The sequence below is a fragment of the Gallinula chloropus genome (assembly GCF_964237585.1).
Source record: "Gallinula chloropus genome assembly, chromosome: 1".
NCBI classification, from domain to species: Eukaryota; Metazoa; Chordata; class Aves; order Gruiformes; family Rallidae; genus Gallinula; species Gallinula chloropus.
Window position 1 is genome coordinate 65,666,021 of NC_140085.1, and position 72,089 is coordinate 65,738,109.

General features: G+C 45.3%; 1 protein-coding gene across 1 annotated transcript; it reads right to left on the reverse strand.

The window, feature by feature from the left end:
- Nucleotides 1-9,356: 9,356 nt before the first annotated feature.
- Nucleotides 9,357-53,014, reverse strand: TEAD4 (TEA domain transcription factor 4). Its single transcript, XM_084266204.1, has 11 exons — nt 52,884-53,014; nt 34,364-34,428; nt 33,533-33,595; nt 29,708-29,842; nt 28,824-28,867; nt 27,264-27,319; nt 26,359-26,489; nt 25,241-25,414; nt 13,976-14,116; nt 12,295-12,447; nt 9,357-9,598 (listed from the first exon to the last, which is right to left on the reverse strand). Exons 1-11 carry the CDS (start codon nt 52,888-52,890, stop codon nt 9,485-9,487), a joined length of 1,083 nt encoding a protein of 360 aa, XP_084122330.1. The 5' UTR covers nt 52,891-53,014; the 3' UTR covers nt 9,357-9,484.
- Nucleotides 53,015-72,089: the final 19,075 nt, after the last annotated feature.

Consider the following 72,089-nt stretch of genomic DNA (forward strand, 5'->3'; position numbering starts at 1 on the left):
CCCGCCGGGACCCCGCCGCTCCCCAGCGCCTCCAACCGCCAGGCCGACCAGCCCCCGGCGCCTGTGGCTGGGAAGCCCCGCCAGCGCCTGCCCCCCGCCGCCCCGCTCCTGCCATCTCCCGCGGCGCCCGCAACTTTCCACCGCCCCCCGCAGCGCCGGGTCTCACCCGCGCGTCCTTGGGCCCGGCCGGATGGGGCCGAGTGGTGGGGGGAACTGCGGAGGCACGGCACGACACGACACGGCTCCGGCTGCTGCTAGCGGAAACGGGAGGAGGGGCTGGGACCGGCGCTACCGAGCGAGGAGGAGCTGGGGGCGCTACCCAGGAGACACGCCGGCCCCGCGGAGGAGAGGAAGGAAAGCCGCCGGCCCGGTCCTGCAGCGCGCCCCACGCCGCTCGGAGCCGGCCTGGCTGAGTCTGGAGCAACAAACCGCCGCCATCCTGCCCCGGATCCTTTTTCTGAGAGCTCTGCCCGGAGTCTGCTCGTCCGGGGCCCGCCCCCTCCCTGTGCCGCCCACGCACCCCGTGGCAGTCCCCCGGAACCCCCGCAGGTGGACGCCGGCGGCACCCCTGGCTAGTACCCTCCCTGAGCTGGGAGGCCACGTCGAGGCGGGGGCACCTACCACCATCCCCCCCCCACCCCCCCCAGCTGTCTCTCCTGTCCAGGGAGGCCCGCGGTTGAACGTCTGTCTCCTCCGGGCTCAGGTAGGCTGGGCCAGTAGCCACGCTGAGGTGTGTGTGTGTGTGAGCCAGCGGGCTGGGATGAATGTAACCCACGGGCGCCTGGAGCGCTGCTGCAAATCCCAAACCCGTGGCAAAGCTGCTCTCCGGTCCCCAGGCCACAGCTGCCAGTATATCGCTGTGGCTCCTGTCACAGCGGCTGAACTCGCCTGAGCTCTCTGCGCCGCGTGGCTACCTGTGATGATGCCGTGTGAGGGGAAGGCCGTGACGACATCTCTGAGATCCCTCAGAAAGTCCCCACCTGCCTTCCCCTGGGTGTCAGTGGAAGTGCAACGAGAAGTCTTGACACGGCTGGAGAAAGTTCCGTCACAGACCGCTAAGCAAAGCGGTGTGTGGCGGGGGAAGTGGCCGAGAATGGGGCAGGGGTACCTACAGAAATAAAACCCGTGCAGTTACGGATGTGGGCCTGCTGGGGGGAACTGTATTATTTTAACCCCGTGTGAAAAGCACCCCCAGGCTCATCAGTAAATATATCTGCAGAAAGAAGATCTGTTTGACATTTTTAGGTCCCCTGCGTATTCTCATTTCCTTCTCTGGTGCTGCTGCTGTCATCACACGTCTCAAATCAATGGCATGTTAACATCAAATATATTCTCCCATACCTTCCTTTCTGCCCTGTGTGGATTTTTATAAACTGCTCAGTTCAACAGGCTCGAAGCATCCCAGTGCCAACACCACAAGTGTCACATGTCGCGTTTGTTCCTCTTTCCCCCAGAAGAAAAACACGTGCAGCATTCTATTCCTCCCTTATTTATGTACAAGAGTACACAAAGGTTGCTATGTGTTTACCTTAAAGCAAGCAATGAAAGAACTCTGTCTTGCAGTGCAGCAGGAGATATGAGAGATCTGTGGAGAGAATTTTATTTGGTTATTTGGTTCTAGGTTAAGAAAAATGGCCATCTCCTGGGTGCTGTAGCTCTAATGCCACAATTCGCTGTGTACCTGAGGACTGAAGAATCTTCAGCCCACAATTGTTGTCAATCTTTAAATAACTTAGGCTTAAATTTTGGAGATAAAGAGCCTCTTCCTCAAAGATAAGCAGTGCAGGAAACCACTAGATAACGAGGAAAAGTTTGACAGTTTTGGCAGTGCTGTTACTGTTGCTTCTTTGTTTGAAGAGAGACAGAATGCTGTGTTCTTTATCTGATGGCATAAGCACAATCAATCACTTTACACTCAGGTATGGTATATGGGATTTCTGTAGTTGAAGTCAAAGGGAAAGATGAATAGATGAAACTAAGTCATCATTTGGAGTCTACCTTGGGAAGAAGGTTAAAAATGCTTGGGAAAAAAAGATAAATAATACATGGGAGCTTTATAAGAACTTGGAGATCACTTAGGGAAGAACTTGAGGATCACTCTGAAACTGGGGACTGGGGCGGCTGATAATGCAGATGCACTTTCTACCAAGGAACCTGCACTAGGATGCAGATCTTTTCTCAATATACTAGTAACCTTAGGAAAGTAATCTCATTAGGCTTTTGTTTCAGCTTCGACCTGTTTTCTGTATGTGACCAGATCTTACATAGGGCACTCTGGTGTTGTCCATATGTGCTGGTTATAGCTGGGATAGGGTTCATTTTCTTCACAGTACCTAGTTGGTGTGTCTCTTTTCGGCAGAAACAGATCATCCATCTAAACTCTCTGGCTTTACTCAGGTTTTTCCCATCATTATTGCTATGTTTCCCATTTGAAGGAGGGAAGTGCTTTTCTTTAATGATGCACTGCTTATTTTCCTTAGAATGAGCACCAGTATTTTGTGGCTTATTTAAGAGACCAACAATGTGTATGGACCACAGATGTGGAGTCTTGACTGGTTGCTGAATCAGCATGTTAAATTACCAAAATGCATGGCTATCAGCATAGTAGATCTGGATCTGGTGTCCAAGAGGAGAATTGTCAAAAAAAGCAGACAGTTGCCAGCTGTGTGACACACCATGATGGGATGGGAAGCTGCTGTAGGGGGTTTGAATGCACTAATAGGCCTCACGTGCCCAGACTAGCTTGACCTGGGGTTTCTATCTGTGCACCCACTGCTTCTTACCCCAGGACCTTTATCTGTGCTCAGGCCTGAGCCTTCCAGTCACTGTCAGAAGTATGCTGTAGGCCTCTTTGTGTCTAGTCCTGGATTGATTTCAGCCATGACTCTTTACATGGATTGTCTGATGGTGGCTGAACTGTCACTGGAACCTTTTGCAATCCTTGCCCTGATCACCTGCTTAGATTCTCTGGGACTATCTGCCAGTCTGTGAGGCTGCTGACAGAGATATGGTCAACCTCAGCATCTGGCTAGCCTTCCCTTGGAGAGTAGCCCTGCTCTTGCTGTTCTGCTACAAGCGTGCCAGTAGTCTGCTACCTTGCTACTTGGTAGATTGTGCTCGTAGGCCTGATGAAGCAGTAAGACTCCCTGACAGGTTCTTAAAGGCTCGGCAGATACTCTCCTACCTTTCCTGTAGCTTTAGAGCAAGCTTGAGGGTGTTTTCACCTGTCTGAATCAGTTCTTATTCTTTGCTGTCACCACTCAAGTTCTTCAACTTGTTCGTCTGGTCCAAGATGTCGAAGAAACATCAGTATTGGGGAAGAAAAAGTCTCTGGGAAACCATTACATCAAAGGCTAAAGCACATATGTAATACTCAAGGAAATAATGATCCTTGGTCTAGATACTGAAGTAGAAAGAGATTTAAATTCAATCCCTACCTTTGCCTGTAGGCCTACCTACCTACATATTTTCCTCGTTGACAATGTCAGTTTAAGAAATTCCTACCCCCTCATGATAGATAAAGGAATGAATTCAAATGAACTTGTCTTACCTGAAGTGTTTCTTTTGGCTTTGGAGAGAAGATAAAGAGAGGGCTCCTGTCTTACCTAGTTCTGTGTTGCTCAGACCCATGGTCTGTTGTGTCTTATCTCAGGAGACTATCTTTAAGTAGTATCATTTCAGCAGTCGAGCTTGTCATGCTTCCATAAGCATATGTAAACTAAGCATGTGGGTTAGAAGAGAGACAGTTGAATGGAAGCTTTTGAGCTGCATTCTTCTAAATAAAACATGGATATTCAGATCCCTGTTTTAATCACTTTGTCTTCTAATGCCTGAAGTGTTACAGCTGCAGAGTGATCAGGGGAATCATCTTTTGCTGTCTTATCCTTCAATTTTACAGCAGTTTTTATAGGCTAAGGTTAGTACTTGTAGTGTCTACCCCAGCAGTAATTACACTTGTAAGACACTCTGATATCCTCAATTTTTGTTGGTTGTTTAGCATTCAGTTTAACCTTTCCTTATGAAACAAGGCTACCTCTTTTTGTACCATATGCTGCTTTTGTTTGATTTCCTTTATCTTTAGCAAAATTGCAAATGACTCTTAATGTACTGTCTAGCTTCTTCTGGTAGGATTCCAACAAAAGAAGCCTTGGGGACAGAGATCATACAATCACAGACTGATATGGGTTGGAAGGGACCATAAAGATCATCTAATTCCAATTCCCTGCTATGGGATTGGAATTAGATCCCCCAACTACATCAGGTTGCCCAAAGCCCCATCCAACCTGGCCTTAAACACTGCCAGGGAGGGGGCAGCCACAGCTTCTCTGAGCAACCTTCTGTTTCAATCTTTGAAGTATTTTTGCATGAACCTCACCTGGTCTGCAAGGGGAAAGGAGCCTTTTACTCTAGAACAAAATTTCCAGGTCTCCCTTTGACTCAGCTTTATTAAATCTTCTTCTGGTAGCCTTCTTAAAAGTGAGCTCTCCCAGTCACATGGATTTTCTGTTGATTTTTTCAACTGAGTTTGAAAGGTTAAGTAGATGTCTCTTGCTGACCCTATTTATTGACACACCAAAGCTGCAAACTGCAAGAGCAAGAGAAGAAAGGAACAGTGTCAGAGATGAGACTTTCATTGCTAACAAGTGGGAAAAAAATTACCTACATGAGTGTCCCTAAATCAACTGTCCTAGGATTTCACCTGTTCTTCAGCCTGTTAGTTGGTATTTATTGCTTTGATAATGTCTTAAAACTCTACTAATGTGGTTTTATTCATGATCAGATGGTGGAATAAGTAGACTTGTAAGGCTCATCTCCTTTAAGGACTCTTCCATGGTATCTGCTGTACATGATGTCAACGTGCAGTGGATGCCTGCAAGGCACAAGGCTCATGTTTGCAGAAGAGTACTAATACACATCACAAGCAGTTTTCCAGCTGTGGGGGACTAAACACCGCCCTTTCTTTGTACAGGCTTCAGTTTCAAAACATAATTGTGTTCTGTGTTGGAGAAGAATATTTTTCAAAGGAGTCTGTCTTTTTTCTCATTAGTGAGGTTTTCTTTGATTTGTTGTCTGTGGCACAGGCGGTTCAGAAATGAGGAAGGAAATTGCATGGGGCTGAAATAGGCAGGTGAATGCATCAGTAATGGACTGTAGCCACTTGGTGGCATTCCTACGTACATGGCCTACTGTGAGGGCTGGATGGTTTGCGGAGCAGTTAATTTCATCCCAGTTGGTTTGGGCACCTTGCTGTGCCCAGGAATGATGCCTGATGGGCAAGAGCGGCACTGTGCTTGCATGCATTTTTCATGTGCAGCACAGAACAGCAGGCATTTTGAGATGCTCTGTTTTCTAGGTGTTTAAAGTGCTTGATTTGTCTTTCTCCAAGCATGACTGATTCCGATTACCAGCCCTACAGATCTTATGGGAAGCTGTTGATGTCTGTGTTGTGTGTTGCTGTTTGGAAGTCTGTTCTCGAAGGCCTTCGTCGTGAAGAGAGTAGCTACAGCAGGAATTTTGTACACAGGAAGAAGGTGTAGATGTTGCTTAGTAGGTGCAGAAACTGCTTCTGTCCTTTACTAACCTCCTGCTTCAAACCACCTGTTGTAACCTAGATGCAGGCCATGAGCAGCAAAGTGCAGCGTGCAGGTCAGAGGCCCTGAATGGTGAATGTCTGGTGAATGCTCGTTCCTGTCAGGGGCCTTCTACATGCAAACAGAAACCTGCACTTGGACAGTAACAGCAGATAAATTGACATTCAGTAGCTTAATGAGGAAATAAGTCAATTAGTCCCCTTTTGACATCATTGATTCGCTAGGCCCGCAGGCGCTCCAGCGGTGCAGTGCTGTGTGGTAACGCTAGTACTGGGACAGCTTGTGCTTGCCTGAGCACAAAATTTGGAGGTCCACACTGACTAGAATTTAGTAATTCCAATCTACCAAAAAAAAAATTAAGGGAAGACTCAGACCTGTTAGTCTAACATCAGATTCTGGAGAATTATGAAGATAATTTTGGGTGCTATTGAAAGGCACTTAAAGAACAATGCAGTCATCAGGTGTTCACATGGGTCACAAAGGGAAAGTCCTAACTAATTTGATATCCTTCTGTGACAAAGACACCTACCTGGTGGGTGAAAGCAGTGGATGAAGAAGGATGCAGGGAGATAAATGCACCATTAGCAAGTTTGCTGAGTGTTCAGGTCACTCAAGTTCTCTATACATACTCAGCTTGCAAAAGGCTTCTTTAGTGCTATCTGCAGATTAATTTACCCTGCTGCTTTTCCCTCCTCCAGACACTGAGGATGATAAGAGAGAATGGGTCTACACTCATCTTTTTCAGTACATACCTTCTCTTCAGTTAACAGTCATCTGTCATGTTTTTTAAAGGTCTTTTTAGTTGTTTGCGTTTCATCTACCTGCCGACAGCTTCATCAATGTGAATTCATGCTTCAGGCACAAAAAAAAGAGGTTCCCATATCCAAATTTTACCAAAATAAACTTGTGTAACTCAAATTCTAAGTTAAATTTTAATAGTTCATTCTTTACAGTTTCTTGAATATTAATTCCTTGTGAGGAAGCAACTCACCCATCTGCAAAACACAGTCAGAGAAGACTGTATTGAATCCTAAGGTCATAAACCAAAGATTGCAAATCTAGAGGCAGCATTATGGGCTTCAATAACTTACACAGGCTTTGGAAAACAGTTCAGAGAAACTCAGTCCATAGTATCAGCCAGCAACAAGCCAGAGGAATACTAAAAATTTAAGTCATTGAGGAAAACACTGCCATGGTTCTCTACACTTACAAGCTAGCTAAGAGCCATTGCTGTCAATACCATCTTCAAAATAAAACCACAATGATTCCAAGGCATCAGCAGATTTCTCCTCAGGAGTATTGCACAGAGTGGTTGAAGCTACCACTGTCTAGCTAAGTTCAGTGTTTACCAGAACTTGTTTAAACTGGGTGAGAGAAAGCACAGCTAGTAGAACACACAGGGATGCTCGTGAACACAATCGAGTAGAGCTAGTGAAACATTAGACTGTTGAAACAAGCATCTAAAATAGGAGATTGCTCAAAGCACCTTGTGAGAAAAAAAACAAAGAGGGTGAGAACCCATGGGAAGTCAAAATGCTGAGTTGACATGAAAGATACTGGTGCTTTCTCTGATCACAATGAAGAGTTTGGAGGAGACAATTGAGTCCAACACCAGATTGTATTTTTAAAATAATGTGTTCCAGTAAGGCAATCTTCTCTTCTTTGCTCCCCCTCTTCTCTCACCTCCACCACCCCTAATCTAATACACCAAGTAGAAGTGATGCTGATGATACACTGGAAGGCTGAGAATTTTCCATGAATCTCAATGAGAGAATGGGGAATATTCAGTGATACTTGTGAAAATGCCCAGTGGACACTTAAACCTTCCAAGTCCTCAAAGGATTAATCTGAGCCTATAAAACATGGGAAGCACATTCTCTAGGAGTGGAAAATTTAAACTTTGAAAGGAATTGAGATTTAAATGTGCAGAAAGCAAAAGCATCAATCTTTGAGAGGACCCTTGTAAATTAATATAACTTACAACCTCAAGTACAGAAATCAATCCTTTTAAAGGACAGGAAGATGGCTAGGAAGCTGGAGGAGATCCATAAGTCTTCTGGCTTCTACATATTCTGTGGGAAGAGATGAACCATATCTTCATGGAATCCATGGAGCTCTTTACCAGCAGGCTGACAGGTGTAGAAGGGAGTATGAACAAGCTCACAAGCTCTTCAAAGAAGTCAGATTTCATCTGTGTGTGACTACAGCCCTTATCTTCTGGCATTCTAACGAATGCTTGATTTCTGACTGTGTAAGACATGGGGTAATGGCTTTAAACTGCAAGAGGATAGTTTAGATGTAGATATAAGGAAGAAATATTTTTTTTATGATGAAGGTGGTGGTAAGGCACTGTCACAGGTTGCCCAAAGAGGTTGTGGCTGCCCCCTCCCTAAAGTGTACAAGAGCAGATTGGATGGGGCCTTGGGCAACCTGGCCTACTTGGAGGGCGTCACTGCCCATCGCGGGGGTTGGAACTAGATGAGTTTTAAAGGTCCTTCCCAACCCAAACCATTCTCAGATTCTGCAGGTACCCATGAGTACTTTTCTCTATGCCAAAAATGCAAGCATAGAAATCTCTGAGCAAGTGTGTGAGGTGTTTCCCAAGACAGTATGATGCTTTGTGGAAAGAGGAGCTGTAACACCATATATCCAAATCTGTGCCACAGAACTGTGCACCACCCAATAAACTGCCTGTTCAGTGGCTGCCAGAGAGCATCATGCAACCCACCTCTTCCCACAGAGTAATATGAACAGTTGGCTCTTCCCCTAAATCAGCATTTGGGGGACCAAGATTATTGCCTCTCCGTGACTCCCAAGTAAATGATCTCAGATTACAAGCAAAGCAGAGAGACTGCATTTGATTGCCTTGGAAACATGGAAAGCTAACCTTATTCCACTGTCCTCTCTCATACTTTCCCTACAGTTTGCTGCCCAGATGGCATTCCTTGCAATACTTGTGCACCTCACTGGCTGCAACTCACAGATGGAACATTTTGATCTCAGTAGACAATTATTTTGCCCATGCACAAGAGAAAAAGCAAAGCCTAGATCCCTGAGCAGTGCCAACTGCAGTGCTAACTGCGCAGGGAGGACAAAAGCAAAAGCAGTAAGAATTACTGCTATTACTATATTTTAGTCAGTCAGGTCTGCTGACCTGACACGTGGAGGAAGTCTGCTGGGCAAGCCAGTATGATTTAACATGTCAAATTTTCTAAGCATAACTTCATTTAAAAGGTAAAAGAAAGGTTTGTCTCTTGCTCTCATGCACAGCAGAGAGGGAAACAGCATCCAGCCTCTAAGAGGAGGAAAGTTGAAGAAGCCTGTGCCTGCACACCTGCTAAGGTGGACAGTTAGCCAGGTATGTAGGTTATAAGTGCAATCTGTACAAGTGTGTGCCCTCACATATCTGACATCTGTACAAACACATGGTAAGCATGTCTGTGTCTGTGTTGACTGTCAAATGAATATATACGAGTGCACACACTCAGCCTAGATGTAGCATTAACAATTTCACCCTCTTCTCACGTGGTCCAACTTGTGGAAGCTGCTGCCACCTGTACATTCAGGTGCGTCCCAATCCTTTTATATGTATGATCACACCCTCTGTGTGCTCCATGGGAAATACATTCCAGAAGATGCTGTTTGTGGTGAAACCCTTAAGCAGTTTACGTGCCTGCTTCTTTGACTCCCAAGTCATTTCCCCATTTGCACAAACCTGGAGATACAAACTTATCCGACCCTGTTAATCACAAAAGAGCTCGTAGGTGCTTTTCTGAAAATACACAATATCTGCAGTTTATTTTTCAGTTTGGTATGAAGGGGCAGGGGGAGTTCAAGCACGGGCTTTTGTTTCTTAGACATGCATCCAATGGACGACTCGGGGCCGATAGTCTCTAGTCCTTCACCAGCCGGTAGATGTGATGCTGGGCACCATGATCACTAGTTGACACCTCAAAAACATATGCTATGCACAGCAAAGTCTCCTGTGTGTCCCTGTTTGTCACAACCTAGATGGAAAAGGAAAAAAAGCTGAGATGGCAACCGCTGTTTCCCTACTTACATGTTCCAACACATTTATCATAGGGCATAGTCAGTAGTAGGCAAAGAACAGAAAAGCACAGGCATGATGCACAGCTTGGCCACTACAAGCCCCAGTCTGTGTGCCCACAGACCCAAACACTGTCACAGCATCAGGACTGCAATGCAAAGTGACAGGGAGAAGAGTCCACTGTGGAGAAGAATGAGCTGTGGCCACGCAAGTGGAAGCAGGTCCACTAGGTCCTCTCCTCCTCACCCCCCTCATGTTGCAGGTTTCAGCAGAGAGAAAGCGTTTCATCAAAGAAAATCTCTTTTTGTTCTGTTTGCTGTGTAAAGAGAGGCTGCCTCCTGTGGCACAGCCACTCCTCCTCACGTATGTGTTGATATATCACAGCCACAAACAGTTCTTTCCCTCCATATGCTCCTCCTTATCAGTGGTAGACACGGATCACGAGTCTTATGGCATCTAAATCATCTTACAGGTTTTACTCCCATTACGCCTCCCGTTCCATATACGAGGTGTGAGGAGGATGGCTGCTGCACTCATGTAGTCTCACAGAAGTTCCCTTTGTTCCATTCCTTTTTCTATTGTCCCTCAGGAACCTTAGCTTCCCTGCAGCGTGACTCAGTGTCAGCTGTGCCGTGATGGAACAGCATTATCCTAGTTTCAGAAGCTCACACTGTCTACACTACATGGCAGGGACAAGCAAAATGTTGCACCCAGAGCTCCTAGCTCAGCTTGCCTTTCTGTCACTCCACAACTTTGCACATTCTTGTCACCTCATCTTATGCCCACAGCTAAAGTTCCACACAGTCCTCTCCAGCTGGAGGAGACGCTTTTTTACTATCAGTAGCACCAACTCCACTGCAGAAGAAAAACATAACCAACTCGAACTGTGTATCAAAGGCCAACTCTTCTGATGAAAATAAAGAAAACAGCTGTTTTCAAACTTGCTTATTCATTTTAGAAGCCCGATTTTGGCCTACTCTGTTTTACTGTCTAAGTTTGTGATTGGATTTGCAGTTGAACTGACCCTCCTCCTTTCTTCTGCAGGCCACTGTGAGGTGAAGACATCCAGGTGCGGTGAGGCACGAGACCCTTTTCTGAAAAATGGGCTCTGAAATCTTGGAGGACTAGAGCCAGAGCAACGTGCAAAGCAAGATAAATAACACTTGTGAGATTAGGGACAGGGAAGCTCATGAAAGGGCCTAGGAAAAAGATGTAATTAGACTTGCCTCAGAAGTTGGTAGTGGGGCCTGAGGACTAGCAGCTTGCCTGGCATTAAGCATGATGATTTTTCAGCTCCCCAGTGGGGAGAGTAGGGGATGGAAAATGTTCAGGCTGCTGCTCAGGGAGCAGGACTGCAAGAAAGTACATAAAAGGCTGTGCCAGCACGCACATGAGACATGTGTCTCTGTGACAGGAGGTAAGGGAAGGACATGAGATTACTCAAAACATAAAGCCCCAGAGGAAGGTATAACTATATGACAAGTTTGTTCATAAAATTTACAAGTGGAGGCCTGACTGAGGAATGAAACATGCAGAAAGCAGTTAGTGTTCCTCAGTATGAATTACAGCACACAGGCCTTCTATTTCTCTTGTCTTTGCCCCCTTCATGCTTATACTGGTCTAAAACAGATCTTAGCATTCATAATTCTCTTTGCTTCCAGATGATAAAGATCCCAGTACAAACATGAAAGAATAAATCCTCCTAAATCCCTGTGATTATTAACATGTTTAACCTTGTGTGAGGTTATTAATATAAGGACATTATTAACCTTGTTTTATAGTTGAGGTACCTAAGCCACAGAGCAATGAAATGCATTGCCTAAAGTCCCACAAGATCTCTGGAGGATTGAATGAAGACCACTTGATTTCCATTCATACCAACTTTAGCATCTCTTCTACTCACCCAACCTCAGACTCTCTGACTAAAAATCCATGACAGATCTTGTAGAGATGAGCACAGAACTCAGTCAAATAGGAATATCCAGCTTTTAAATTGTCTTTGCCCTCTTCCCAAATTTAGGCTGCGTCCGAGCCTGGAAAGGCTCCTGGTATAACGTAAGAGACTAATGCAAATCTAGTTGCTGTAGCCTTGTAGTACTGCCCTACTTTGAGGATGCAGTGATTCATAAGTTGTCACAGAGCTCCCCTCAACATGCCCATTCCTCCATACTCTTTCTAGGTTCAGGATGGTCCTGAGGAAGTAACTTTCTTTTTCCCCTACCTTGTCAAATAACAACTCATGGCAAAATTATATAGTCACAAAACAGTGCTCTTGGGGTTTTTTACCTACCAAAAAGGGCGAGGGCAAAGAAAGGACCATCAATGTTTGTGCACTAGTAGAATGAGCATTTCCTTATTTGACTTTTGCATCTTTCTGCCTCCTCTATCTCTCTGCCTCGTGAGCTCTCCCTTTATCCTGGGTGGGTTTTTTGTTGGGTGTTTTTTTTTCCTCTCAGGTTTCTCAAATTCTGCTGCTGCTTCTCTGCATGAGTTACTATCTCCATAAATGGCCTTGAAGTGCAGTGCACAAGACTGACACTAAGCTCAATCAGATGCCGAGCTGTAAAAGGAAATCTGCTTTGACTGACCAACAGTGAACTCCTGCATGGAGCTTACGCATTTCCAAACTCCAGCAAAACCAGTTTGAAGTCCCACCTGTAAGATAGTAAAGTTCTCCAGCACACTGTTCATCATGTACTTCTCAGGAAGGTGCTTGAGTTTGTGAATGAAGTTGATCATGTATTCGCAGAGAGGGGAACGGTGAATGCGGTAGGAGTAGTGTCCGTTTTCGTAGCGTGCGTATTCTGTCTGCAAGGGAAAACACAAGAGGGGCGTCTGGGGCTCATGTTGGCACATCAGCAGCACCAATCACATAAAGGGAGTCACAGAATCAATCACAGAATCATAGGGGTTGGAAGGGACCTCGAGAGATCATCGGGTCCAACCCCGGGACAGAAAAAACTACAATGGCATTTTCAAGTCGTTCCTCTAACAGTAATGAACTGATTACTTAATCCCCTACAGTGCTTCATCGGTCTCCTTGAACCCTCTAATTTCTTCAGATTTCATTTTTACTTTAAAACAGTGGGCTCCAGTTTACAAGCAGCAAATTGCCGAGGGGCTGTGAAAGTTAAGCCAAGAGCAGCAGACCAGTTGCCAGTTATACTGTGGTCTGCATCTCTACTGGAAAAATACTGGGTGTGGATGGACTGAAAAGGTTAAAAACTACTGCTGGAGCAAGACTGGGAAGCTCTTAGGTGGTAATCATATGGTCAGGATGCTTCACAGTTGGAAAGGACTTAAACCCTTCTGGTACCTGTGAGAGAGAACACAGTATCTCTGACCCCTCTTAGGAGAGAGTCTGGCCTGCGTTACAGAGGGACTTTTTGTTTGCATTCCCAACTTAGCTCCTGTGTATTCACTCTTCCTTTGAACAGAAGCTGAAGTTGGATTCTGCAATTTCACAGCAGACCCTTAAATGCCAATTCCCTCCTTTCACCCCAGGAGCTTGATCTTTCCTGTGCACCTGACGCGTCTCTTTGGCCTATCTATCCCATCATGCAAATACATAACCAGACTTCAGGCATATCTCTCTTGGGACTGTAGACGGGTCTTAGGGAAGGATGGAGCTTGAGCTAACTGCTGACACAAGAACACGTGGTGTTCTGCACACAGCCTCTCCTCCTGCATCTAAGGACCTCTTGGAAAGGTGAGCAGCATGGAGTGGGTCAGAGCAGCTCTCTTAGCAGCTGAATGTGGCATCAGAAAGAATGCCTTCAGTGCCAGATACATGGTTAATTATGCAGCTTCACTGCTGCTCATGCTCCAGGTGTAGAAACACAAAGGTAAGCCTCATAAAATCACAAGACTGTAAGTCTGTAAATTATTATAATCTATTAATTAATGGTTATAGTCTATAAATGATCTGTTTAACAACACTGAGAGTGAGGTGCTGCCTATCTGTTGTCACCTTTCTGGACTCTTAGAACAAGGGTCCAGGTTTCTTAGCTGTTCTTTGCTCCTCCCCCAAAAAAAGCCAGAGAATCACCAGAACTGATAGTCTTATATGTTTCTATGTCTTCAAAAACTGAGATTTATGGGGAAAAATATAGCAAACACTACCAGACCTTCAGCAAAGTCCTGAGACAAAGCCATGTTGCAAGGCTGGAGCAATCTTACACCTGTATGTCTCAGAAATAATAATGATTTGTTGCATTCATTTCCCTGACAACAAGCATGGGATATCTTTTGCCTCAGGATATACATAGGACACAAATACTTGAAGTGACAAAACAGCAGCCAGAGAGAACCTTGCACCCAGGTGTCTGCTCCCTACCTCCACTTTCTCCACCACCTGCTTTCCAAAAGAACACACTTTGGTGGAGCAAGTAATGACCATGTTTTCTGGGCTCTCATATTGGCTGGAAACACCATAGAAAGATCTGGATTCATCTTCAATATTGGTGTTCAAATCAGCCTGCCAAAAAAAAAAAAAAAGAAAAAAAAAGGCAAGAAAAAAAGAGGGTTATCAATAGATGATTGTGTTGGCTTTTCCAGCATTACCTAAAGGGGTCTTGCATAGCCAAGACTGCAAGGTGTCCAAAGCTCCTTAAGCAGATTAATGTGAATCAAGCAAACAGGAGAAATCTGAAGAGTATGCACTAAAATCCAGTTCCTTCTTCAGAAGATGGTAATGGGGATTTGCACACACATTGGAGAAATCTGGTGGAATATTCTCTTAACATGAAAAGTGTATGCCTACAGTGCTGGAGGTAGTCTCACAAAGCAGGAGACAGGAGGGCACCATGGAGACAGAGCAATGCAACAGACAGGCTAGACTGGGGGGCCTCACTCAGGAGCGAAATTAAAGGTACAGCAATTGTTAATAAAGCCTTTGCACCCTGGGTGCACACGTAGGTCAGGGAAAAGAGACAGAGCAGAGAGAAGGAACGCGTGAGCACACATACACATCAGGCTTGGGGACAAAGAATACAAGCAGACAGGATGCAGCATGAGGAATGTAGGTTGCTGATGTGTCCAGCCCAGATCCACCTGAATACAAACCCAGCTCCATTAGCAGTCACAGTTTTGAAATGTGGGTGCCTCACGTTGGGACCGAAATCCTAAAAAGCCTGGTTGAAGCTTCCACCAGGGGTCATTCAAGTCTTAGGAAAAGAAGAGGCGGTTCCCTCAAGCTCTGAAAACATAAAGGGGTGTGGGAAGTCCCAGCTTCTCTTCCTCTCTTTCAAAACTGAAAGGGTAGAGCTGCTCTACTCCACAGGCACAGGTGCTAGCTTATATCAGCAGAAAAGCAGCCATCATCAGTTCCCACAGGCTACTTCAGACTATTCTTCCTGCTGATCTGAGGGAAACAGGAAACCAAAGAAAGAACCCTCTGGCTACAATGGATACAGTGTGAACAGCACTGCATTAGATGCCATTCTAGCGTGGTCTTCTTAGCTGTTGTCAGCAAAGGTTTTTTTTTATTAAGAGCTCTAGAGCAGCACTTAGGACAAGCAAGTCCCCCTTTCTCTGCCATGTAAAATACCTGTGCTCTGCCATAACGTCATACTGTTAGTTTATTTCTCTCACAGAGCAATTTCACAAAAGGCTTAAGTCAATCTAGAAAGGGCCAGTCCGGCCTGCTCCCCATCTGTAGCCACATGAGCTTGCTTCTGTCTCTGCAGCAATTGTACAAGCCTGTGGTTGAGAGAGCTGATCCCAGCCAAACAAATACTGTTGTGGTTGTGATGGGTTAAGTTTTCAGTCAGACAAGAAAGCTGACTTGGATCCCCACAAAGCTGCAGGAACTGTAAGAGATGAGAGCACATACAAAAGTGGAGGGCTCAAAGACGTCCTGTTTTGATAGCAACACATACTCAGGTTGGCTTGAGCCTCCTGGGTAACTGTGCCTCAAGAATTGTACTTTGGTAACCCCAGGCTGGTCCTGACACCGAGAGAGACTGACGCAGAGCAGTTTGTGCCTCACCATTCCTCCTGTCTCTGTAGGTGTGTTACAGTACTCACTGAGGAATTAATTGCTCCGCTAGCCCCTCAGTGGGATCAGCCTCCTGACCCGATTCAGAAGCATTTGTGTTCAGACAAATGGGCAGCAATAAGGAAAGCAGAAGAGGCAGGACTGCTTCTTCTAGTGAACGCTCGTTTTGAGTAACTACAGCAGTAACTAATTACTGGCTAGGAGCTACACTTTGCTGCTGTTCCTTTCAAGTTCTCACCTAGAGAAAAACTACCATCTGTGTTAGATAAATGATACCACAGAAGATCCAAGCAAACCAACCAATAATATCCAGTAACAGTGATTATTATTTTTAAAGTACAAACTCAGAAGCAAGTGAAAGACAGATTTAGGACAGTGGGCAATGCATCTTCTGGGGGAACTCCTAGACTAGCTGTTGCAGCATTCAGACAATGCTAGTGGGACAAAGATTTGGTCTAGGCAAGATGACAGAATGCTCCAATGATCACATTAACATTGGCAGCATTAGGAGTGGGCATACAGCTTTTGTTCTGCTCTTAATGGAGAGCAAAACAGTACAGTATTTAAATACATGATCACAAATCCCTTTTCAAAACGACGGTGGCGTTTCCCACAGTCTCTACAAAAATCCTTAATGGCTGTACCATCTTCATCACAGACTATGGATGAAAGCCCCTTTGTCAGAATGGCTTTCCTTCTTCTCTGACTCCTCTGTGACTCCCCTTTTTAAGTAGAATCCCTCCCCCAGAAGTAGAAACAGATCTTCAACCCTTGTGAATATGCTTGGCCCTACATGTGTAATATGTTCATACCCATTCACACCAGCTGTACGCTCATCTCTTTAGGTCTGCCTAAATTTGTCACCTCCTGCATACTGTATATTCAAGAGCATCCTCTGATTTACCAGGAGACAGTCCGGCAAAGCTGGCAATTATTTTATTCTCCTGTTTGCTCCTTCTCAGAAGACAGCTTCACAAAACAATTCATCCAGATGAGTAGGCTCCTGACTTCTCTTAATAACTTATCCCATTTTTCCCCCAGTAGATTTCTGCCTCCTCACTGAGCTGCAAATACACTTGGACACATGTGTTAAAATAGATCAGTAAAACAACTTGGACTGAAACCTTTTAGTTTAAAAATCATTTTACACTATTCCCATTTCTATCACTGAGGTAGTGACAACTTTCAGGAGACTGGGAAACAACAGCTCCAAGAAGATTGGAAGCTTTTCCATTGTCATGACCACCTAAATGATGATAATGCAGTGTTACAGTGGTTTCTCCGTACTGAAGTAGCATGTGTGGGCAAATCCACGGCAGCTTTAACCTGGCAGCATGAAGGAGACACAGGCATTACAGGCTTAATAGTAATTCAGGTTGCCAAGGGAATTATTACAGTCACACTGAACTCCTTGCAATCATATTTTCCCCACTACAGTTCTACAGCTACTTTGCACCACGGATTTATTAGGAAGTAGCAATGTTACTCTGTTCTAGTTCAGGTTTTCATTGAGTTACTGTAATACTCATTTACACTTCAATGCAACCGTATTGTTTCTTTGACCCATACTCCAGCTGTCTGAATACAAGTTAATTCCTTCTCTTCTCCAAAGAGGAACTACACTAGGAGTCCTTCACAACATTTGTTCAGCTATTTCCTTGGGGGTGATAAAATGGGTATGGACCCAATTCTGCTCTTCCAAAGAAATTATCCCACTGAGTCAAAAAACAAAGGGTCAAGGCCACGGTCATATGGTCAGACCACTACCTCATACACATAAAGGATGCCCTCACTGCAGAACAAGATGAACATTCACAGGGTCTCACTAATAAAGTTTAAGTTACTTGCCCCTATACCCTTAATGGCAAATGAACATGAGGCAAAGCAGAAAGGTTCCACTTCATGAGAAAAGCTTCACTAGCCCTAAGAAGCCAGTTTAGGTGCCTCCACAGTTTGGCAACTGTCCCATCAAAAGACCAGATTGTAGAATTTCACAGCTAGTTAACGTCTAATTAATCAACATTAAACTATTTGGCAGTAGGCAAAATTCCAGTAATACCATTTGAATTAAGCAGTCATTGCCATTCCCTAACAATATGTTCCTGGAAGCCCTGTTGCAGTGAAGCAATGGAGTCATAATGGAACTCCCAGATGTTTACACCACACCTTTTATTCTAAAGCATGCCCCATATTACTTGGCTAGGACTGTCAGACATGCCTTAGGGTGGTGAGTCAACAAGAGCTGTGCACCCATCTCTTTCTACCACCTCTGAAAATCCCACCCCATGAACACAGATACGTAGAATTTCAGTGACTCCAGGGAACGACAGTAGCATCTATAACTAAGAGCTTCAGTTCACGTTTACAGGAGAAAAGGAGCTGCAGCACCTCAGGTACTGCTGGCCTTGCAGCTACAGGCTGGTTCCCTTCTACAGCTGCTGGTTCCCACCCTTTCATGGAAGTTACTGCCCCTGTACCAGAGATTACTTAGCACACATATATCTGCTCTTGAATTATTTGCAGCCTGGTTTATTGATATAAACTGAAAACAGCGATAATGTACATGAATATGAGACCGAAGAACCACAGAGGAAAGGAACTCCAATCTGTTAGGTTTTCCCTGCTATGGAGAGAATTTCCTCCTGAAAGGAGACAGGGCAGAAAATTGAGGAAAAACAGTTATCTGCTATAGCCAAAGTAACTTCTAAATCTCAACAGGACTGAGGTAAATCACTAATAGACGCAGTTAAACTTCCCAGGATTGCACCAGGAGAAAATCATACTGCACATCGTGAGGTCTCCAATGGCCGAAAGAGCCACTGCTTTTAACTTAACATCTAAAAATGCTATGGCCTTCATGCCTAGATTCCTATGTGCTCCTCATAACATCTAGGCCATGAGGACTAGAAACCACATTGCTGCTTTGGGGAAAGGACTCTTCTCTTCGCTTTCAGAATTTCCTTCTCTAAAGAAAACCCTGTATCAAAGCATACCTGCCCCCAGGGTGAGCACCCAAGGTAAGCAGAGAAAGGTCTGCTTAAATCTGTGCAGTACATTCCATCCATTCAAGATACAGGAGAATAACAGTGACTATGACTTAAAGGAAATTAATCTTCTCAGCACTTCATCAGGTGATCTTTATAGCCTGGGAATGCATGGACTTGTTGAATACATAACTGAGTGTGATTCAGACCTGAAGACTACAGTCTCAGTGACTCAGTTCCTCACTGGCAAACACACTAGTACGTCCATTAAGATAACTCTTGAATATGAATCCAGTAAGGTAACTCTTGAATATGTTCCTTACCTCAGCCTAGGCAGCCAAAGGAAGCATAGCCAGGAAAGTCCGTAGGCAATGGACTGAGTTGCCTTGACCCTCAAGTTCCTACCAGCCACTGCTAGCAACTTGCTGGGACTGCAGCGGGGCAGCAGCACTCAGCTGGTTGGGTGGTGTCAGGCACTCAAAACAGCTGTTCTCCATCCCCTCAAGGGGATAGGTAGAAGATCAGGATCGTAGGTAGATGAGGCATCTTACAAGCTAAATCTGAGTCATGAGCCTCCAACTGGACCATACTATTTTTAGCTGACGAAATCAAGGTTTTCTTTTTCTGCCCAAGAAGTTCAAGGTGCAAAAAGCTGTGTGCACTCCAGCATAAAAGCAATCTGATGTGTCAGGAATGCATTTGGTTTGCTGTGCAAGCTCAGCACAGATGACATATTTGTCCATGGCTTGCCTGACAACTTCCAGCTATACTGAAACTACAATCCCAGAGTAATCTGCAATCTAGCACATCTCAAGAGGTCTACATATTGCATGCAAGAGAGCTGATCTGTCCACTTTGGGGGGAAACATCTGAGATTTCTTGTTTTCCAGAGAAGTAAGCAGAATTTTTAAAAACCTACAAGATAAGATTTTGAGATGGCAGAGAGAAGGGGTTTGTTCAGGGAAGGGCACAGTAGCGCTCAAAAAGCTAGTATTACTTTTGTTTTGTTTTCTTTTAAATCATTTTGCTGGTCTCAGAGTTTCAGCTCTGCTGAAAATTCATTTTATCTGAGCGTATCACTGAAATTATGCAACCCCAAGAAAGAAACACAGAAAAGCTGGCATACTGCACTGTCCTAACCAAGCCAAGATTTTTGTCTTATCTTTGGTGGAAGTGAGTGTCATAACTGGTTACTGAGAAAGGCCCCATTCCCACCAAGATGAGGCTGTGAATCAAAATTTCTCTGAAATTCGTCACAGGGGGAAAGGGGACCTTTGAGAGTCAGTCTTCAGCTTATCTGAGGGTTTGAAAAGCAATGACTGGATAAGAGTCCAAACGGCATCACATACCATGGGAAACCATGGCTTGCCCGTATCTAGCATGCAGGTCCCACGTGGTCAATGGAAAGGTATAAGCTGAACAAATCTTTAAGAGCAGTCCAAAACCTGTGTCACTGCAGATTCAGCCTCCAAGAAAGGGGAAAGGGGAGAGTTTCTGAGCTAGCCAAAGAGAGCAGAAGGCCATGCCAACAGTACTGGTAGCTTCAAGTTAGCTAAGCCCCCAGGACTGCATTATTTTGACACCCATCAGACAGATTCCCTCAACAAGTCAGTCTTTCAATCTGTTTTTTGCTCCCAACAGCCTCCCCACTGCTGAAAACTATGGGGCATAACTTTGGTGAAAGAAGCACCACAGACAGAATCCCCTAATATAAGGTAGCAACTGGTAGGAGGCGGTGCTGGTGGCTGGGGGTTGAATGAATGGGCTGTCAAATCCACCCTCAGCAGAACTGTGCAAAGATCATAAAAATATCTGCTGCTAGCGGCTGCCTGCTCTGCTTCCTCAGAAGAAGTGCCAAGGGCCGAATGGACACGGAGACTAAGTTACAATCTCCTTGCTCCCCAGGCAGTTTCTGTCAGGTCAGGATTGAAGGCAGGATTGAAGTCAGGTCAGGATTGGCTACAGTGGGCAGGGCAGGGTGCCGAGGGGAATTTGCACTGCTGCTGTTTTGACTGGGTTTGCTTGGTACAGGAGAGAAGCCAAGTGTAGGACAGCAGTCTCCAGCCCACCCCTTCGGCTCCTTCTGCAAAAGTGTCATTTATTTACTGGAAAGAAAATATACACTGATTTGACCAGTCCAGCTTGCTGATCACCAAGGAGGAAAAAAAAATACTACATAAATTAATCATTGGCAAGGAAAGCCTCCCAAGCAATTGCCCTGATCTACCCTTCTGCAGATGGCTGTTGTGGACAAACTACTGCCTGTCCTGAATTCCTGGTTTGACATTTTCCTTCTATCTTCTGCCCAGAGTCTCACAACTTCTGAAAACTTTAAGATGCAAGTGCACCAGTCTACTAACGTGCAAAGCCCTGAGAACACCTCTTCCACAAACTATTAATAGCGATTCATATAGGAGGAGTTCATGGGGAGAACCAAGTAACAGGTGGCAGAGATGATATTACACTAGAAAAGAGCAGAGCTGCCACTGCCCATGTGCTGGGAGGCTGATATCTCACATTCATTGTCGTGTGCTAGAATGCACTTGGAGCACAGAGAAATGTCACACAGATGTCATATACAACCTGTCACTCCAAGTCCAAGGGTTAGCTCATTGTACCACAACCCCAGTGCCAAAATCAAGGAAGAATTGCAAGCTTTGCTTATGTTTCATACCAATCATCTTTTTCCTTTTAGCTATTGCATAAATAACTTAAAGCCCCGCTGAACAAACATGAACATCTCTTCCTCAGTCACACTAGATCCTCAGTGCTGCCTGCGATGTCAAGAAACCCCAACCCCAACCCTGGTGTTCAGCATTAGGCCTCTGGTGCTCAAAATCATCTGGTATATTCAGTGCAGTAAGGGCAGGTTCCTTCCTCAGGTTCTTCAAGCCTAAAAACCACATACATACTAACCAACCTACTCAAAGCCTTGATATTTTTAAGTCTCTGCTACCTGCAACCAGCCCTTCAATTCAGAAGCTTTGAAAAATCAATCATACCTTCACGTCTCAAAATGCCCCTTCAAGTCTTTAACTGCACTGAACAAGTCTAAGGGTATTGGGAATTTGCTATGGGGTAATACCTTTATCCTAAAATGGTGCTATAAATTCATTGATGTACTAATTGCTTTATCCAACACATTTTTGGACATCAGAGGGACATCTGTAGCTGTCCAGAGCCATTAGACAGCAAAATGAAAAAGCACCCTAAGCTTATACTGCAGCAGAGGCATAAAACTCCAGAGAGTTATAAAATCTCAGCTGAAATCTGGTTTTCTTCTGTTGAACTCGTGAGGTCTTTTTTTTTTAACACATTCCCTTATCTGTGAAAAGTGTTTATTGGAAAGGGGGCAGGGGGCGGTGCTCTACACACATCTATGTGCAATACACCAAACTCAAGAAGACCCATGACACACAGCACGATACATTACAAGGGATGGCTCATGTGCTTTGGTTAAGACTGCCTCACCACAATATTTTGGGCATGTTGAATTCAAAGTTCTGCAACAAAAAGCTTTGGAATTCTTCATAGAATCATAAAATGCTTTGGCTTGGAAGGGACCTCAAAGATTATCTAGTTCCAACCCCACCCCTGCCATGGGCAGGGACACCCTCATCACTAGACCAGATTGCCCAAAGCCCCATCTAACTGGGCCTTAAACGCCCTCCAGGGATGGGGCTTCCACCATGTCTCTGGGCAACCTGTGCCAGGGCCTCACCACCCTCAGAGTAAAGAATTTCTTCCTAATGTCTAACCTAAACCTGCCCTCTTTCAGCTTGAAGCTATTGCCCCTTGTCCTGTCACCCTGGTGAACAGTCTTTCTCTCACTTTCCTGTAGAACCCCTTTAAGTATTGGTAGGCTGCAAACAGGTCTCCTTGGAGCCTTCTCTTCTCCAGGCTGAACAAGCCCAACCATCTCAGCCTGTCTTTATCAAGAGAGGTGCTCCAACCCCCTGATCATCTTTGTGGCCCTTCTTGCTCAAACAGCTCTACATCTTTCCTGTACAGAGGACCCCAGAGCTGGACACAGTACTCCAGGTGGGGTCTCATAACAGCAGACTAGAGGGGCAGAATCCCCTCCCTCGACGTGCTGGCCACGCTGTTCTCAATGCAGCCCAGGACACAGCCAGCCTTCTGAGCTGCTAGCGCACGCTGCTGGCTCATGTTGAGCTTGTCATCAATCAGCACCCCCAAGTCCTTCTCCTGAGGGCTGCTCCAAATCCATTCTCCACCCAGCCTGTATTTGTGCTTGGGACTGCGCCAACCCACATGCAGGACCTTGCACTTGGCCTTGCTGAACTTCATGCAGTTCGTGTGGGCCCATCTCTCTTGTCAAGGCTGCTCTGGATGGCATCCCTTCCCTCCAGCGTATTGACCTCACCACACAGCTTGCTGCCATCAGCTGGAGCAGAAGGGGTTTTAACTTGAGTTTTATTGCCTTAGAGATTCTGGCTGAAACCTTACAAGAGGATTAATGTAAAGTACTCCTGTGAAATACGTCACGAATCATAAAAATGCCCCAATCCTTTCTCATCGAGAATATGTATGGCACCAGTAACGGTGTTTTCATCCCACACTACTGTCTACACAGAGAAACAAATACAAGACTGAATTATTTACTTCTTAGAAGCCTCAACTGTTTCCATCAAATCAATGACTTGACTTGTAAACTTAGCTTCTTTGTGACAGCCTTTTAGTGTTAACTCCAGGTGGGATTTAACAGCACGAGGTTACCAAAGAAAGAAAATAATCAGGGAGTCAAAATATTAAACCAAGCCCAGAAGTATTACTGTCAATATATAACTGTACAGATGCAGAGCCTCAGGGCATCATGTGCGTGTTGGAGTAAAGGTGTTTCAAATCCTGTGTCACATCTCTTTACACAAGCCAAATTTCATGGAGTCGATAACCTCACAACACCAGACATAACCCCCTACATGGGTCCACAGAGTCCAACTTAATGATACCCCAGCACATAAATCCTTCAAAAGCCTAACTTAGGTTGGTCTGGCATGATGCATAGGCCACATTTATCCTGCTGATATTAAAAAAATAAAGAAAATCCCCAAACCCAACCCCAGTAGCACAAAAGCACACTAACAATCTTAGTAAATAAAATCGCAGTTTCACTAGATCACAATTTCACTATGATTTCTCTCCTCTCAAGTCACGGAATTAAAAGTGGTTTATTCTCTCTATGCAACATCTCCCTCTAAGCTCTTTCTCTGGTTCCTGAATCTCCCAAAGGAGAGAATATTCTTTACCTCAACATTGTCTTTCCTGGGATCCCTACTCCACAGCAGGAAGCAGCTGTTGCAGGGTCCCACTTGTCCAAGGACCACTTCTTAGAACCTATCCCCTCTTATTCTTTTTTTCTCTCTTTTATGACATCAGATCCTTTTCCAGATAGTTCTTAAAAAGGCAATCACTACCAGGATTTTGTTGAAGGATACTCATCTCAGCAAGGTTCTGCTGTTTCTTCCAAGTGTTTCTCTTCTACCCAGAACAGGGCTGGTTTTGCTTTTTCTTTTGACCTTCCCAACCAGGCCTTGCTGCATTTTGAAAGAGCCTAATCCCATGAGGGACCCAGATCAGTGGCACATAGTCGGCACGTAGTAAAATTAGGTGTCTCCAACACTCACCAATAACTAATGCTCTAAGCACCAGATGCTTGAACAGGGGACTCCCAGCCAACATTCTCCAACTTCTGGAAAGACTAGGCTTGGGACAGCTGGGAAGTTGCATCTCAAGGAACTTAGTTCTTCCTCTCCTGAAAGCACCAGTTAAGAGGCTTTCCAGTGCCAGATTTTATGAAGAGTATGACATAAGAAAGCTCATTTCTCATCATGTCACTCCTGACCTGGGGTTGAATTTTAAGTGGTAAACTCAAGGTGAAAGGCTCCAAATCCCATTATGCATTCCCTCAGCCATCTAACGACTGCTCCAAACTGCTATTATTCTTAATCTTCTCATGCCTCTGATAATATCAATCACCAGAACTCTGCTGTTTGTACCCTGAAGCACGATGGGACAGGGTTTTTTCAAATTTCAGCTAACTCAAGAAATTCCAAATTGAGTGAGTAGCCTTTTGCCAGGCTGATTTCTGCCAACTTACCAGAAGTCATTTCAGTAATACATTGCCAGCATAACCCAATTGAATATGTCTCTCTTATCTTTTGTCTGTCCTCATGCCTGCAGTAAATATGCATCTGTAAATTATTAGTACTTGGATAACACAGAATGCAGCTAATGAGACAGGAGGAAGAGATGAAAAAATGTTGCTTCAAACTGAGAAGTTACTCAACACTGAGAAGTGAACACATAAGAGCATGCAGAGAGTAATTTCCTCTGAATTCTTCACTTACACATAAATAAAGACTTAAAGGGCCCAAGTCACCATCAGCAAATGATATCTCCAGAGAACTAGCCAAGAACAACTGTACACATGTTACTGTGAAAGAGACTTCTTGCTCCAGGCCAGAATAAAGGACTTGTACAGCAACAGTCATGACTGTATCGTTGCCTGCCCGGGGAAAATTGTTGGAAGGTGGGGACCTCTTTAAAAAAGTGAGCACTTCATAGCAAATGGGTACCCTACAAAGGGTCCTTCCCTTACCCAGAATTTGACAAGGAAGAAGGCATTAGCTGGCCCCCTTTCAAAGAGCTCCTTCAGGCCCCCTTTTTTCTCAGGGAACTTGTCATAGATCTGCCGAATATCCACCGCCTCGAGGTAGGGGTCATTGTAGCTGGGGCTTGACTGCCCAATGTGCACAAACAGGTGTTTATTATACTGCAAGGAGAGGAAAAACAGAATTAGAAAATGGTTCAGTACCTACTGAACATTCACAGACAGAAGACTCTGGAACTCACTGAAAATTTGATAGCACTTTCTAAAAGAGCAGGATTATTGGCAGAAATAGCTCTGCTAACACCAGCTCATGCTGTTATTTATTTCTTATCAATACATCCATTCTTATTCTGAAACATTACTGTGGGGGCTTTTTTCTATTCACTCCTAAACTATTGCCTCATGTCGCTGCTATACAGTCTGAAATAAACTGAGATACAGAGTGTTACCTCTCACCAGTCACTTGGTCAAATAGAAACACTCCTGGCCTATGAAGATCTGCCTGAAATCCCATAGCAAGGTACCAGCCAAACACTAGCACCTTTTCTGAACTTTCAAGTAAAAAAGTAGCTGGTCTGCCATCAAAATACACTTCAAGATGCAGTGTCTCAAGGTTGAATGACACTGGCAAATCTCACTACTTCCATTTTATAGGGGTACCATGGAAACACATTGACTTAAATTCATTCCACTTGTGGCCAAATTCAAGTTTCTAGCACACCAGAAAAATATGTGGCTTCATGTGATCTTACCATCATCTGATTCTGGGTCCATCCTCCAAGGCTGAACAGGACAGCTAGAATAACCCAGCAGGGGCTGTACTACTGTCTTATGACCTCAGTACCTTGAGCTCTGGTATGTGAACATCCATGACCCTGGAAATGGAGGCCAGAAGCACATGGTACAGAGCTGGCTATATTGCTATAGGCAATTCTATCCTTTAAGAGAAGGACATCTTGTGTTTCCCTAAGATGGCTTTCTATTCTCAGTACAGCAATGAAGCAAGTATTTCCATATACATATAGGAGTATAACATATCCATCATGAACAGGAGCTACCTGAAGACCAAAAATTAATGAGGGGTGGGAGTCAGATGTGTATCTTACTGTGTCTTGGTCTTGTTGTTGTTCCAAGAATGCAGAGAATTCTAACATCCAAAGTTTGGAGCTAGCAACCCTTCGTCCTTGCCAAGCTGGTGCTGATGGGGAAGGCGGGAGGCCAGTAGGAGACTCAAACCCTAAGCACACAGGATTTATATAACAAAATTTAGAAAGAGCAGAGTTGGTGATAGCTTTCTAGCAGAGCACCTGTTGCCAAAGCTAATTACATTTTCTTACGACTTCAGTCATCACACAAAAATAGCATTCCCAAGGTCCTCACTCTACCTGTGCTCTAAATGGCTCGTTGGTTACCCTCTACTAAGACAGCACTTTCAGGGTAGATAATGTAAAAGACAATCTACCTGTATTTGACACCAGAGAAAAAATGTTCAGCAGCTTTAAGAGGATCTAGATTGAGCCCTACATGAGTAGTGTTCTCTCACTGCTTTAATATCTGAATGAAGCATCACCATTAATGTGACCATTAACCTCTCAAAATGGGGAAATGGAAGGAAAAGACATTTACTGTTCCACTTAATGAGGAATTGCAAAGGCAATCACATTTTGATGGAAAACAGTATTCTAGTACATGCACCATGGTGGAAGGACAGTAGAGATATGTAAACTTCTCTTTGCTGATGAGCCAGGAGGAAAAGAAACTCCAAACCAACCAACCTAAATAGGAAAAAAATGGGGTTTTAATAATAAAATTTAAAATCTCCAGTCTTCTCAGTAAAAGGGTGGACACTGGTATTAAGAGGAAATTTTTTTTTAAAAAATTCTGGGCTCACTGAAATATTTCAATAAGTAAAAATATATCTTTAAAATGAATTTTTAAACTTTTAAAAGTGTTGCCTATTTTTGAAGTTGAAATGTCATTTCAAAGATGGGAACTACATTTCCTTACCTACCTGGTAATGGCAGCGGAGGTTGTACAGCATAAGGTTGTTGAGAAAAAGGTTTCACACTACAGAAGTACACAAAGGGAGACAGTTAGCCAAGAAAAAAACCCCCACCAAACAAAACCCCACAAAACCAAAAGACTCTTGTCCAACAGTTTGCGCAGATTACATCGAGTATTTCTCCTGAGAGAGAAAGTCTCTTCAGGAAATTATCTTTCTGTGTGGCCAAGAGAAGAAGAAAAGAACCTACTAAGTCAATACTTCCTCATTCACTTTCAAGAGAAAAGCATAAAATCTCTCTCTTACTTCTCCTAGTATGGCTTCCATTATTTTACTAGCCATAAGGTATTTTATATCTGTTCCCTGATCTGCTCTACACCACCAAAAGAGAGCACGAACACAAGGCTGGTGTGCAGAACATACTACCTTGCAATTGCTTGACCTTAAATTGGCTTAAATTGCTCCTGCTTGGTTAGGTGATAAGAAGTGCCAGCCACATGTAAGGAAGTCAGTACAGCAATCTGTCCAGATCCTTCACCTTGTCAGTGCAGTCTGTACAATCTTCTCCCTAAATTCTATTTCTAATTGCTTTTCTGCATGAGGGGCTCCAAGTCCTGCATGTGTCTCTGTTTCTGGAGTGCCAGCAGCAAAGGTGGGTGTGATCACTAGCAATTACAAAGCCAGACCTGCCAGCAAGTAGATAATTAGGGAGCCAGTCTGTGTGTTGTCTCCAGCTGTGTGGGTCCTTCAGAGACCATGATTTGGTGTTGTCATTTGGGCCAAATGACAGAAAGATTGCAGAGCCAGGAGGTGGGCTGAAAGATGAGTGTGTGTGTGTGTGTTTCCATCTCTGTGAGAGGCACACCAGGGAAACTGAAGATGCAGCTACTGGGTGTACTGTGTATCTAAGCCCAGTGACTGGAGGAGGGCCGCTCTGTGTGCGTGTGCACATGCGTGTGTCTGAGTGTGCATGCAGGAGAGGCCTGCAACAGCAGTGGGGCTTCAGGGCCTCACGTGCCTGGCTGGAAGCACACAGGGAGACAAGGGATCCCAGGGCAGCTCCCAGACAGATCCACAGTGCAGATGTATTTTCCACTAGTGTGCCTTCACCCTCACCAGCCAGTACAGGATGAGGTGCTGTTTGTATCTGTGTGAGCACTGAGCCTTGTCTATCTCTGCTGTTCTGTGTCTGTGTAAAGTAAGTATGTATTTGCATGTCTACCTACCAGGAATTTATGCTTAACCTTGCTACTGGTTGAACTTGGGAGCACAGAGCTTCAGCAGGCTCGCCTCTATTGAACTGCTAGATTCAGTAGCTCCCCAGAAATAACCCAAATTAGACTGTTGAGTCATGGGACACATTAAAGGGGTGTGATCCACATTGAAGGTATCCTATTAAGACACAGAATTTTATCTATTTAATTCTCTCTTGACTCTCAGTTTTTGTCTTCAACTAAAATCTCAGATCCATGATCAGGGAACCCTGTAATAGCTAACGGTATTCCTCAGACAGGATAGAGGAAGCAACACAAGAACCTGCTTTGGATGCTCACATGAAGGAATACTCACTCTTGGGAAGATCCAGCTTGGCCTGGCAAAGGTCCTTGCCAAAACTGCAAGAGAACAACATACAGGGAAAAATCACCACTCTTAGGACAGAGATGAGAAGCAAGGCTTGCTCCTTTCTGAGGAAAGAAACTGTAAGCTCACATAATTTTAAAGATGTGACCGATCTTCTTTCTACTTTCCTGTTTTCATCCTTGTGGAGGTGCTGACTGGTCTTCATTTTCTTTCAACACACTGCTACTAGCAACATGCGAGCAACCGACCCAACAGTGTTTTTTAATATTAAAAATGTATGCCCCTTGTGCCTCCACCTCCAAGGCTTTAATGATGGTGACTCTCTTGGAGGAACCATTTTTCCCCTGGACAGCTCCACAGGAGTATTTTAGCAGAAATCAATCCTCAGCAAAAGCTCGCTACACCCAACTCAAAGGTATGGGGATGTTGACAGCCCTCCCTTGTCTACTAAGGATTTTATATAAGGGCCATCAATTTGTGATGTAGGCACTCAGGATGATCTTGGGAATAATAATCTTGAGAAAGGGTCAGGATGGCCCAAGCAGTTTTAATCAACAAGATCCTAGACTAAGAAAAGTGATATAAACACATAAAAAATAATTCAGGCAGCTGAAGACCCAAAGGATTTAACTGTTCTCTCTCACTTGTGTCTTTATTAAAAAAGCATACAGAAAAACTCTATTTTCACATCTGTGTGAGCAGAGAATCAGACCCAAACTATTGAAGCCATATGTCAAGAGTTGCTCTACAAATACAATGCCTTTTGGCCTGTTCTTTCTTATGTTCTCAGGATTTCCCTAAGTAGGTCCCGCCCCCCTTTCAAATACTCAAGGGTCTTCAACTCAACTCCTCCAAGACACTGATTCACTCACCCCAGAAACAGCAGGGTAGGCTGGTCGTGGGAGACCAGGCAAGGCCATTTTACTATGGAAGGCAGTTGCAGAGATAATCTGGGCAGATGACATTGTAGCCATACTTTGCATGGCTTTATCTTTAGCTGCCTGATCCTATGGGCAAGAGTAGAGACAGGAAAATCGGAATTATTACAACGATAAACAAGTCATCCAGTCTAATGCTGTACAACCAGGATTCTCATCAGCTCCTTTGTAGGAAACAAGCATCTCTGAAAACCTGGGCAGCAGATTCACCAGTAACTGTCCTAAGAACTCTTCAAAGCATGGAAGTCACCCACTATTATAGCTTGATACGCAATTAAACATCTATCGTTCTTTCTGAAGTGCTGGGATGACTGGTTTAGAGACCGCTAAGCATTTAGCCTTCCTGCCTGAAAGCTTTCCAGCAGCACAGCTGAAAGGTTTTGTTATGGAAAGTACAATGCTAATCGACTCTTGTGTTGTAAGCCCTGGTAAGAATGTCCAATGGGAAAGACTCTAGCTTATCAAAAATCCCTGTAAAAACAAACTCACTAAAGGAGTTTGTCCTCACCACTGCAGAAATACTACCTCAGCTTGGGACTGCATTAGTCTCAGGTAGAGTTGAATGGTTTATTCCCATCCCAGGGAATCTTAATAACCTCCCAGGGCACAAAAAGGATATTCCTTTTGATATTTTCATTGTGGGATCGCACTGTCACTGCCAGTAAAAACGTGTGCAACAACTTGGGGGAGGTATGTTGTATGTGTAACACACATTATCCCTTGGAAGAAGAAATTAAGATTAACAGACAAACAGAGGCACTTCCCTGCATTCTGCCTTTCCTCCTACACTCTTTGCAGTTAATCTTGATCCTTTAAACACTCCGCATGTATCTGTGACATTATAGCTACAATAGCAATGCCACACATGGATTCGTGGCTGGCAAAACGGCTGAAAGAGGTAAACTCTTCCAGTCTTCCTCAGGAATTCCCACTTCCCACTATCACTTGTTGGATTGCTGTAGACTCCCACCCCTTGGGTCTTCATTCTTTCTAACCCCTCTTCCAGGGATTATGATGTGTCTAACAAAAACATTCAGAGGAGGCATAACAAAAGCTCAAGAAGAAGTGGTAACAATTAAGTGGAATAATCAGTAGTGATGGACAAAACTTGCACTTCGTCTTTTTAACGGTACTGGCAACTCTTGATAGCACCATTTCAGGAAATGGAAACATTTTAATTGCTAAAATTCTCCAAAGCTAGGGCAAGCTTTTCAAAATCCAGTTGAAATGATGCTTTAGGGATTATTTTTAAGGGCAAGGACTACTTTCTGATTTGTCCATGACAAACATAAGGGCCATTTCCCAGTCGCCATTGAAGAAAAGGATTTTTTTTTCTCCCATCATATTCTCACTGGAAAAATTCTATTTGGCTACCTGAGCTTGTAGGGGAAAAGTGTTTACTTGGAGAAATACTAAAGTAAAAAAATACCCCACAAAGAAAGAGAGGGGGAAAAAGGGGGGGGGGGGGGGAACATATTCTATTAACCCCTGTTGTGGTTTTCTGACTAAATGCCTGACAGACTGCTGGAAAAAAAAAAAAAAAAGATGTTTTTTATAAAAGACACCTTTCTTTTTCAGCTAACAGTTCTGTATTCATCTGTATTATGTTTCCAGTTAGATAAAAAAGGCAACAAAAACTTTTACCAAACCTTTGCAGTGCTTCTTTTATTATTCTCGGTAATAAGCGTATTGTTTCTTTATTATTATTCTCAATATTAAGCACAGTTCCTTTTATTATTCTCAAAATGCATAACAATAATACCATCACAATTTCCCTTTTTCTTTAGTACAGGTGATACCTATTAGCCACCCAAGACAGGGAAAACTACTGACTCACAGGAAGAGATTTTTCTCCAAGCTTTACCCTACTTCCCCACCTCTCTCTGATACAGGCAGAGCACAGGCTTGGAGCAGGCAATCTGCATGGAGGCAGTAAGTGTCACAGTAATTCCTCTGAAAAGCCAGCGTGTAGCTGCTCTGATCTCTAGGGATGTAAATATGAAAACTTATACTAGCTATGGAAAATGGGGTGCTAGAAGGCAGCACAGCTATCAGCAGGAACTCGGAAGAGGGGCAGCAGAATTGGTGATCTCATTTCCTTGCTCTGTGAAAACGACTTAGCGGAGGCAGAAACGTAAATGAGTTGAATCAGCGCTGCAGGCTTGCCTCTGCAGGCAGAGAGGAACAGGCTGCTACTGGGGAATGGTTCACTGCAGGCAGCTGGGCAGAGCTCGCAGCACGGCCTGGGGTGGTATAAAAGGAGAACGACCAATGGCTCCGGAGAGCTCCCCGAGACACCTTCGTACTCTGAAAACAAAACCGGCCAGCTCCAGTGTGCTAAGTGGAATCGGGTTTGGCTGGCTGGCTTTTCAATCATGCCAAATCCCAGAGCTGTGACATGCAAGGGAAGGGAATCAAGGTTACAGATATAAGCAGCAGTAAATCTTTTAACACCCCGGGCAGTTGTTGTTTCCTACTCGCTCTAACTTGCCTCTCAAGCAGGCCTCCACCTGAACTGACCACTTAACGGCACCACAGGTTTCAAGCTCAGGCAGCCCTGCCTAGAAGCACTGAATTAGGTAATTGTGATTTGTGCCTCCTTCTCTTTACCAGAGCAGCTGGAAACACAACAGGCTCATGACAGCCACACCACCATTTTCTAAAATGGGATATGGGCAGGGGGCAGTCATGACTTAGAGGTAATTGCTGCTTGCAGTAGAGGTGCAACAGTTTACTCACCACCAGTCAACTTCTCCTGGTGCACAGTGGAAAACTGCACATCCTAACAGCCACTGACTGAACAGTGAGGGCCAGGCTGGACTGTTGAGATCCTTTTCATTACCTGAAGCATGGAAGATCAGGGAAGCAAACACTTCCCCCTCCAGATCACTTATTGCCACACCAAATCAGGAAGGTCAGCACGCACTTTCTTTCTCCTGTCTCTCAGTGATTCTGTATGGCTCACATTATAACAGGGGAGACCCTGATGTGTGATTGTCACCCATAAACTTGACCTTCTTGACATTTCTGGCAATTCAGTCCAAGCACATAAACTATCTCCCTGCTTCAAATCTGAGCAGAAATAAGTGTCACAAGGTACCAGTTCATTAGTGTGATCTCAGAACTCTTTCTAGAGAGAAGAAAGCACACATTTACTCAAGAAAGTAGTCAACCATTTTCTCCCATGAACCCAAGCCTCTTCAAATCTGTTCTACATTAATCAAGGGGCAAAGTATATTCTACTGGCACCATTTTACCAGAGAAGATGCCAGCTACCTTTACTGCTTTCTCTCAGTGGTTATCCCAACTCAGAACACTCTCACAGGTAATTCCACCAACAGAGATGGAATTAGCACTGCAGTAACTGTAAGCCTACCCTTTCCCAAGGCCACCACAACACACTGATTACTGGTCAGTAATTTGTAACCATAAATCCCTCCTGCTCAGCTAAACAACTCCTTGAATATTCCCAAATCTAAGGGTCTTTCAAACTTGGGTGACAGTAACATAAACTGGAGGTAGAAGTCAGACACGTAAAATTTAAAGTTATTGTTTCTTTATTCTTTAAATAGAACTGCTCCAGACGTCACAGAGCTACAACAATGCAAGTGTTTGCACAACACTTCCTGGGAAGTACCTCTTCCTCCCCAGCTTACTACAGTTCAGTGGCTAAGCTCACTCCTTTATAAGGCTATTCAAATAAAAGGGAATGAATGACTCAGGGGGCTTGTACAATATATTAAAGGATACCCATCATACCTTGAGCTTAGCTTGGATCTCTCTAGCTTTCCGTCTTGCCAGGACCTGGATGTGACTAGATACCTGCATTGAAAGACAAAATCCATCTTCATTCCAGATGAGCACTTGGTAGCTGCTTGCAGAAGTAAACATACTTTAGGCACCTTGTGCATTAGGGTTGGGGTGAGGGGGAATTGAGGTAGCAATGAGATGTCATGAAATGAGGTGGAGGACCAGCAAAGTTAGACTATTTAAGGCCATTTTCAATTCAAATGGCATTATCGAGTCAGAGACCTCCTCTAAAACTAAGGAATCCATCCTTAAATCTAGGCCCTCTCAGAACTTCCCCATATTTAATGCAGGCTGAAATACACTACAGAATAATTTAGGTTGGAAGGAACTTCACAGGATAGCATCCACCCAAAGCTGATCTAAGTTGCTCAGTGCTTTGCCCGGAATAGCCTGAACTTTCATTCCCAAATGATTCCTTTCTCCTCCTGTGTGCCAGGTATTTTCAAAATCCCCATTGCTCTCCATGTCTTAGCTGAACAAAGATTCTTCACATAGGGACCACTGATGTTCAGTGAAACGTTCATTAGAAGACCAAACAAAATCACACACTGTTTATCAGTATATATCAGTGTAGTTGGGAGATAGGAACATTACAGCCCTGCTGAAAAATGCCTAAGCTGGCTCTTCCCACCATTTTTATTAACCAAATCATCACAACCTCTTTCCAGCAAAGCCAGTAACTGATAGCAAGTGAACAGCAAGGGATTTGTTCTCATAAAACCCTCACCACATCCACTGGCCCACAGGAGCTCACATTTACATGGAAAACTTTACACTTACCTGTTTCCTTGTGCGTGTTTTCCCTGTTCTCAGCTTAATATAGCGGGCTATCAGCTCATTTCGGCCTGAAACAGAGAAATAATACAAGTTCAGAAAGCTATTACCCTAGGGAAAAGATGCAAAACGTGATTATCTATCTACAGAGGCCAGCAGTGGGATAATACTCTGTCAGCTACTTTCTGTATTGAAAGATACTCATTAGTTCATATGGTAGAGGTCGGAGTTTTTGGAACAGAACTTTGGGCATCAAATTCTGTTTCCCAGCTTGCAACTCCACAGCTTCAAATTACCAGTAAAAAGGAGAATCTCATGCTTTGCTCACATTACCATACCCTGTAAAAGCTGTAAACACAGATCAGGTTTGCCAGTACAAAAAAAGAAAGCCATTCACCCCAAAACATTCAGAAAGACAAGGAAGATCAGGGAAATAACAGGCCAGTCATCCTCACCTCACACCCCAGGAGGTGATGGAACATGTAACCCTGAAAAACAGTTCCAGAGACATGAAGCAGGCAGTCCTCACGGATTTACAGATGGGAAGACATCATTAACCAAGCTGATAGTTTCTACAGCAAGGTGAGCAGCTCAGTTGATGAGTACAGAGCTGTGCATATTGTGATTCTAGTAAGGCTTTTGACTCCCATCTCTCATAACATCCTCACAGGTAACCTTAAAGTGTATGGGTTAAGCAAACAAGGAGGTGGATTGAAAAGCAGCTGCATGGATGGTGCCCTGGTTGACAAGCAATACACCCTCCTGTCAAAGGTGGCTAACAGCAGCACAGCCCAGGCTGCGGTAAGATTTGTTGGCATTATTGCAGCAGGTCAAGGGAGGTGATTCTTCATCTCTACTCAGCACTGCTGAGGCAACATCTGGAGTGTTGTGTCCAGTTCTGGGCTCCTTGGCATAAGAAAGACATGGATGTACTGGAATGAGTCCAGCAAAAGGTCCACAAAACTTACTGTGGGGCTAGAGAATTCTTCATACAAGGAGAGGCTGAGAGAGCTGGGACTGTGTAGTGGAGGGGTGTTTTTATAATGTGCATAAATGACAGGAGCCCATGAAGAGGAGGGGGGCAGCCCCCTCAATAGCAGCCAGTGCTAGGGAAGGAAACAATAGGCACAAACTAAGCCACATGAAATTCCATCAGGAAAAAAAAAAGGCAAAAAAAGAGGAAAACAAAAGAGAGGGGAAAAAAAAAGGTAAATAATCAGGATGGGAAAAAAAAAAAAAGCTTTTTTACTGTAAGTGTGGTCAAACCCTGGCAAAGGCTGCCCAGGGAGGTGGCAGAACTTCCACCCTTGAAGGGTACTCAAAATATGACTGGACACAATCCTGGGCATCCTGCTGTAGCTGACACCACTTGAGCAGTAGGGCCAGCCTAGACAAACAGAAGAGATCCCTTCCAAGCTAAGTGTCATTCTGCAAATCGCAGTACAAGAAAACAAACAACTGTGGGGAAGTGCTTGGGAACAGTCACGCAGAATTGATCAGTGTGACATGATACAGTGAATTAGAAGTGCTTTCAGGCTCTTGAAAGCATCCCAAAAAAAGGAGCATTCTTCAGATGAGATACAGAGAATGAAGCTTAGTGTTGTGGAAGATTATGGGGAGCACCCATAAACAGGAAGGTGGGGCACTAGCTGGGAAAGGTGAAGGAATCCTTATCCACTTACGGACCAAGCATGCACTGAAGGCAGTTAGGTTTCACACCTCAATTTTAAGAGGTGACACAGTGACACTGTGCCCTTCAGGGCCAAAGGAAGTGAAGGTAAGTAGCTTTATGTTCAATGTGAGGAGAGGCCAGGGCAGAGATGCAGAGACACGGTCATGGTGACAGATGAGGAAATGAACTAAATGAACTAATGAAACATGAAGCTACAGTGTCACCAGTACACAATTTGAAATTGCTTGGAATGAGAGCAGGAAACTGCAGAAGACTCAGGTCCAGTATTTAAAAAACAGGCTAAAGCAGAGAGGGCTAAACTGACAACTTCAGCTGTGAAAGGAAAAGCAAGCTTAGACCCAATTCACCACTAGCACCACACAACTGTTTGAGAGCAGGCACCAAGGCACAAAGCAAACTATGTGGGTTCCATACACTGGCTGTCGAGTACCAAATCTGATCAGACACACAGATGATATTCTCTGCCTGGAGAGGGAGGAATGAAGAGTAGAAATAGAAAAGCAGCAGCTACACATCTGAACTCTAGGCTGATTCAAGGCAGAAAACACGACACAAAGAACAGGCTCTGCAAAATAACACATTTGTGGTGATCACACTAGTAGTGACACAGTACCACAAGAAAAAATTGGGAGTGGAAAGTGCAAGGCTGTGAGGCATCTTATATGGTTGCATGTGTTTCAGCAATAAAGCAGAGAAACTGGGAAGAAAAACCACAGCTCCTGTCAGAATTATAAAACCCCAGTATTTTGTGTGGAAGGTTCATGGGCAGAATGCGGAGCTTGTAAGTTACAACATGGCAGACATCAAAAAAAGCAAGCAGTGAAAACAGATGCAATGTTTATTCCAGTAGTTTAATATTCCATGAAAAAAGTTGTCAATTGTTTAATTTTAAAGCCTTGTTTAACTCAACCATGAAAAAATTAATGCAAGAAAGGACTATGGCTAGAGCTTGACCAGCCAACCCTTTAAGAAGGGCTGGCAAAGTTCCTAATCCCATCTGTTTCTAAAACAGAAGAATGTAAACATTCATGACTGCATTTAGGTCATGTTCATGAAACATAACCAAAGCACACATAGGGATGGGAAAACATTTTACATTTACAGATCTGTATCTTTTCCAAATGGTGTCATTACAGAAGCTCTCCTTATTCTCTCGGGGAAGAATAAGGTCTGAAGCTGACAACAAACCAGCTTCAGCACCTCTATCCACAAATTAGGAACTATTTCTGTGCCAGAAACATAATGCCCAGTGAGTAACCACTGACTTCATCAGTTCCCACAGTTTGAGCACTAACACAGTGACATACCCAGGAGAGTTTGATGGGAGCAGATGCTGCTGTGCTACCTTCCACCTGGCTGCTTTTCCAACCAATGTAACTGTTTTTACAAAGCTGAGACCAATTACTAATGACATATACCCACACCACCTTTTTCTAGTGCCAAGAATAATGTTTATGGCTCTTCAGAGCCTCCATCTGTTGGATATGGATCCAAGTTGAAAGGTAAGAAACAACAGAATGATTCTTCTTGCACAGATGCCAGCATATCAGAAGTTTCAGGACAGCTCGACACCCATTAGAAGTGGGAAACGTGCAGAATCAAACATAGTACTCCAGCCCCATCGTCGATAAAGAAACAAGAAAGAAAAACCACACACCCCAAGTGGAGGGGCAAGGGGAATGACTTAGCAGAAGAGAGAAGAAAAAACAGCTGTGGAAAGTTCCAGGCAAACTTTTAAAGGGTGCATGTCAGGCTACACTGACAACTGAAATATGTGAATTGGATGGAACATGTGGAAACTCTCCAGGCACCAGATAAAACACGGATTATCCTTCCAAAACTAATTTCAGTAGAATCTGAACCAGAGATAATAAATATTATGGAGCAAACGTATCGCTGTTGCGTTCCCACAGAGAGTCAAGCAATGATGCGGACTGAGCAGTCTGACAGCGCAGCACTTCTCCGCTTCAGCAGCAGAGGGCTGCAGGGGTAACTTTCGTGAGAGAAAGCCCCGTGCCAATCACAATTGATTCCAGCCACCTCCGACATGGATGAAAATAACAATCCATCAAAACTTCAACCAGTCAGAGAAGCACAAGCTACCTTTGCTTTTGGAAGTCATTGGGGCAGAAGACACGTTGAGGAGGCACTTAAGGTGAACCACAAAAAGGAGACATACGAGGATGTGCAGTAGGAGAAGTGCAAGATACATACCAATATGCATGTGGAGAAAAGGAAGAAGAGACACTGTCTAGGACATGGGTAGATAGTACTCTTGGAAAAGAGGCACTCCGTGGCAAGAGGAGTACACTTTGAGGCATGCCAGAGCAGGCTCCACCCTGAAAGGACTGTAACCCATCAAGAACCCATCTGTAGTAGCAGAGAAGCATCAAGAAGCAAGGAACACCAGAGGAGGAAAAAACCCACAAACCCTAAAAAGAAGTAACTGGCAGAAAGAAACCTTCACAAAGTGAGCCCAGCTTCCTGTACCGCCCTGCGTTTTGTCAAGGGAATTAGGAGGGACTGAGTGTTACAGAGAACGAAGCAAGGGAAACCAAGTAGGAAACAGGAGAAGCAATAAACTGTAGTAGAGCCTGGGAAAGTAGATGTTTTCCTACATGTGTGCTTAGCTGTTTGTCTTTGGCAACATCAGGAAAAATTAGGAAATTCTCTCATGTACTTTACCAGCTAAGGCTAGTGGGAGAGGAAACTCTACATGTATTAGAAGAAGTATTCTAATACTGTATGTATTAGAAGCTGGTATAGAAGTTCTCTAGAGAGAATATTTCAATGTAAATCCTCAAAATCTCCAGTTCTAGAATTCAATTCCCACTTGCCATCACCTCTCCTACAGCCTTCCTCTCACACAGCCTGCCCCTTCCAGAAGCGTGTCCCCACAGAGGCAAGGAAAAACTGAAAGGTGGCAGGGTATATTAAACTAATATAGATACTGGTGGCAAAACACCCAGATCATTCTACAAAGATATTAGCATCACAGGGATTACTAAATATAGAACTACGCAAATTGCCAAGCCCAGTAAAACTGCTGCAAGAATGGATTAGATTACCATTAATCAAAATTGCAAGAGAAGCAGGTCTCAAATGTCTTTTGTTTCCCTGGTCAGAAGCGAGGTGTACGCGGGCCTTGCGTGGCTGGAGGCCTGCAGCTTGCATGGCTGGAGGCCTGCTGCTTGCATGGCCCTGGGAAGCGCTTTCTTTGTTTCACAACCCCGGCTGCAGGGTCAGCAAAGACTGGCACTCCTTGCTTGGCTGGAACAGACAAGAGCTGTCATAAACTGTCAGATGGTTCATTTTTTCAAGCCATGTAAAGTGCCTCTCAGTAATCTGATCATATGTTGTGTTCTTAGAATAACTCCTGCTGAGGCCTGCCACGGTCACCAGAACCTGCCAACAGTTGTGCCTCCTCTGTTGAAACCACGCATTGGGTTTCACGAACCTCTAGCCAACATACCAACTGCAGAGCAGCACCCAAAAGCTCTTATCCTCTCTGCGGCCTTCCCCTTGGAAGCATGGCATGAAAAAAAAAGGGAGTAAAGAGATACTCTCCAGTGTTTTTGACTTCTTGCTCCTAACAGATAAGTTTACAAGGGCACCAGTTTAGCTCCCACTACATCTTAGACCAAATTGCAAAATTAGTTATCCAGGAAGATGTTGCAAAGGTAAGCGAATAAAGCAGCTCTGCACTCTTCTCAATAGAGAGAAGCATCTGCCTCTAAGGACGGGGTGTGGAAGTGAAGAAAATGCCCCCCCCCCCCAGTCGTAGAAGACATTTTGCAGTCCTACCTCAAAGCTTTGTGCTGGCTTTCTGAAAGATAATAATATATTACTGCTTGTAGAAGAGGCAGGTGAAACATCTCTTTGATCCTTGTACTTCCTTGCACACTAAATGAAGAACCAAAAGCCTCTCTTCTGTGACAGGTGAGAGCAAAGAACACAATGATCTCTGCAAAATCCTTGTAGTGGGAAACTGCATGAAAGTATCTGCTTTGCAATGTCCTTCCTGCATCCAAAGCAAATATACATACCTACCTGTGACGTACATTAACTACAGGAACAGCTATCCAGCTGTATCCAGTGATCTGCTAATCAAAGCAAGGTCAAGGAAGCCATCCCAACTAGAGAATTTCAATCTCTTTGTGTCATTTCATGATGGCTCCTGGGACATAGCTGTCTCCTGAACTTGCTAAGCATTTAGTTAACTGATTACAATCAACATAAACATGATGAACTGTGTGCATCAGATAGCATGACAAATCCAGGCACAAGAGGGAATTTAATAACACCTCAGCTGCCCACCAAATGTCAGTGTTTCTCTATGCATATGAAGCAAAACTACCTACTGAGCAATTCTCACTGCAATGACACTTAGGCAAAGCAGTGCATGCTATGCCCACATGTGCAATACAGGACTAACTGCTACTGGCACTTGCCCTGATCTGTACCTCCCCTGCACAGCCTTACTTTCCATCTCTAGTTCCACTGCTTCCTCCTCCCAGATACACTAAATATCTTCCTGAGCATCACCTTTGCCAGAAACAGGGCTGTATGTGTCAAAACCCATATTTCTATTTCTGATGGCTAAATCCATCTTTTTATCAAGATTCAGACACTCAACTCCTACTCATACAATCCTTAACATTCATTTCAATGCTATCTTTTAATGCTTTATCAGACTTTCCTTTCATCACAAACCATCTTTTCTTACCAAAGCCTTGCTAAAAAGATTCTCATAGCTTTTCAATTTCCCAGCTCACCTTTTTCAAGGCAAGACCTTTCCTTCTCCAGCCTGGGTTCCCCTCCTATCTTCCTTGATTTCTGGCTGTTATTTGTGTTGCATATTTCTTGAGTACTTAGCATGACTTTCAACCTTAACATCTCTTTTTCAGGAATCTCATTAATGAAGCTTTAGCCTTTGACCTGTTTCTCCTACAGATCCTTCTCCCAACTCTTTGAGTTTTGTATTGTTACGTAACTTATAGTGATGATGTTCAGCACCCAAACTCTTTCAGAGGCTTACGCCTTTCCTCTATATCTCAGTTTCAGCTCCTACTTTTGCTATTAATTCCTTTAACAGAGCTGAGGCTATCCCTAAATTCAACAAAAATTATGCAATAACTATCTCCCCATTCATCTCTACCTTTTCACCTCTCCTTGGGAACCTCCAACATCACTTCACCACCACTAATCTCTAAACACTGTTGTTCGCTTTCCACTGGTCTTCAGTCTTTATTGACACTTATAAACTAAACATACTGAGCAAGTAATACTGCATGTTTTTGTCATTTATCATGTTTTTGTCATTTATCTAGACTGCAACTGTGGTGAAACCCTGTGGGAAGTAGTCCCAAAAGCAGTAGACAATCTCAAGGCAGCAGTTTATTTTCAGTTCAGGGTTGGAGACAACTCTTTATGGTATATTAACGAAGTTCACTCTGATCAAGCTCCTTTAGAGGCTTTTTGAACAGCCTCTATTTTTATTCTTAACTTCTACACTGAATCCAGAGAACTGTACAAGAAGCCATAATCCCACTATGGCCATCATACGGGGATCACTTCCCATGAAAGAGACCACAGAGAACCATACTGTGTTTTACCGCATTGGTCTATCCTGTGAAGGCATCTATCCCCCCAACCAATGCAGAACTGCATTGCTTAATAGTCAGGTTCAAGTTCCCACAGCACAGTTACACATAGCTGAGAATTTTATGTTCAAGTCTGAGAAGAAAGTTTCCTTGCTCTGATCATTTATCCCGTCCTTGAATTTGATGAGGATTAGCCTTCCACAAGAAGATTCTCCTAAGATAGTGCACTGCCTACAATAAGGGGATTTTGAGATGAAGACTCTCAGCCAATATTTCAAAAAAAGCATCAAAACAATCAGATCCATGAAAACAGGATATTGACAAGATCAGCACCACCACACTGTCAGCTCTTCCCGTCTTCATCATTTGCACAAGGGTTGACCTTTCCTCTTCTGAAATGAGGAAGCTGAAGCTGGCAGAACATGCCAGTCAAGCACCTCACACTGGCAAACAGCAGCCAGAGATCAATCTGTCTGAGGTCATGAAACTCAGCTGTCTCATTTACTAACTGTGTTTCCACACCTAGAAACACAAAACTGCTATTCCCAGCTAGAATTTTCTGTTCCTTGATGGCCAGTTTAGGATGCTTAACACAAAACGTTTAACTGAAGGAAAATAATTACCAGCCCTACAGGTTTTGAGAAGCTTCTCATTAGTTCCCAGCAAGGAGTGGAGATAAATGAAAAGTCAATCACTACAAGTGTAGTTTACACAAGCAAAACAACTTGAAGAGGTTCCCCTCCCTCAGCTGGTCATTCCTCCTCCTGCAATATTCTATCAACTCCTGTGTGCAGCCATACCAAATGAATTGCCAGAGGGAAGGGGGGAGAGAATGAAGGGTGGGAGAGAAGGCAAGAAGGGCCTGACACTCATCCCATTTGGACAAGTTACCCATCATCTCCCACCTGGATTTTCTTGTTGGTTTGTTTTTGTTTTTCCCCAATCAGCCTATTTCTATTTGGATGAGTGAACTAGTTTGTTGTGTGGCCATGTTAACCATGGCATCAGCACAGTGAGGGAATCAGGGCAGAACTTTCAAAACTAGCTTCTGCCACCAAAGAAACTGTAGCTTAGAGCTGCACTGCACCTAACCCTCACAGACATACAGACTGGTAAGAGACCAGGCTTCCCCTGCTTCTGTGATTCATCTAGAAGCTAGACAGAGTTAAAGCACCTCTTAATTACTACCCCAAAGGCATGTGGAGTTATTCCTTGTAAAGATGAGCTTTTACTAAGGTATAACAACCTATGCATGCAACGATCCCTCCCATCAGCCTAATGGGGTGCTCCAGGCTATGCTGCTCTTCACCACCCCTCAGCCTTTAATACAGTTTTTCAGTGCATCTATTGAATGTCCTCATCAGCTGTGCTTTCCCACATTAACACCTCAGGCCACAGAAATGCACGATCATCCATCCAGAAAGTACTCCTCCATATATACATTAAAGGCTGCAACAGAAACAGAACAGGGATTAGTTCTGGTGCTTCCCAGAGTAAGACTGATGAGAATTTGTTTTGATTTAACTTGGCTGAAACAGTTTACTGCGTCCAGCTCTGGAGCTCTCTACACACGAAGGACATGGCCCTCTTCGTGAGTCCAGGAGCCCAGGCCCACAAGGATGATCAGAGGGCTGGAGCACCTCTCTTGTGAAGACAGGCTGAGGGAGTTGGACTCGTTCATCTTGGAGAAGATTCTGAGGACACGTTATAGCAGCCTTCCAGTACCTGAAGGGGACCTAAAGGAAAGCTGGAGAAGGACTGTTTGTAAGGGTACATAGCAATAGGACAAGGGGTAATTCTTTTAAACTAGAGCTACCTAAAGGTAGGTTTAGGTTAGAAGAAGTTCTTCACTAGGAAGGTGGTGAAACACTGGAACAGGTTGCTCAGAGAGGTGGAGGCCCCATCCCTTAAGAAATTCATGGTCAGGCTTGATGGGGCTCAAAGCTAAAGGTGTCCCTGCTTACTGCAGGGGGGGTTGGACCTTTTAAATGTGCCTTCCAACCTAGTGCATTCTATGATTCTACAATTACACTGAACATGAGATACACTCTCATATGTATCAGGCAACACTCAAAACTGCCAGTAACAATCCTACACAAAGGAGTATCAAACTGAGTGCTTTCACTCCCTCATGAATGACATCCAGGAATGACAATGTTACACAAGCATAAACAAACTTACTCAACTAAGCACCAGGTTCAGAAAAACCTGACTGTTAAGCATGGCACTGAAAATTAATGCTTAACTATAACAGCTTCCTCCAGCTCCCATGAGTCCAAGTTCTACATTACAGACTTTTTTTTTCCTTAGGTCTATAGGCATCTTGTCCTCTTGTTTCAGTAACTTCCAATAGCTGCAGGGTACCTGAAAGCAACTCTCCAAAGCACTTCAGTGATAATGCCTCAAAGGATAGCAAAGCCTTCAGTGACTCCTCATTTTGCAGGCAGGTGTCTCTGGTGGCACCAACAGTACAACTTCTTGTAGATTTCTACTCCAAGTGCTAAGCTTACGCACATGCCCTGGTGACAAGTTGACCAAGTAGTGAGAGCTTCAACTACCATGGAAATCAGAGCTAAAAAGGGTCTGTGAGGTCCCTTCAGCCACTTGCTCGGTGACCAGTACAGGACCATGCAGTTCTCAAGGCATCTGGCCTGGTCTAGCTTAGTCTTGGCAGGAGGTGCGACTGCTTCGCTTCCACACATAAGGCTACACCAGGACCCAGTCCCGACCAACTGACTGCAAGTTACACAGCAGCCTCAAGGAGAGCAAAAGAACACACAAAACTCAGATTCTCACATAGTATGAATAAACAAACACTGATTTTCTAAGTGGAATGGCTGCAAGTTCACCCATCTTCAGGTCATGCCATAGTAATTAAAAGTAATCATGGACAATGACTACACTCCAAATGTCAGTTTATAGCTTCAGCTTAAGCAAACGGCTGGCCACTGCTGACAAAGGTGTTTGCCTTCTTCCCCTAACTCCCTCTCTCCAGAACTTTCTACAGGTCAGTTAAATCTGTCCTGCTCGTTTTGCCAGAGTAGTTAGCTATCAGTTTAGGAAGCTAAAATGGATCAGCAAGGAGTCTGCTGGAAACTGAAGTTAGGGTGGGAGCACAAAACCAGAAGCAGAGCAGGGAAGCAAGGAAGTGGGAGTGGTAACTCCCCTCTTTTCTTCTGCAGCAAACTGTTAGGTCATCTCACTGTTTCCAAAGGAAGTAATACTCTTGATCTCAACACAGAACAGTCTTACACCATTCCAAGCACCAGCAACAATAGTTGTGAAAGATGTCACATTCTGTAACAGGTGAAAAGAGAACACGGACAGAGAAGTCCAGCAGAAACACAGGCTTCATAACCAGGTGGCTGCCCAGGAACTGGTCTGGATAACAGCCAAATGCCACCAAGTTCCTAAAATTTCCTCACAGTGGCTCTTGACATGTCCCACCACCCCCCTCTATCAACCCCTAACACTGGATCAATTCTGTTCAACATTCTTTCAACACCTGTTCCCTGAGTTTACAGCACATATCCTAGAGATAGCTGAGCAGCAGCGCTTCAGGCAACGACAGGACAGCAGGAACAAGAGGAGGACAAAACTGTTTTAAGCTGCAGGGATACCTAGAAATGCATATGGATCCAGAAGGAAACTGGCAGATATTCAGGTGCACCAGCTACCTTCTAGGTGAAAGCTACTCTGTCTAGAATTCTCAGATCACTTTCCTCCAGTCTGAGGCAGAAGATGATGTGCACAGCTTAGTAGAGCTGGCTCTGCCTCCAGGCACAGGAACAGATGAGATGACATTTGAAGGTCCCTCCCAGCACCATTTTCTGTGGTTCCACAGCAAAAGATGATGAGGTGGTGTTCATACACAGGAATGTTCCTAACCCCCAGTGAAGACTGAAGGGAACATTGTGCTACATACCACACATGCAGGTGTGTTTGCCTGTAACACTGTCATGTTTAGAAACAGTCTACGCGACACTTGCGGGCAACAACCGGCGTCGCTCTGGAAAAGGGATTTGCAACTAGTGCACAAATCACACTTGAGAGGAAAGAAAAGCCATTCAGAAGACGTTTAACATGGAATAGTTTCAATGAAAACAAGGCCATTTCCTGCTCAAGAAGCCAGAGGCTATGACGACCATGGCCGCCTATGTGCGTGCGTGCGGCAAGCCTCCGGGAATTTCAAGGAGTACCCAGAAGATGGGTCACAAGTTCAAGGTGACAGCAACGAGGAACAGCTGCTGGCCAGGCACCCTTCAGCAGCAGGTGTACCCAGGCCCCAGAGGTTTAACTCAGCTCTGCCAGGGACCAACAGACTTACAAGACCATCTGTCTGGGCACAAACTGCACACAGCCTTCCCAGTTCTGCTGCCCAGATCTTCACCATACACAGACAATACAGGGCTTGTTATGGATTAGCTAACGAGCAACTGTTTAAATGAGTAGACAGCCCTCGTCCTCCTGCGCTCATCGTTTGGATCCTACATGAAGGAGGGAATGCTGCCTCTTCTTTTAGCTGAAATACTGCCTTTTTCTGATCAAGAAGCTTGCTTTCACTTTGGGGTACCCCTTGAGGCACTAGAACCTGGAAAGGTTATGCTGCCTTTTACTGGTTTGGCTTAATAGATGCATAGGGATGTGCTCTCCAAGTTTGCCTAAGCTTTCTTTCAGGCATGCTAAAAGAGTGTTCACACACCAGATTTTGCTTACTTGTGCTGTAGAAATAAGAGCTCCTATGCCATGTCCCCACACAACCTGCATACTGACACTTACCAGCTCCCTCTTCACGTGTGCACCCCCTTGCTAGAGAAATGCCATCACCCTTCTCTACCCAATATCTGACTAATCAACACTGGACACGTTCTGAGAAAGCACTCCTAGTATTTGTCTAGAAGCACACACTTCCCATTTTAGACCTGACTGCCTTTGTGCCCATCACCAGTCTAATAAACTTACCCATGTCAAAAAACCACAGATAGAATAAATCATAATACTAACAATTTTGGAGGAAAAAAAACCCCACCACTCCAACCCACCAAAGCCAAACTGAAACCCACAACAAACCAGCAGGTACTGTCAGTGGAAAGCCATATTCAGGCACCACCGAACGGCCACTGTTCTCTGTTCCCTGTGTAAAATCACAGTACACTGAAAACAGAAGCCACGTCTCATTCATACAAACCACACAAACACACATGCCATTCCTTGGGACTAGTTTTACAGATACAGTCATTCCTCACAGCTTTGTCTGACACAATTTTAGAGATCCCCCCAACAACAGCATTTCCATTTTAACTCCTTAGACAAGTGAGATTCCCTCAGCACTGAGCACCACGCTGTTAGGAAGGCTCCTGCTGATATCCATCCTATATTCCTTCTTTCTCCCCCATTAATCCTAGTCATGCTCACATGTTCCACATAAAATCCCTCTCCCTCCTAAATGTTAACACCCTTCCAATATTTTTAGACTGTTATTATGTGTCTGTCCCCCCCCCACCCTCCAACTTTCAGTCATCGCTTAGCCAAGCTATGTATATTTAGCTACTTTAATCTTTCCTCCTAAATCAGTCACTTCAGCTCCCAGAGCTCAGTGTTAAATCTGGTATGCTCATTGCTCTTCTCAGAACTCACTCCATGTTTTGGAGATCTTTCTGGTAATGAGTTCACAAAACGCTGTCCAGAAGAGATGGTTGCATGTGCTTATTTTAAAGAAAAAAGAGGGGGGAAAAAAGCCAGTGGATTTTATTAATTCTAATTTTCTATGTCTGATTTTGTTCCCAGGTTTTTAATTCAATCTGAAATTTTAAACATAATTGAACATTTTGTGTATTTAAGAACCAATTAGCAACTGAAAATATTTGGATCCAATTGTGAATTAACATGGTTTTGGGGTTTTTAATGTAGTAAAAAAAAAGTCCTTCTTGTAAAAAACACTTTTCAGAAAACAACTGGAAGCATGTAACATTATCCAGAAGCAAAACAATGACTTCCAACAAGGGCAAAGGTTCACAAATTGCATAGAAGCAGCCTCTAAGGTACAAGGTAGATGAGTGGATACAGTTACAAAGCATAAAGCTGGCTTACTCAACTACAGATCAGCTAAAACTGGCTGCATTATTTACAATAATGCAATAAAGAAACACCAGAACATGTGCCCTGCTGACAGTATACAACTACATGTCAGTTCTTATCTTGGAGAACTACCAGAAGTTCAACAGTTAGGAACAAAAAGTCAGAGGACCAGCCAAAAAGGGCAACGCCGTGCTGGTCATGAAGAGGTTTACTTGAATATAATGAAAGCTCTGCAGACACAGACATACACAAAACTGAATCCTACAAAACACACTTGGTTTTAAGCCTGTCAGATAAAAGTGGGCCTACAAAGCTGTTGAAATATGTACCCTTTGTTGAAACAGAAAAAAGCCCCCCACAAGAAGTAACCACAGTAGTTCTGATAGCACGTCATGCACAGTAACACCACTAACACACTTCTGTTGAGTATTGTGCATGCCACAGATGGTCCTATTAAGACTGCTAACTGCAGCAGCAAGTATTCTTCTGTTTGGTTGTCGTATCACAAGTGGCAAATTCCTCAATATTCAGGAATGGCTTGGCACCCATGGAAAAATACTTCTTATGTTTGCATGGAGAAAACATCGGTTAAACTGATACAAAGAACACTAACTTCAGCTTACTAAGGCAATGGAAGGAAAGGCTTGACAAACTCCAGAAGTTTGACCTGGAAATCTGGCTTCACCTAGTCAACAGCAAAGAACTATAGACACAAAACTGAAGCTGAAAGTTGACTGGGTGAAACAAAACCTTGTTACTGAGCAACTCCAAAGACATCACACCTACCACCAGGAAGAAGAGAGGAAAGTCTGTATCCTGACTTTCACCTGTCTTCTGGTGTTTAAAATGGGAGGTTCAGTTTCATTAGCAAAACCAGGGGATAAAGGGCTGTTCCACGGTTCACTAGGTCACAATAATGGAAGGGACAGGAACACAAGTATCTCTAAGGGATATTGCAGTTGAAATCCAAATTTTACTATTTAGCATCAACCAAGCACATTCTCAACATGTTCCAGTTGGTTTGACTGAAACATCGTCAGGTAAGATGCTGAAGTAGACAGAGGAGAAAGCATCTGATGAGTGACACCTTGAAGGCTTTCATATTTGTAATTGCTGCCATGCTCTTCCCACCCCACAAGGAGACTTACGAACTGGTGTTTATGAACTGGGACAGACACTGCATAGTTTTGTGCTTCTCTGGGTTTATCTGCTGGCTTTTCAGTTTTACTTTTAGTGACTTTTGGAGGTTGGGGGAAAACATGAACGGATAATGTACCCCTTTGAGATAAAGGCAATACCCTTCAAATTGACCCAGTCACTTGAGAGCAGGGGTGGGAGGGACCACCTGTGACAGGGCGGTTTTCAGCATCAGAATGACCTTTTACACCAGCTTAATTCATGCTGCAAGCTCAAGCCTTTGCAGATCACTGCCTGCTCCAGCTTTTAACTGGTAACTTGCATAACTATCCTTCTTCTTATCGCTCAGCCTTGGGCATCTTTAAGCATTCCCTATCAGCCTTATCAGGGCTTTGACTCACAAAGGGATGGCACCAGTCTGGGAGATGGATGACTGCCCCCAGCTGTCTGGCCCTCCCTGCTCAGCACAAAAATGGCTGAGCTGTCTGTAAATCGGCTGCTAAATTACTGCCTCCTAGAGAACAGCCAGCTCACAAACAGCACCGGTTCTACCTCCTCTTAGAAAAAGGTGCTCCAAGCCAGGCAGCACTTGTCCAGTGGAAGGGAACACTGGACAGTGAAGGCCGTAGCTCATTTCCTCCAAGCTCTTACTTCACCTCTTGTAAATCAAGGGTCCAGCAGTGTTTTGACAAAGTAAATACAGCTTTGCTAGTCACTATTTTATTTCTCTGTCCTGAGAAGTGTCCAGCGACACATTCTATTTAGCATCTCCATGCAAACCACCCTAAGGTACTAAGCTCCCACCCCAGTACTGAAGATGCCAGGAGACACTGACTCCTAACAGTGAATTCAGAGATTGGTCATTTGGTAGAAATACTACAGGTATTATTTCTGTAAGGGACAGATTTGTAACGCTGCACCCCCACAGTATTCCAGCAGGCAACATATACATAAGTTATCCCACAGGACCTTAGTGGCACCTGATCAGTAAGTTAATGGTGCCCTGGACTTGCTGTTTCTAATGTTGACACAATGATTAAGAAGGAGGGAGAGCATCCCATATCAGACAAGACAGATTTTCATGCCTTAAGCAGGTGGTAAGCAGAGACTGCCTCAGTTGGGATGCTGCCTCCAGTAATGGAACACATCTAGGAAGGGAAAAAGATAGCGAAAGAAGGCAGCAAAGGCATCAAAACAGAGACAAATCAATGTACAGAGATAATCTTGGCTGACTTTTGGGTGAAGTAGGAATCATGTCCACTCAGCAATGAGTGGAGTAATCGAAAGAGCTGCGAGCAGCAAGCTGACTTCTGAAGAGGCATGGGAACACAAGCAAAAGACAGGTAGATGAGGTGCTTAGGGACGTGGTTTAGCGATGGTTTTGGCAGGTTGGACTTGATGATCTGAAAGGTCCTTTCCAACCAAGACAATTCTATGAATCTACAAGGCCTGTGTATAGGCTGAAACACACCATGTTGTGTCATTTTAAATGTACTTCAACATAACTGTGCAAGTTCCTCATACTGGCTTGGTGCACTTTAGCTCGGTTCAACACGCTTGCTGGTAACAGCTACTAACGTTGAACTGATAACAGATGGCTCCACAACAGGTGGGAAGTATATAAAAGAAATCCTGGGACCTGGAACATAGTGCCCAAAAGGAAAAATAAGCCATTCCCCAACAGGAAAGAGTAGTGAAATTGTTCCACTTTTTTTGAGGGAAAGGCATATATATGCAGTTGTCTGCAACACCACACCCCTTGGTGCAACAAGCTCTGTGCAAGTTGGACACAGGAGAGCCAAACAACTGTCCCTCAGGGGCAAGGCCAGCTCCACATACAGCTCGTCTTGTTCCATGAGCTGGCTGGTAAGTGGTGAAGATGAAATCAGGGACTATATTTATTCCCCCTACCCGGTCATATCTTTCTATAGATCCCAGGCTGGGCCCTGCTTCCTTGGCTTGGATCCTGGACACTAGTAAGCAAAGGAGGGCATAAATCAGTGCCTTGGGTTCTGTCAGGAGCACGCTGAACCAACCGTCTGCAGTGGGAACAGGTGCACTGAAGGCAAGCAGGGACACTGTCCCATTTGGAATAGTGGGGGAGGGCTTGCAGAAAAGCTGTTCATTTCTTCTCCCAGAGCCTAGCCTAAACTTTTCACCCTGTGAGGGGGTTAAGAACTGCACTGCTGAGATGCAGAAGGCAGAGTTTTTCCACCAAACACCAGTCCATGCTAGGTCAGGCCTCAGCTAGGTCTTGGTTTCTGTAGTCCGTTCTACTTATGCTCACTAGAATTTCTTTTCTGGTCCGTTCCACTCTCTGCTCTGACACATCCACTCCAGCACCTAAATTTATTTCAGGGACTGTGCAGAATGACTAATAAATGAAGACAGTCTTAAGGACACGACTATAATTTTTCACCAGTCACTGGTCACGAAAAATAGTGCAGATTTACAGTAGCAAGGAGCACCCCACCAATCTCAGCTTAACAACCAATGGGGGATTTTCAAGTAATATTTTAGTTGGAATAACACTTTAAGCAAGCATTGCCTCCAAAAGAAGCAGTCCTACCCTTACCTCAGCTGCTCATTCCCACCCTCATCATCCCTTCTCTAAGTATGAGCACAAGCAGCTGGGCAGCAAAACAAACCAGGGGGCATATCCAAATTAAAGTTCACCTTTCCGGCTTTGTTAGCTTTAAACTGGATCTAGTACCCTGGTCGGTTCCATAGCACAACCACAAAAATGTTTGTGCCGTCACAGAGCAGGTATCGATGTCTACATCAGAATACTGACACTTGCTGAGCATTCAGGGCGGATCAGCCTTACTCAACATAATGCTCCGTACAGGCACAATGATGTATGTGCCCAGTAAAACCATCCACTGTAGATAAGACTCTGTAAAGACCCCACTCATGCCCCATTGTGAAAGCAATCTGTTCCCTTGCTCGGGGAACAATGGGCCAAAGGATGGACAGAAACCTGTAGAATGAGTTGTTAAGTGCTCCACATGCTCCAGGGCATGGTGCACCCTTGCAAAATGTGGCCTGCAAAGACACACAGATTCCAATGGAAATGGAAACAAAACCCAGCATTGACTGAGTAGGTAGAGGTCTTCCTGGAATCAGATCCTTGCTGGGGCTTTGAGAAATAGTTTTAACACCTTGGGACTTTTAACCAAATATTGTGCACACTCAGCCTTTGTTCTGCTTTAGTCACAGAAGTACCAGGTAGTTTCTACCACTACTGAGCTACGGAATCCAGACAAGCTTATTTGTGGACAAAAAAATCAACAGAAATTATAACTGTGGAACGGGTCAAAAATACAAATCAAAATCGTGTCTACCGCTTAAAAGTTGCTGCAGCTGCAGGCGAACGATTATCTGTATTCAGGGCTGAGTATCAAGCTAGCTAGCTAAGAAACCACACGTGAAAGACAGCTTTACCCCCTGAAAGTGGCATCTGTAATTCCTTTTAATCTGTGAATGTTAAAATCTTCACTGGATTTTCCCTAAATACAACGCGAACCGGCCAACTGCATCAACTTGAGAACACCCATGAGAAAAAGAGTTCAGCCTAGAGAAAAGAAGACTAAGGGAGGACCTTATTAATGTTTATAAATATCTTAAGTATGGGATGCAGGGGGAAATGGCCAGCCCCTTCTCAGTGGTCTGTGGGGACAGGACAAGGGGCAATGGCTGCAAGCTGGAGCACAGGAAGTTCCGCACCAACATGCGGAAGAACTTTAGAGTGACAAAGCCCTGGGACAGGCTGCCCAGGGAGGTGGTGGAGTCTCCATCTCTGGAGATATTCAAGACCCGTCTGGATGCCGATCTGTGCAATATGAGCTGGGGAGCTGCTTTGGCAGGGGGGTTGGACCCGATGATCTCTCGAGGTCCCTTCCAACCCCTATGATTCTGTGATTCTGTGATTCAGAACATCATCTGGTAAAAGTCAAGTGGGTTGCACAGGACAGGCTGCCTGGAATGTTACCATGTGCCCTTTCTTTCTCCTTACCATACATCTTGCCTTCGTCTGACAAGATAATCTTCCGCCGTCCACATGGTGGGTAGATGGCTAGCGCTTCCTGGAAGCTCTGCTCAATGTCCGGACTCCACACACCCTCAGCGTCATTGTCAATGGGTTTGTCCAAGGCCTCGCTGCCCCCCGAGTCGTTGCTCCCCTCAGGGGAGGTGGGAGAACTCCACTCGTTGGAGGTAATGGTGCCAGCTAGAAACTCCAAGGTGCCACACGGAGAAGCAGACTCAGAACCTGTGATGACAAACACATCCCATCTGTCAGTCAGAACTCCTCCTCTCTAGGAAAATGAAGCGATACTAAAGAAAGGGAAAGAAAAACATGGTTAAAAAACAGTGAGGAAAGCTTCTACTTCAAGTTTCCCTTAAATGGCAACTCAACCATGGGCTTGACTTCCATTAATCTTGATATGAAAATATGTTCTACAAATCCTTCTGATAAGACAGCCTGCTCCTGTACCTCTGTGCCTCATTAACTCTCTATCACTTCCCAATTGTCCTCAGAGGCTGTCTTCTTGCTTGTGCCTTTGTCTCCTAATTTCTTTCTCCCTCTGCTGTCATTATCTGTGTAACTTATTTAACTCTGAAGCACGCACACAGGGCTTCAGTCTGTGTGAAAGCCTATACAAAATAAAGCAGTGATGAATTATCTAGTCATCACTGAGCACTGGGGTTGAAATCTTCTTAGATACTATTTCACTGGATCAGAGTGAGCAGTTGGTGTCATTTTTAACACTGACATTTCTTCTTCTCAAGGATCAGCTGCACTTCTAAACAGCAGCTCCTGGAGCCAGCCAACTTAACGCAACGGTCTCCCAAATCTCAGCACTGCATCCTGGCAGGAGAAGGCACCATGAGTAAAAGGATAAAGGCACCAGGTTGCAAGTCAAGAATCCCAGGCACTTCTCCTGTTTCTACCGCTCCTCTTCACAATGACCTTGAGCAAATTCCTTCAGCCCTCTGTTACCTCTCTGCCCCCTCTCCCTTTACAAGCCTCAGGCTATGGACTTGCCACTGAGCAGGAGCAGAAATTGGTTTCTCATTGAACATAAGGAGGCAGCTGCTGGCTCTTCAAAACTACCCTAAGTTATGGTCCACTTATAAGCACCTACAGGTGCGACTGAATCGTTGAGTGGAGCAGCTAAAACTCTTGTTCAGAAAACAACTGGAGACCATACAGGCACTTCCAGTCAACCATGCAGAAGACAAATGGCTTCTAAAGATACAGATCAGTGCCTTGCCTTAACCCAAAAGTTGTTTACTTTTTTAATAGCTTTATCTGAGCTACAAAGAATGCTCATGAGACACCGTTCCAGAGTCTCTCTCTCAATGAGAGTGTTCAAAACTTCCCTGGGTATCACCACTTCGAGCTGGATAGTAAGAAGGAAAAAATCAAGAGTCATCACACCAGCCCTGGATATGAGAGTAAGGAGAGAGCTCTCACTGCCTCAGAATTATCATAGTGATAATGTAAAGGAGGACAGGGAAAGTAGCTTATGTCAAAATCTAGCTGTAGCAAAATGTGTAGAGTTATGCCATGCTCTAGTTGGTAAATAGGAAAAGCAAGTCCATTCATTCAGCTTAAGGAGGTCAAAAATTCAGGGCCTGTGGCTTCAGAAATGTTTCTGACACCAACTTAAAACCAAAACATGTCATCATACACTCCTCTAAGTCTCTCTTTGGTTTCTTACCTCTTTGGATTTCATATTTGCCAAGACCATAATGACTATTCTTTTTTTGGCTTTAATAAAAGCTGAAATTCTTAACAATGTTATCATTTCAAAAGCTGAAGCTGCAGGACTTGACAGGTCTGGCTGTCAGAAGTTTTTGCTGCTTCTTAAGGACTTCAGACAGCAGCAGATACCTATTTTACATCTCCACATCCCACCAAAAGCTCAGGAAACAAGATAAGACTGGGCATTTGAATAGCTTCTAGACACAGTATTCTTCTTACACCAAAGCACAGCATTTTAACAAATGGTTTACAGAGACATTCAGAAAGCCCAGGATGTGGGTTTTTGGCACACATGAAGCACTGCAATGGTCCACCCATCCATTTCAGTCCCTACATTAGGTTATTTAAGCCACCCCGTGCTACGTACGGAAAGAAAGAATAAAATGGGAGGCAAAGGGGGCAGAGAAAGGGGAAAATCACATTTGGCTTTTACTGCTGGGACAGACATGCCAAGCACACTCTGGGCCACATGACACAAAAGCAGGCAATACGACTTTAAGAGACCCTGAAATGAATGGTAACAGTTGCTTCCCTCACCAAGCATCTCTCACCAATACATCCCCTTTCACTGGCAGATGCTCAATAAAAAAATTACACGGGTATTCAAGAGATTGTCCTGCTGGGGAATAAGCATAGAGGAGTAAGCTTTCCACAGGGGACTCTGACAGAGAAGCAGAAGCTATTTGGGCCAGCTGTTGTTCTTTTGATACTTCCCCAAGCATCCATAGTCCCCAGAGGCTATCAAGACCCTCCGTATTTAACATGCATTAAAATCTCTGCAAACACAAGGCACAGGCTAGTTTTAACTTGGGCTGACAGGCCGAGAAATGGAGGAGTTCAGAAGGTTCAGCCAAAGGTGTGACAGCAAGTATATTCATAGTATCACCTGCATTTGGAGGCACAAGCTGTCTTAACAACAGCCAGCAGGCTCCAAACCAAGTGAAAGCACAAACTACCCAAATGTGTGACTCCCAAAGCCTTGGGCCCCAGTAGTTATAACTTCTGCTATCATCCAAATCCCCTAGAAATACATACTGACAAAGTCATCCCCTAGGAAATGTATGGCCATCATAACCATAAACACACCTACGTGGCATCCAGCTACTTTAATCTCCTTCCTGTCCACAGTTGAACACCTAGCAGATGATTTCAGTGTGGCACACTCATGTTAGAAACTAAGCAAATCTATTTCAAGCATGCCTTCCTCCACTGCATCCAAACCCTAGGAGTTGTTGCTTGATTGTTTCATGCTTTACAAGGCTTCATGTCTGCACCAAGCACCTTCAGTGACAAAGGAAACTCTGGGTCCTTTCTGATCCAAGATCCAGATTAAGCAGATGAGAAAACACGATTCTCTTTTCTAAACACAAAAGAAGTGTGCCTACTTGAATAGATGTCACTTGTATATTCACAGGAGTCCACAAACACAAAGAATGTGTGAACTTTATTGCACATTGGTCTAAAGCGAGGGAGATGTGGAATATGAGAGCACTAAGAGAAGTAGTTATATATATTATACTTTTTTTAATGCTTCTTTCATACCTTGACCAGTGTTAGTCCTACCCCATGCTACAGCTAGGGCAGCAGGCTACTGCGACCAATTTCAACTCTTCTACACTTTGGGGCCTGATTCTGCTTTCCCTTCTTAGCACCAGAGCTATTCTTGATGGAAAGAGAAAAGTGGAATGGTACAGACTATGAAATTAAGGACGTTTGGCCACATCCAGCTGAACCCTCAGTAATCACCCAGACACCCACACAACTTTGCCTTGGTTTTGATAACTTCTGATAAATTTCTGAGGGAAATGACTGTGAAAATCCATACAACTCTCCCACCTCTAGTTCAGAGTGAGATGCTGAGGGCTCAAAGGGCCTGCAGAGTTTTCTTAAATGATGTTGCTCAAACAGTAAGTGCTATGTGCAGTCCCAGCCACTGTGCTCAGAGGCAGCAGAGAGGGCCCTGGCGGGCGCTGTCTGCTCTGTGAGGCTCTTCTCTGGCTGAAGACTTCAGGCCTTCTGTTACCTGCGTGGTTACATCCATTCTCTGAGCAAACTGGTGGCCACAGGGACTGCTGCTTAAACTAAGTGAAACAAACTGCAGAGCAGCCAAGGGCTGAACTCCGCAGTAAACGGCTTTATTACTGTGGCGAGTTGGAAATCTGTCAGTGGAATCACTTCCCATTGAAAAAGCAATCAGGGCAAACCCAGTATTTTTCATAAATATCACATTCAACATCAGCAGGTTTCTGTAAGTTTTTAATAATACTCATTAGCAACTACATTAACCAAATACAAGCATCCAGCTTTCAGTCGCCTTCTGTTTTCCCCTTCCCTTTTCCCCTAGTAGCCATATAGGTACAGCCTGGTAACTCTAATGGTGATCTGTATTACTGAGTGTTCTGGTATCACTGAATGTTTTAGTACTCATTCTGCCTGTGGAAGAGCTTCTAATGACAAAGCTTTCTTCTGATGTGGAGCAAATTTGATTCTGAAATCACTAAACAGATGTCGCGGTTCTCAGACGGTTCCTTCCCCCCTTTCTGAATCCCTCGGCCAGGCACAATTCCTTGGATCTGAGGATCCAGAGGATGTCGTCCCATTCTCACAACAGGAAGTTTCACCAGAGGTCCCAGGCTTGGTGTGTGTTCTCTTCTGATTGCCTCAGCCTGAGGTTACGCACCGCTTCTCGGCTCTGGTGTCTCTGGTATCGTACCTTACAGTTGTTCTTGTTCTGATCCCCCTCGTGTAGATGATTAATTACCTTTCTTTGTAGGGTCGTTGTCAGCCTTGCCCCAGGATGAAAGACACAAGCCCCTCACAGTACCTACACCCACCTCCTCATCACAGCATCCTACTGCTTTCTTATGGTTCCCCCCACCCCACCCGCCCCATCCAAACAGTTTCTTCCTCACTCTTGGTCCTTGCTCTTCTTCCTGCCATGGCCCATCTTAATGAATCACTCAGAACAGCAGGCTTCTGGGCCAGAGGAAAGCAGAACCACAGAGAAAAGCACAAAAATCTTTCAGGTCCAGCAGGCTTTGTTTTAATTGTTCTGGTGCTGGTAATTTCAACACCATCTCTCTTTCCTTTCACACATGGCATCTCGTTGAGAATCAGAGATCCTACAGACAGCTGCCAAAAGCCCTTCAGCAAGGTCCCATTGACAGGGAGCACATCTTTAACAGACTCCGTAGTCCGACACATCTGCTTTCTAATATCAAACCCTCAGTCATTGCTGTTGGTAACAGCTCCCTCTTAAGTGTCTATGGCAGCTGCTCAGCACAAAATCAGACTTTCCCAAGGATCTGAAAAATTGCAGACAGCTGTCTCCAGTTGTTCGGTTTTCTTAGAGCTGCTCTGTCCAAGAAACAGCCCCCCCCACACACACACACGCCACAGCCACCCCCTTTCCCCCCTGGAATCACACTAACCAGGCACATCTCTACACACTCATCCCTTCCTGGCAGGAAGGCTTTGCCGGCACAGCCGTATGGAGTCTGACAGCGCAGTCCCACTCCTCCTCCTGAGCGAGTCACTTCTTTCTACCACGGATGTCCCGTCATCCTTGGTCTCCTTTAACCCCCGCAGGGCCAGGGACCGCTTATCATTACAAGCATTCCTTGAGGTCATTGTAATGCAAATGGCAACAAACCACCCCAGTATTCACTACCTTGGTAACAGGAGCCAAGGGCTGCTAGTGTAGAGGACCTGAGCCACAACTGTTTTCATCTGATCAGCAGTCAAAGAGAACTAAAAAAATAAATGAATGAGTCTGGCCGGAAGAGAACATGTCCTGCTGCTCAAACTGTAACTTTGGAGTAGTTTAAAGCAATAAGAAAACCTGGAAACAGCAACAACTGCTCCATTACTTCCATCCAAACCACTCTTAACAAACGAGCTTCCACAACACAGGCACACAAGGAGATCTGAGTTCAGGAAAGCAGTGGTTCAGAATGCTACAGAGATCTGTTGCACAGGGTACGACTGAAAACAGTATTCTAACTTACCAGAGGAAGAAGTCTGGGAAATTCTACAGGACACTTAAAATAATAGCTCAGTTCCTCTGAAAGAGAAGAATGAGTGCCATCAGTAGATGAGTAGCTCCAAGGGGTGCAACTCAAAAGATTGCAGGAAAAAAAACCCAACGTACTGGAAAGGGAGAAGTTGGGGAAGCAGCTACTCAGCATTAACTAAGGTCTGTTAAATCTTGCAGGCAAAAGATGACAGAAATCATTAACAAGTTCATAGGGCCTCTACAGAGCAAAAGAAAGATGCAACTGTAGAAAGACCAACTAGGCTGAGCTGTATCTGTGAAGGCAGCAGCACAAGCCAGCCAGCAGTTGGTCAGCATCCTTGGGAGCTACACTCCAGTCATTAAATCAGGATGGAGCCAGAGCCACTGAGTTCCAGCAGAAGATCCAGTGGCAGAGGAAACGGGTGGGTGCTGTTCCATGAGACTTTTCAGGGGGTTCCACTCAAGCGCTCCCTAAGAACTTAGCCCAAGTGGTGTGGCTATCTACAGCCTCACATTTTGCCCTGGGCTTCCTGAAATTCACGAGCACCACTGGCTATTCCCTGTGACTATCCCTATCCACCCAGGGCAGCACGGAGCAATGCTGCCTATGCCTGTCACTAGCTTAGGTGAGGCAAGAGCTCTCAACAGGCAGCAGCCCAGGCAAGGAAGAAAGGGGAACTGAAACTCCCCTCTGTGTATCAGACAGAGTAATACAATCATCACATCCACAGGCTGTAGTGTGAGAGCTCTGACTCTGTCCCACCGCTGAGTAAGAGGGGTTTACAAAGGAAGGAGCGCTGCTTGGCTTAGATCGTAGCCAGCAGAAGCCGGGGCTCCAACTGAATGCTTATCACAATGTCTCACTCAAAAACCGAGCTTGCTTTGCTTGCTGCTCTGAGACTGCCTGCAGCAGCTGCTGTTCAACAGGCACCTGACTTCCTGAGCAAAGCAAAACAACACTCTTCAATTACTGCAGGAGCCCAGCTCTGGCTGAAACAGAGAGAGGATGCGGCGTCCAGCACAGCGATATAAATCAAAGCAAGGAGAGAGGAGAAGTTCTATCGGTGCTGCCCTGGATAAGGCAGTCAAACAGGATGTGATGAGATAACGCTGTGTGTGGCCTCACACACACATCCAGCCGGTTATGTTTGTGATAAAGGAAACAGAAGACAGAGCCTTGCTGCTGTAAGGCAGGAGGGGGAGGGCAGAAGAAAATAAATAAGTAAATAAATACACACCCCAACAGCAAAACCCAAAGGTGAATTCTGCTGTCACCAATCCGAGGGTGGCCAGCTTGGGGATGGGTCCTGAGCCACGCACGGGCAACTCATGCACAGGGCTCCGTCACAAGGCCACCAGCCTTGAACTGACAGAATGACTAGTTTGTGATTTACATCTCAGCTGGGGAGAAGGGAAAATAGATAGATAAATAAATAAATAAATGAGCCAGCAAGGGCACCAGAGATTGACACAGCCAGGTTGCCCTGGGATTGAGCCACACACTGAGCTGGCCCCAGTCCCCAAAGGAACAGTGCAATTCCTCGGGAGTCACCCTTACCTCCCATGCAGGGAACTATTCCTATTCCCAGAGCTCCCATTCTCCCCAGCTTTCCAAGGTGTGTGGTATGTTTTTCACAGCTTCCCAAACAAATGAAGGTTGTGGCTGGGTGAAAACAGTTATCCACCCTTATGCTAGCAGCAGTGGGCACCAGAAGTCGTGCTCTCAGCAAGCACAGAGCTTACAAGAAGAATGAACCAGGAGGAAGTCTGATAATCACGACCATTTTCTATCACTGAACCACCAGTGGTGTGAGCTAACATGTTTAAATCACAACTGTCCCTTCAAGTATTGACAAGTGTAGACACTGGCTGATTAAAATTACTTGGGTCTAGCCAAGCCAAGCTGGAGACAGAAATAAATCATGTTTAGCATTTTCCCAGAGAGCATTATTCACTTAATTATCACAGGACAGGGAAACAGGGCATCTTCTGAATGTTTCAATTTCATGTTACTTGTCAGGAGAGACTCATAATGCCCGTTTTATTATATCCAAGTAGAGTTCTTATTTCCTAATCCTGCCTCCTGTTCCTGCCATGTCTCAACCTCTTGTCTATGAGTCAAATGTAGATGTCCCAAAACAACTCAGAGCTATGACACGCTCAGGATTTCACGTGAACTCCAGAGACAGACGTCTGCAAACCTTACACACACAGCAGTGAAAACACTCAGCTCTTTCTCTCTCTCTCTCTCTCTCTCTATATATATATATATATATATATAGACTATGGCCAGTCTCCCATGGAAAAAAATAGCTGAACCTGGGCTGAGATTTCCAACAGGACAGACAGAAGCACCGACCACACAACCCACATCCAGACTTCCACACCTGCAGTGCTTGCAGGAGGTCTGTGTAGAAGGGACCTGTCCAGCCAGGGCTGAGCCCCTTACTAAAAAGGCTCAAGACAAAGGCAAACCACAAGTACACAAATCAGGATCTTAATTCAGTCAACCAATTAAGCACATACCTTGATTTTAGTAATAGTTAGATGGGAACTAAAAGGCATTCAGTACTTTTACTAAACCAACACCTAAGCCAGGAACCACCATGGAACACTCGCATCATATGAATGAACCCTACTCATGGCTACCAACCACACTGGGCGCTCTCAGGGGGTTCAGAAGCCACCACAGCGCGGTTTTGGAGTACATGCCCCACCTGGAACAGGCAGCAGGTGAATATTCACTGCTTACAGCTAAGAAGGTCACTTCTGACACTGAGGAAAGTCCATCAGATTCATTTTTCTGTAAAAGTCTAGTTTCCTACAGACAAACATACGCCAGACATTTCACCTGGATTCCAGTTCTCCTACTAGTTTGATACAAGACCTCATCCTCAACTTGGACCAGAGTAGCTTTTGAGCTCAGAACTCTTCCCTCTTAATTGTATCATGAACACTGTCATTTCCGATCTGCTGAACACACAGGGATATTTCACAGAGAGCAGGTAGCAACCACGATAATCTCTAGCTCTCAAACAGGAATGAAAAAGCAAAAGAAGATTAAAAAGAAGTGCCAAAAACTGAAACACACAGGTTAAACTTGCCCCCAGATATTACAGGAAAGCATGAACCTTCTGATTTATCTCTTTGCCCTTCCAGACCCTTCTCAACAGGAAGGTCAACAGGTTATATACCTTCTGCTGGATTAATCTAGGAGAACAAGGGCAGCTAGCCAAGCAAAACTAGATTCTTAAAGGGACACAGACAACCACAGACTCAACCCCAGTTTTTAAATGATGTTCTTTAAAATAAAACCTGTGACCAAGAATAGTGGGAAAAGATGCTGCTTCTCTGGTTTTCAGTCAGGTTACTGGGTGGATAGAAACAGCAACTGACACTGTTTCTCCTGCACAGTTACTTTCTTCTGCTCACTGAAGTCCTTCATAACAAAGAGGGGTGGGGAAATATATAGGTATGTCTTCTATTTCTTTTTTAGAAAGATAAAGCAAAGAACTGTGTATGTACCTGAAGCAAACCCTCTTAAGAAAACCTCTCTTTCAGAATCCACCAGCTCCCTCCCAAGCTAAACAAAAATTTCAAACCAAGAGAACCTCTTTAAATCCTGCTAGTCTGCTACCAGTGAGCTTCATTTCAAGGACCTGCTCCGGAGAAGTATGATCAGGTAAGATAACTTCAAGACACATCAGCAAATCCTCCCTACTTTCCTTTTCACTACTCACATGCTTAGTGCTCTTTTGACTTTTCCTCCTCCAGTTAAAGAAAGTAGTCCTGGTTACAAGAGATTAGACTTTGCCTGGACATCTGTCATTAATGGTTACCATACTGTTTAGGGGGAGGCACTTTAAGGACCACGCTTATTTATTTTCTCCTTGGCAATAGCAAAGCAAACGCTTCAAAGGCTTGTACTGGGGTTCTGAAAGTCACTACTCACACGTCTCAGAAGCAGAGCAAAGTAAAACACCTACCCTTTGGCAATCTTATTCTAATGAAGGTAAGAACAAGGTAATTGTGGAGCTACAACAGAACAAAAAAAAAAAACCCAAAGAAAAAAAAAGACAAACCAGAGAGCCAGTGACTCAGACAGTGGCACCGGGAACTGGAAAACCTGCCCCTCCCAAGCAGGAAAACGCCTTATTCATATGGTGTTAAAAACAAAGGGGAGTGACTGCATCATCTCCAGAAAAAGGAGGACCCAATGGGCAGGAACAACAAGTCACCCAAAGAACACAAACAAAAAACCCCCAACATCCCAGGATCCCAAACCACCACCTCCAAACCCCAAAGAACTCTTTCGAAAACATCCAGTCTCAGATCTTCTATGCAAATTCCCGAGTTTTTAGGAGGATCTACAGAGTTGGGCATCATGCAGAACTTATAGAGGAGAGAGAGGAGCATACACTACTCTAAATCTTGATAAACCTAATCAGTGTTCAAAGGAGGGTAGAATTGCTGTGAAGTTAGGGAAGGAAAAGAATACAGTGCATGATGTAATAGATTTAGATCCAGAACAACATTTGCTGCTCTCCCAGGAAATCACAGCTGAAAAATTATTTCAAATTGGTTTTAGGGAGCACTGCTCACATTATCAGAAAATAAACTACCACCGTCAAAACCAGGTGTAGAGATGTATACCGACGTAACCAGCAGCTACAGGGAGAATCTACTGGGTTGCTGCAGAGATCTCTGCCAGTCCAGGTTGCTTTGAAATCTTAATTAGACATCTAAGGCTGAATAAAGAGAATGTTAATGAAACCTGCAGGTGAAACCAAATTAAGTTTACAAACACCAGTGTACAGAAAACAACCCAAGACTCAAGGGGATTCCGACAGCTCAAAAACAAACAGGAGAGGCAAGGCAAGCAAATGAGGCGACGTGGCAAAAGAAGCGCAAAGGAACTGAAGAAACAACAAGGAAAAAACCCAGAGACAAATCAAAAGTCCTGCCAGAAACAGGAGCTGAAGGGATGCAGGAGTGAGAATGCTGAACAAAAAATGTGAGAACTGCCTGCAGAGCAAGTGCTTCTACAAAATGACCAATGTAACTCCTGTCTGCCTGTGCTCAGGTATCACTTCAGGCAACAGAGTGGGGGGATGAATCGCTTCCCACCCGTGGAATATCCAATCTCATTCTGCAAAAGGGCTACACATCAACTGGAGAAAGCAAAGAGTATAAAACATAATCATTAGGCCTGAAATAACAGATGCTCAAAAATATTAGAGGTCTCCTTAGTAGCTTTTAAGAACCTAGAAGGGGCAGAGAGAGAGAAAATAAGTAGTCATTGCAGACATACACACCAAGGCAAAAAATGCTGCAGTAGAGTAAGAAAAAACTCTTCTGATGTTAGAAGTATGTTAGGGTGATGGAAAAGTTGCCCAAGAAAAACACTGGAAGATTCACTGCATTGCACTAAGGGAAAAAACCAAATTGAACTAAACCACCACCCCAACAAACAAACAACGGATGAACAAAGGCCACATCTGAACTATAGGGAAAGTATAATAGATTAAAAAAAAAAATAAAAGAAAGTAAAAATTCAATGTTACCTAAGATAGTCACAGCCAAATTAAGATAGAAAATCTTTTCACTATCACAGGAGTAGCTGTAGGCATGGTCCAAGCCAGTACTTAATGTGGGAAAAAATATCCCCATTCTTCCCCCACTGCCCACCTCCTCCAAGTAATTGCACCCTCTTCTCCTGTCACACCAGCATTTATATGACCACACAATTCACTGGCCTGGAGAGCAGATGTGGCTGAAAGCTAACTTGCCTGAAGAGAGCGTTACTTTTGGTTTTCATCAGCCCACCCTGGCCCAGGTCAGTGCCCGTCAGTGCCTATACCCACGCCAGCACCCAAGGAAAGGTGTGACAAGTACAGGAACGGGGTAGCTTGAGGGTCTACCTACAGCAGTGCCACCCCAAAGTCTTTGTGTGCCCAGCCCTTGAGTTAAGTCATGAGGATCCAAGAGATGAACAGCAGCACCGCAGAAAGACAGGTAACACTAAGGAAGGAAAGCTGTGACTGAGTACAGCATCGCTCCAACAGAGACACGAGCAGCATCTCTCAGAAACTGCACTTTACAGCAACACTCTACTTGCTGTGCTTGAGGTCTGTGAAACAAATATCCGAGTAAGAAAACTCAACAGCAACAGTGGATGGGTTTTAAGCCACAAGCCAGATTCGGTGCTGTGGAGTCATCTTTCCCTTGGCAGCACGGGCTTTGTACCGTTTTCCCACATACGTTCTTGTGACAGACTAAGGGTAAAACCTGAAGTACTTGAAAGCTCTCAGTAACATTTATTAAAAAGAAATTAATTACGTAGCAGTAAGCAAGAGAACGGAGACACCCCTAGCCATTCGCACACAGAGTAATTGCTCCCAGGTTCACCTCCGAGCGGATACAGGCAGTAAGTTGATGATCCCCCCTTTCAGAGCCGATGGCCGCATGCTGGAGTTTGAGGGAACCATCCAGACCAGGATTTAGGAAAACCCCGTAAGGGCCACAGCTGCCCTTCGGTCTGCCAACCCCAGTTCCAAAGAGAACCGCAGCATCCCACAGCCCTCATAAAGAAGTCCCTCTGGATTCACTGCGGCACGACCCAGCCTCTTCTCCGGCACCAGGAAAAGCGATCGAGACCAAAGGGCTTCAACAGCACAGGTGGTAAGAGCACAGCCCGCTTGGAGCCGACCCCCACAGCCTGCTCTCCCCCTTGCTCTGCTCCTCCCGGTTACTCGAGCCGACCCCCACAGCCTGCTTTCCCCCTTGCTCTGCTCCTCCCGGTTACTCCATGCCCTGTCCTACTGCCCGCGTCCTTCTTTAGGAGAAACAACAAAGCCTCCTACGTCTAGACAGACGGGTGGACAGGCAGGTGACGGAATGCCCAACTCGCCCAGCGTACCGGCAGGCACGGGGAAGCCGATCTGTTCTCACAGGAAACCCCACATCATCATCCCCCCCCCACCCCCCTCCCCGCCTCCCACCCAGCCCCCGGCATCTGAAAAGCGTTTCTCGTTGTTTACTTGTAGAGGATTCTCACAAGTCCAACTCTGCAACGTGAGAAAGTTCCACGAGTGGAACTTCGGGTTAAGCAGAAGCCACAAAGAACACGGGTAGATCATGCCGGGAGGTTGGTGGCCCTGCCTGTGGCAGGGGGTAGGAACTCTATGAGCCTTGGGGTCCCTTCCAACCCAGACCATGCTACGATTCTATGATCAGTTATGGTTGGGGTGGGGGGGGGGGTGGGGGGGGAAGGTGTTACTTCAACGCGATCATTCGCCATAAAGTACTTTACAGAAGTCCTTAAAAACACATTGAGCTACGCTCCTCTCCCCTTCCACAAAAAACAGCCCCATCTTAATCATCCCATAAGGGGATAGCCTAAACGTAACTACCCACACAACACAGGGAATTACTCGGGGAAGCTTTCTGTCTGTCTGTTTTGTTATTTAGCTTCGGTGGGGGATTTTTTTTAGAGGGTTTTGTTTGGAGTTTTTTTTTTTCTTTCAAGTTTAAATCCTTTCAGGGGCATGCCACCAAAACTCAAGCCGAACTTCAGAATAACTTTTCTAAAGCATTCCCTCGTCTGTGGGGAAGTGCCCTGGAACATCCCACGTGCCTTCTCACTGAAGGGTTTTCCTTGGGGTTTTTTTTTCCCCCCCAAAACACCGTCCGTGCTCTATATTAAAATTCCTTATGGAAAGTAGTGATCCTCCTCCCCATCCTCCTCAGAGAACACACATGCAAACGTTTCAGAAGCCTTATTTATCCCCCCCCTGCCCATCCCCTTAAAAGCGCTAGCAGCTTTCTGCCGGCGCTACGCGGGACCGAGTTCCCCAAGTCCCAGCGCCGGCAGCCCCTTCCCGACGGGAGGAAGCCGCCGGCGCTTCCATTGAGGATGTTCCCACCGCTTCCTTTGTACGCTTGTGCCTCCGCTTGTCGCACACGACCGCCTCCAAACCTTCCTCCCCCCCCTACCCCCCGCCGCTTAGGCTGCCTCTCCCGCGGGTTCCCGCGCCCCTCCGCCCGGCGCGGAAGCCACGGCGAGGGAGGGCGTCCTGACCTGAGCGAGGCAGGAGCGGCTGCGGTTCCGTAGGAGCGGCGGGGACCGGCTTCAAATCCTCCTCCTGCTCCAGGACTTGCTGCCAAAAGAGCAGATGAGCGCTGTGGCTGCGCGCCTGCCCCTCGCTCCCGCCCGATCCCCACCCCCGAACCCGCGGGGGTGGGAGCGGGGGCTTGGACGGGGGGAGCGGGCGGGTCAGCCTCTCGCTCGGCGGAGCCACCGCCGGGTGGAAGAGAAAGGAAAGGGGAGGAGGAGGAGGAGGAGTGGGGGGGGAGAACTGGAAAAAAAAGTTGCCGTGGAGCCGCGGCTGCCCCCGGGGCGGCTCCGGGCTGGACGCCCCCCCCTCCCCTCCCCGCTCCTCCCCGTCCCCGGGTCCCGCAGCGGCGGGGACTGCCCGAACAATGCCGGCGCTCCGGGGAGGGGAGGGCACGGTGCAGCAACGGGGGGAAGGGGGAGGCAGCCAGGGCCGGCGGGAGCGGAGGCACAAAGCGCGCACACACACACACACTCACCTGGGGAGCGCGGAGCGGAGCGGCCGGCGGGACGGCGAGCCCGGGCGGCGGCGGGGAAGGGGGGAGGAGGAGGAGGAGGAAGGAGGAGATGGGGGGGTGGCGGCGGCGGCCACGGCCGGGCAGGAGTTTGGGAGGAAAAGGGAGGGTTTTTTATTTCCCCTGGAGTTTGAAAGGAGGAAGTGAGGAATGCGAGGAATGAGAGTTGGTATGAAATGAACGCGGCCGAGGGAGGGGACTGCCGGCTAACGCCGGGGCTGGGACGGGGGCGGGGGAGAAGCGAGGACAGAGAAGGGCCGAGGCGGAGTTGGGAACAAAACCCAGCGGGGGCCGGGCACTCCCCGGCCGGTCGGAGGCCGTGTGTGTGTGTGTGTGTGACCGGGGCGGAGGGAACGCGGGGGCGGGGGCAGAGGAAGGAAACTCCGGGTGGGGGGAGGGGGCGGCGGGGGGAGAGCCGGGATGGTGCCGCCGCCTCCAGGAATCGGCGCGGCGACAAGGGCGGGCATGGCGCCCGGGCAGGGGAGAAGTTGGGAGACCGGGACGGGCCGGCCCGAGCAGGGGAAAGAGCCCTGGAACGGCCGCCGCTTGCCTGGTGCTTCCCCGGGGGCGGGATACCGGCGCTGCGGCGATTCGCAGGCGGCCCGGCAGCCGCCCGGGCCGGGAGAAGGGAGCCCGCTCCCCCCAGCCCCTGCCCGGCTCCTCCGGCTAGCCCCTTCCAGCCAGGCGCGACCCGCGAACAGCTCCTCTTCCAAGCCCGTCAGCGACGCGGGATGCGATTTCCACCCGGCGTAGCTGCGCCACAGCAAAACGAACCGACCCCCAGGCAGCCGAAACGGTTGTCGCAGTTTAACGGTCCCGAGAGCATCCCAGAAAGTGAACTACACACCTTAACGGCGAAGAGATGTCCTCTGTGGTTTTTGTCAACCGCTCTTGCAAGATAATCGAGCGTAAACTGGCTGCCCTCCCTCTGGGCCATGCCTTCTCCCCATCCTCATCAGCAAAGCAGGTTCCACTGCCCAGCGCTGTGTTGACAAGACGCCGTGGCTCCAAGCACGCTCTGGCACGAAACGGGCACGGCCACCCATCCTTTCCTCTCCCACGCCTCTCAGGCTTGCCATGGGGCAGTTGCTTCCAACAAAGCCTGACCCAGGACTGTTTTCACTACCAAGCTGCTCTTTCCCTACCCATTAAATACAGCTTCAGCTCTGGGCTAGCCTTCTCTGTGTCACACCTATTCCCAAACCCCCAGCCCTCCTCCCTTGCCTACTGTGCCCAGCATCAGCCCTGAAGTGGGGCACCAGCTTGTTCAGCTAGCTGCTTGTTTTGTCACCTTTCTCCACGGACACCCCCTCACTCTTCTTTACAGCAATAAATACACACCATGTCTTCCATTAACTCCCAGAGGTCTTTCACGGGCCTTCGCTACTGCCTCTTTTTCCAATAGTCACCTCTGATCAGTCTTCCATTGTGGTCCTGTTTCATTTTCATTTGCATCCTTTCTCCTCTGCTGCTACATGTGGAAATTGGTCATCATAAGCACCTGAGAAATCAAGACCATAATCAAAACCAAGCCCAGGGAATTCAGCCATTTCTATTTGTCAGCCCGGGGAGTTCAGCCATTTCTATTTGTGAGCACTTTTCTCTGCCTGTAAAGCTACATCGCCCTTTTAATGATTCAATTTATAATTTCATTTAATTACTTGCAAACAACTACACACACACTTCAAAATCCCTTCTCCATATCATGAGACCCAGAGAAAGTTTTACTCTTAGGCTGTGATGCTAAAACGCGGTATCACGCTGATCAGCATCACAGCACCTTATCCTACTATTTCCCTACTTGCCTGCCTCTGTTGTCTCTTGTCTTCAGCTCATTTAGAAAATTTGGATGGAGAATTGGTCATTTAGTGCCACGTAGCACAAGGGACCCAGGCCCAAGTGATACCAGGCAAATGAGTAACAACGCCGGCCCGAAAAAAATCAAACACCTGTGAGTATAAAGCCTATTACACTGCTCTAAGTGCACGCATACCACAGCTCTTTAACCATTTTACTTGCAGAAACCTTCTAAATATATCTATATATTAAAACAAAGTATGTTTTCCCAGGTGTAAATATACACTGGGGAAAAAACCCCAAGTGCCCAGCGCAGGAGTGCTGGGCTAGAAAGTGCTGAGAGCTGCACCAGGGTTGGAAAGCCACATCCCCAAACCAACAGGAGTAGCAAACCAGCAAGTATAGGAAACGTCACTACATCCTGTTAGCAGGTCTGGGCAGCGTGGCTACATCAGCAAAATAAACTTTCCCATGTCCCCAGCAGGTGACTTTGTCACAGATGCCTGGCGTGCCCACAGCTACCCGCGGTAGAGTTACGACATGGCTGGCTTTGTTTAAAACTCCAGTATATTGAAGAAAGGTGTGAAGAAAAATCTCAGCCTTCAGTAAAAACCCAAAGGTAGAAAAATTCTTAAGTCACTTGCAGAGAAAAGACTGAAAAAACCCAGGGCTGAAATGCGTCCTACGGCCTCAGAAACCAGACAGCAAAGCCCAGCACCTCCAGAAACTTAAGTCTTCGGATTTGTACTTTTTGGGGGGGGTTGTTTCTGTTTTTTTCTGTTTGGCTGTGCTGAAGATAACTGATACTTGTTAATCCTTTTTAATACAACTACTTTTCTTTGTATGGTAATGCAGCAATCATTTTATTTTACGAATACTTAAGAAAAAAAGTTTTCCAACTCAGCTGAAGGAACCAAGAGTATATACAATATATAGTATATACAATATCTAGCATATACAATATATATCCTGTGGTTAGAAATCTCAGTGAACGGGCTGGTGGTGTTTTTTTGCAAGGGCATGTTATATAAAGTCCTGTAGCCATTTCCTTTAGCCACTGTTTCTCCTGAGCCTTATTTAAAAGATGTAATGTAACAAAAACCAAACCTACCTTAAAGGCAGCTCGCTTGTCCTCACATCTGCTCCCTGCAAAGTCCAGGCTGGGTCTCGTGATTCCGTGACTTAACTGGTGATTCGCTCCCATTTCCCCACAGAACCAAGGCAGCTCCAAAGTGACTCGAAACCTATTCCTTCCTGTGACCCATCACACAGACTGTTTGCAGGACTCCAGTCAATGACAGGTGGAAACCCGCTGAAGAGAACAGAGGGGGTTGGGTGGTGGTTTGTGGTTTTTAGTGATAGGGGTTTTTTTGGGGAGGGGTTGGGGTTTTTTTTGGGTGATGGGTTGGTTGGGTTTTTTTTTTGTTTTGGGTTGGTTTTGGGGTTTTTTTCTCTTTACTGGTGGAAACTTAGGCAAACTACTCTGTTTAGAACTGAAAGTGGAGAGAGTTGGGCAACCTGGTCAGACTTTATTTTGATATGCAGCTTTTAAATTAAAGTAATTTTCCACAGTACAATAGTATTGCTTTTCCTTTAATAAATAAAGCCTCAAGTCAATTAAGCATTTAAAAAAAAAAATCCATCTCTTGTTTTCTTCATCATTTTAAGTTGTTTTGTTGCAGACAATGCAATGGTTCGCCTTGTTTGGAAATGTTAATTTAATCAAAGTAAATGATCACCAATTCCACCCTCCAGGATACATTTGCCCACTTATGTATTCTCTAAATTAGATGTTAAGTTACCACCACAGTAGGTTACAGGTATAATAACCTTTACCTTAATGCATTTTGGTGAAGTGAGTTCGCTTCTGGATTTTGCTCCAATTTTGGAGCCAAAGTTGTGACGTCCTTCCAGTGGGGAAAGAATAATTCCATCCAGAACATGTTAAGGCACAGAACGAGAAGACAAAACCTCTGCAGGACTGTACAGCTCAAGAGGTACAAGAGTAACAGTGGGCACAGGGCCCACGCTGCCTTTCTTGGCGGGGCTTTCCATTCTTACCACTTCAGAGCCGTCGCAGACTGGCTTCCCTGTTGATAAGAAAGCCCTAACACCAGCGTTGCTCGTCTTCATAACTGTGTGCTGGGCCAAATCTCTTGGCCCTAGGAGGCCTTAGGCATCTTTCTTAGTGCTGGGTTTCAGCTGTGGTGGTTCCAAGCTGCAGTTAGGTACAACAGTTTGACACGGTGGCAGAAAGGATGAGAGTCCTGACTGTCAGAGAAGGAACCTGTCCATAGTTCAGTTGCACAAGACGTCCCACAAACTCTTATCTCTTGACCTACAAGTCACAGGGAAGCCTTTGCCTGCCTTCTGTGCCAGGGACAGGAAACCTGATTTAGTGTTGACTGAGAGATTTACAGTGCTGTTAATACCAGCAATTAGAGGACCATGCTAAGTATAATTATTATGCCAACGGTAACAAAACCCCCCGTCCTACTGCTACCCAATTCAGCAGAAAAACTTCAATGAGAGTGGGACTGAGCCCTATGAGAGCAAGAAATGATTCTCTCTTATGTGTGTGAGCACAGGAGCTGTCCCAGTTTGCCAGGCCTGCCTTTAAGGTTCATATTTAACAGTTCAGTGTGTTTCCTTCTTTATTTTAATATCTCTTTGGGATTTCAAGAATGTTACACTTGCATGTGTGCAGCGAATACTCCTGTACTAAGACCAAATGCCCAGCAGTATTTCCTGCTCAGTCTTCCCTCTTAACAAAACCTAACTTGGCTTGGATGGAAAGAGTGTGGAAAAGGGAGTGATAAGCAGCCAGTGAGGTACACACTGAGAACCATGTCAGTTGCTGACTGTCAGAACCACCCTATCTCCTCATCCTCAGGTTTGTTCCCTGTGGAGATAGGGAAAAAAAAACAACCCCCAAACCTGGTATTTGTCTTAGCCCTGTATTATTTCAGCTCTTGATTCAGAAATATTTGGTACTGTACTTCAACAGTGGA

Bases quoted from the DNA above. Each gene is read 5' to 3' on its own strand.
- TEAD4 (XM_084266204.1), bottom strand. The intron at 28,868-29,707 runs GTGAGTGAATCA...GTTCTCTTGCAG, and splicing joins CCTACCCTGCTGTTTCTGGG to TTTTGGCAAGGACCTTTGCC. The intron at 9,599-12,294 runs GTGGGACTTCAA...TTTTCCATCTAG, and splicing joins AGAACTTTACTATCTTACAG to GTTGTGACAAACAGGGACAC.